Source organism: Scomber scombrus, chromosome 10, assembly GCF_963691925.1.
Source record: "Scomber scombrus chromosome 10, fScoSco1.1, whole genome shotgun sequence".
NCBI classification, from domain to species: Eukaryota; Metazoa; Chordata; class Actinopteri; order Scombriformes; family Scombridae; genus Scomber; species Scomber scombrus.
Window position 1 is genome coordinate 14,386,161 of NC_084979.1, and position 71,714 is coordinate 14,457,874.

General features: G+C 39.2%; 6 protein-coding genes across 11 annotated transcripts in view; 5 read left to right on the forward strand and 1 right to left on the reverse strand.

The window, feature by feature from the left end:
• Positions 1-199, forward strand: part of sort1b (sortilin 1b) — a 15,768-nt gene extending 15,569 nt beyond the window's left edge. Inside the window, exon 20 of the mRNA XM_062427060.1 lies at positions 1-199. This exon is cut by the window's left edge and continues 2,195 nt beyond it. The gene's annotated coding sequence lies outside the window, so the exon portion shown is untranslated.
• Positions 200-1,040: 841 nt separating this feature from the next.
• Positions 1,041-2,725, reverse strand: ngrn (neugrin, neurite outgrowth associated). Of its 2 annotated transcripts, none has more exons than XM_062427061.1 (3): positions 2,265-2,725; positions 1,845-1,955; positions 1,041-1,757 (listed from the first exon to the last, which is right to left on the reverse strand). In XM_062427061.1, exons 1-3 carry the CDS (start codon positions 2,501-2,503, stop codon positions 1,172-1,174), a joined length of 936 nt encoding a protein of 311 aa, XP_062283045.1. In that variant the 5' UTR covers positions 2,504-2,725; the 3' UTR covers positions 1,041-1,171. The 2 variants fall into 2 exon arrangements, with proteins under 2 accessions (XP_062283045.1, XP_062283046.1); XM_062427062.1 differs by having other exon boundaries at positions 2,270-2,459.
• Positions 2,726-3,700: 975 nt separating this feature from the next.
• nfyal (nuclear transcription factor Y, alpha, like) lies at positions 3,701-10,011 on the forward strand. Of its 5 annotated transcripts, none has more exons than XM_062427756.1 (10): positions 3,701-3,774; positions 4,534-4,642; positions 4,855-4,938; positions 6,389-6,535; positions 6,663-6,794; positions 6,886-6,988; positions 7,114-7,283; positions 8,136-8,309; positions 8,651-8,761; positions 8,959-10,011. In XM_062427756.1, exons 2-10 carry the CDS (start codon positions 4,562-4,564, stop codon positions 9,022-9,024), a joined length of 1,068 nt encoding a protein of 355 aa, XP_062283740.1. In that variant the 5' UTR covers positions 3,701-3,774; positions 4,534-4,561; the 3' UTR covers positions 9,025-10,011. The 5 variants fall into 5 exon arrangements, with proteins under 5 accessions (XP_062283740.1, XP_062283742.1, XP_062283744.1 ...); XM_062427757.1 differs by lacking the exon at positions 3,701-3,774 and adding an exon at positions 3,816-4,004 and having other exon boundaries at positions 7,114-7,265; XM_062427755.1 differs by lacking the exon at positions 3,701-3,774 and adding an exon at positions 3,817-4,004.
• Positions 10,012-11,852: 1,841 nt separating this feature from the next.
• Positions 11,853-26,346, forward strand: ahcyl1 (adenosylhomocysteinase-like 1). The gene is given in 19 exon segments (XM_062426806.1): positions 11,853-11,921; positions 11,923-12,003; positions 12,005-12,046; positions 19,031-19,145; positions 19,510-19,653; positions 20,442-20,542; positions 20,634-20,736; positions 21,580-21,674; positions 21,786-21,892; positions 22,776-22,892; positions 23,013-23,076; positions 23,220-23,308; positions 23,477-23,547; positions 23,833-23,927; positions 24,021-24,119; positions 24,416-24,484; positions 24,699-24,777; positions 24,995-25,115; positions 25,222-26,346. Coding segments are annotated over 19 exon segments (1,668 nt in total). The 3' UTR covers positions 25,229-26,346.
• A 562-nt stretch (positions 26,347-26,908) lies between these two features.
• On the forward strand, positions 26,909-29,471 carry hspa1b (heat shock protein family A (Hsp70) member 1B). The gene is made up of 2 exons (XM_062426485.1): positions 26,909-26,931; positions 27,521-29,471. The coding sequence occupies exon 2, from the start codon at positions 27,543-27,545 to the stop codon at positions 29,460-29,462; it is 1,920 nt and encodes a 639-aa protein (XP_062282469.1). The 5' UTR covers positions 26,909-26,931; positions 27,521-27,542; the 3' UTR covers positions 29,463-29,471.
• Positions 29,472-33,942: 4,471 nt separating this feature from the next.
• On the forward strand, positions 33,943-56,738 carry kcnc4 (potassium voltage-gated channel, Shaw-related subfamily, member 4). The gene is made up of 4 exons (XM_062426861.1): positions 33,943-34,557; positions 50,323-51,259; positions 52,090-52,266; positions 56,565-56,738. Exons 1-4 carry the CDS (start codon positions 33,943-33,945, stop codon positions 56,630-56,632), a joined length of 1,797 nt encoding a protein of 598 aa, XP_062282845.1. The 3' UTR covers positions 56,633-56,738.
• The last annotated feature ends 14,976 nt before the right edge of the window (positions 56,739-71,714 follow it).

Sequence of the window (71,714 nt, forward strand, 5' to 3'; positions counted from 1 at the left end):
CTTATTTAATGAAGGTTTATTGCATTGAGTGAAGGCAACACATTTTTCTTACAGTTTAAAAATGCTGTATAATTTAATAAGTCATTGTGATGGTTCTGTAAATATACAAGGTAACATCTTTGTATCTGCTGTGTTTCTCTCTTCTGTATATTTTAGGCAATTTTCTTTGGGTTTGCCAATAAATTCATATGTTCCTCTATCTTTCTCCTGATTATTCTTATTTATTACTAACAACAATTTAGAAGTGTGAGCCTGGAAATGTGATCCCTGAGTAAAACTCATACTGGAACTGCAAAATACCTTCCTGTGGCAGACTCACTGAGTTTACAGTGGTTTCTGTTACAGCCGGATCAATTTAACAACACACATTCTGGTTCTTTGATGGCAGGTTGAGATATTTTTAAAGATCCCGTGATGATATATTAAGACAAAAATACTCTGCATGGAACAACAATGTGTGTGTCTGATGTGTTTTTCCACACAAAAGTATAATTACCACATTGAACTCCTTAAAATTACATCTCCTTCTCCCTATTGATTAATATGCAAATATTTGTTATTTCACAAGTTTAACTGCTGCACACAATTATTCTCCTACTATTCCTACTTCACTGTAAAGTTCATTCTCAGTGTTTGTGCACTGGGAGCTTCAAATTTCTATATCACACTTATGCAAGATGAATACTGGACCAGGATTGGCTCTGAACAAGTTGTGATGTCACAAAACCTGCTCATTAGGTAAACGCACAAATCTCAGATTTAAGGTGAGTACAGAAAAACTTTACACTTCCAACAGAAGAATGGAAAACATTCCTCTAGTGTTTAACTATGCACATACATAATTCTGCATGGTGAAGCTCAAACATCCAGCTTGGTTTCCTTTCAGATGACCAGATATTTCATTTCTACATTGTGAATTGTATAAATGTACAAATAAGAGATCTCAGTTTATCTCCTTATTCAATCCAGAAATAAAAAAATGGGGAATACAAATTTAAAATGTAGCAAGAAATAAAACTAGAAAAAAATAAATACAAGAATACAAAATAATATTTTTATTTGTTATACATTTCATCTTTTTTTGCCTGTTAAAGGCATGCACAGTAAAAAGCCACTGATTATCATTGAGTGTAATTACGCCAACTTGATCATCCAGAAACACAGGAAGACCTCAGATTCTATACAAAAGGTTTCCCTCTGCGTCTAAGAAATCATTCCCAACTTGCACCACTGGAGAAGGCCTTTTCAGTTCCATGAGCTCCTCGAGTTCTTCCTCCGACAACACCTGTCCATCCCAGTCCTCCTCATCCTCTGTGTTGTCCCCTGCAGGATTTGTGTTGGTATTACTGTCCTCTCCTCTTATTGTCACTGTGGTGTCTTTACTAACATCTGACATGAACTGGGTGGGCAGAACAGCAACAGGTGCGGGACTCTTGGCCAAAGATGCTGAGCCTTTTCTTTGAATCAACAGAGTCCGGTCAGCCACAGGAACCAAAACACTTTCTTTACTTCCAGAGGGGAGAGCAGCTGCTGCTCGGTTTCCAGCCAGCTTCAGTCTGTTCTGGCCTGAACCAGCACCTGAAGGCAGCACCTGCTGACCGAGCCCAGGCATCACGTTAGCATCTTGCCTGACTTTTCTCTCAGGAGCGGGAATAAACTTGCTCCTGAGGACTCTCAGGATGACATCAGGTGTGACAGAGAAGCCCTCAGCCAGACGCTCAACTGTCCACTCCTCGGGCTGCTCTTGCTTCAGATATCTGAAAACAGAGTAACATTCAATGTAAAATCTCATTTGAGTGGAGTTCTTGGTTCAGTGTCTGAACTGACATAACAAAGCTCCTCACCTTATCTGCTCGATAGCCTCCCAGGTTAACTTCCTCTGTGGAGCTCCTGATGCTGTCATCTGTCTCCTCATTATGTGATATTTCACAGTCTTCTGCCTCTTTCTCTCCACACTAAAAACATGTGAGAGATGTTTTAAACTGTCACAAATTGTATAAACAACATGCAGAAACAACAGGTCTGTTTTAAAACAATAATCAGTTGCACAAATGTAAACTTAAAGATGTTTTTCTTGCTGTAATAGAAGATCCTTTCATAAATTTGGGATTTTGGTCCTCATCACTTACATAGAAAACACATTTACCTCCTTTTCATAGCCAGTATGAACAGGAGCAATACAAAACCTCTTTCAATATTCAGGCTTATCCTATTCTTAAGGTTATTATTATTTTCTACACTGAATTAATGTTGGCGGCTCTTACTCAACCAAAGCCTGCAGTTTGTCTTCCACATCCTCCAGTCCTCGGTCTTCATCGGATCCTACATCGGTGTATTTTGGAGCTCTGTTGGATGATCTGTCTCTGTGCACCTGGCTCTGTCCCATCCATGCCTTACCGACCCCTCTGCTTGAAAATCGACAGGTGTTAGTAGAAACTGAGGGCGTCACTGAGAGAGCACCGAGCCTGGAGAGCACAGAGAGGAGCTGCAGAGGTCGAGCCATTCTGCAGGGTCACTGACGGCGTTGTCAGCTTGGTTTGTCCAACAGGAGGTCCACAGAATCGGAGACCAGGGTTTAACACGTAACCAAACTGCGTTCTGACAGAGTTTGTTCAGATCGAGACGAGTGATATCCCCTGTTTGTTGTGTTCACTATCACTCTGTTACCTTACTGTTATTTGACAACAGTGCGGGCACCTTCTTCAAAACTACATTGTAACACAGCCATGACGCAACTCAAACCCATGCGTAAAACTCGTGCGTACTTCCGCAAACACGCGTCTCCAAACATAAAGATGATGTTACTGCCAACTACCGGAGTGGAGGTGCAGCTATTCATTGAACCTGAAAATGATAAAGCACTAGAACATAATTAATGAAAAAATGACAATAAATATACATCACTCTTTCAGAGCCGTCTTCAGTTTTTATAGCTTAAACACTTTTAGAAGATTTAAAAGAGTCAAATCAATCAAAAGCAGACTTTGGAGTAGCTACACATTCAGGCAAACCCACATCATGCATACAGTTCAGAAATTAGCTACATAAATAAGGAAATAAGGAATATGACATAATAAATCACAGATCAAGATAATAAAAAAACACAATTGAAATAAAAGTAAATAAACCAATAATGATTTTTTTTTTAAAAAGGGTTGGGTTTATATATATATCTTAAAGGTTTCAGGAAACAGTGTTTCATAATAGTATTTATTGCTTTTTTAAAAATGTGTATTTACTAGCTTTAGCAAAGATAACAAAGAGTGCAATTCTGGGAGGAAAGGCGCAATTTTAGGTGATGCTTCTGAGAATTTCAGTTAATGAATAAAAGTGAGACCAAATGTGCACATGTGTATATGTAGATGGTTCGTCTATCTTTTGGTCATTTAAAACGAAAATCAAATAACCACTCGTTGTTTGGTCCATTATTTCACTATTGATAACATTTATGCTGCTCCCGTTACATTTATAGTGTTTTATTGATCATGTCATCTGTGTGTATGGTGTTTTGTAATGTGTAATATGTAACAATGGTGTTTTGTAATGTGTAATATGTTATTAATAAACATAAATGTGACTAAATGTCGACATCTGCCGGGCAGCACGAGGACACTCCTGTAATATGACGCCATCGTGTGTGACGCAGCTGCGCATGCGCACCTCCTCCCGGGCGCCGTTGTTTCATTTGCGCCATTTTGTCCGCTCACTTTGTTGATTGGGCTTCAGCGAGCTGTACTAGAGCCAATCAGAGGGAAACCGGACAGCGAAGACACGGTAAGGGAGACCCGATTGAAGGCATTGGTAGTTGTCAGCACGGATTGGTTTGTCATGGACCAACCAAATTACTAACCCTACTAAATGCAAAAAACCCTCGAGTGACAGCTCGGTTTGGACCGCTGTGTCCCGGACTGTTCAGGCTGTTGTTAATAACTTGTTACCGGGTTTGAGTCCTGCGAGGAAATATGATCTGTGGTGCTCCACAAGCCTCAGCTAACGTTAGCTAGGTTAGTTAGCTGAAATATCAAACAAAGGAATGGTTGATAATTCCAACATTCAACCACGAGTTAACGGCGTCTAGCAATGCATCATTGACTATAAAAAACAACAGCACACATACAGACTGACTTTAGCTGTTCATCTGTTCATTTAGCCTCCGTTTTATGCTTATTTTACCACGCTAACTAACGCTAGCTAGCTTTGTTAGCGCTCACGAAAATATCCCGTCAACAAAACAATCCGAGTGCTGACCCATATCGCCCACTGTGTGTTTATGTTACACATCCAAACGTCAAAAACAACACTTCACATGCTAGCATGACGAGTTGAAATTAAAATGGGCCTCCAGTGTATCCCTATTAATATAAGGTGTAATTTGGAAACGCGCAATTCTGGTAAATAAAGGTTGAAAAGAAAAAAAACAGTCCTTTTCGGTATAAAAAAGAAAAGTTGTGGGTTGTGAGTTAGATTTTAAATAGATTGATTCAAATTATCAATCTAATGTTACCTTATACTGTATGTCTTTCTTTTGTCTAGAAAGGATTGTGGCAATAAATAAGAAGCTATGGAGCAGTACACCACTGCCACCACTACAACTGGAGAGCAGATAGTCGTGCAGACTTCCAATGGACAGATCCAACAGCAGGTGAGCTGAGAGGTTATTTATTTCATTTGGTTTTTATAAATTTAAGCATGCCCTACCATCCCAGTTGGTTTAAAAATGCACAACGATTTAAACTTTTGCTGTCAACTCACAGGTAACATTTCCCCAGAATTAAAATAATCCAGTGGATCCAGATCTATTTTCCCTTAAAGTATTTACTTGTCTGAGACTGCATTGTCCTGCCTTGCCTGCAGACACAGGGCACAGTGACGGCTGTGCAGCTGCAAACAGAGGCGCCAGTGGTGACGGCCTCAGGCCAGCAGGTGCAGACACTCCAGGTAGTGGTGTCATCGCCGCCCTGTGTCAGTGTCATGACAGTCTTACAGCCTATGAATTTGCATGCTACAACCAGGGCTGTTTATCATGAGCCATCTCTGTGCCGTTTGGTTCATCCTCTTCCCCTCCCAGCATGTCTTACAGCTGCCTGAACTGCATGTTCCTCAGCACATTGTGTTGTGTGTCAGCCTTTGGTTTCCGCTTGTGCTCTCATGGTTGACTGCTGTTTGTCAGAGTCGTGTTTGTCTCTTGCTTTAAAAAGCAAGTTTTGTAAGTCAGACCTTGTTCATCATGATGAGGATAAAATCCATTTGAAACATGAGTCACATGAATGTATTTTACTGTTAGCAGAACCTTCTTGGGTTCAGCATTGAATGGCATGGATCCATATTCATTACCAGTTTTTTTTTTTCTTTTTCAATGTCTCTTTGGAAAATGGCAGAGTTCCTTGCCTCTGGCATTTCCCCCCATGGCACAACTGCTGCCACGGGCTTTCACTTGTCCAAAGTGGTCACTCACTCATTTGAATTCATATGAATGTGTGAACATAAATTAGACTAATGATACCACCTGGTCTAATCGAGTTTATGATGACATTTAAGCACATTAAGTTTAAATGAACTTCATGTAACCTCTGCATACCCCAAAAGACAAAGAATAATGGAATATCATCAAATCCTATTTTTCATGCTGTGGTATCCAGGATGTTTTTGATTTCATGTCATTTGCGTGCAGTCATGTTAGTTACCTTTTATATTGAGGAAGCAAACGCAATAAATTAGATTACTCAGGAAACCAAGTTACACAGTTAGAACATGTTTATTCACCATAGTTACCATGTTACTCTATAGTCTGCAGATACATACAGCAGGACAGTACCTAATTTTGGAAAGTTCTCTTGTAATGTCTTTACTATGTCTGTCCAGAGGTGCGTGTCTGTGTTGTAGAAGACTCACAGCTCAGTTAGAGGCGAAGACAGACATAAAGGAGTTTTCCTCATATCGCAAATGTGTTTAAATTCAACGAATAGTCAAATGGTCAGCAGTAGAAACTGACTCATCGATAATTCTACAGGCTACTATGTGTTAGTTTCAGTTTCAGCCGGACATTGGATGGAAATATTTTTGATAGGAAGGTGCTACACTCTATATTTATGTTTTATAATCATCTGTCCCTTCATCCAGTTGCTCAGCTGTTACTCTTGTTGTCTGAAGTCTCGTGATATGCCGGTTACAGATTCATCTCCAAGAAATGGGCATTCTCCAAGATAAATCTAGCAGGGGAAATCAGTTTTCCTTATTACCCCCCGAAAAAACAAGAGATTTGTTTTTTACATGACATTTTAAGAAATCACCTTACTGGAAAAATGCAGATTCTAACCAGGTTACCTAAGTGTATGTATCTGCATTGACAGGTAGTGCTGCTCTAACAGTTTTCTGAATCTCTCTGCAGGTCCAGGGGCAGCCTCTGATGGTCCAGGTGAGCGGTGGGCAGCTCATCACATCATCAGGGCAACCCATCATGGTGCAAGCCATGTCGGGAGGTCAGGGTCAGACCATAATGCAAGTCCCAGTATCTGGAGCTCAGGGACTACAGCAGGTGAGGGATATGGCTCAGTTACCAGATCCATGTTCAGATTATCCTACATAATTCTGCAGGACAGACTGTTTTCTTTGAAATAGTTTTGGGAGATGTAAAGGGTGGATGTTACTCTGTCTGTTTGTAGATCCAGCTGGTGCAGCCGGGTCAAATCCAGTTGCAGGGTGGTCAGACCCTTCAGCTCCAGGGCCAGCAGGGTCAGCCTCAGCAGATCATCATCCAACAGCCCCAGACAGCCATCACAGCCGGACAGAACCAGGTGTTAAATTGTGACCACTAGATTGTCAAACCCATTTAAAAACTGTTGTTATTATTACTGAGGGTCTTAAACCTCATTTGCGGTCCCACAGGGGCAGCAGATCAGCGTGCAGGGTCAACAGTTGGCACAGACAGCTGACGGACAGACCATCGTCTACCAGCCTGTCAATGCGGATGGCACCGTCTTGCAACAGGGTAAACTCAGTTTTGTCTACATTTCGATTTTTGCTTCTGCTTTGTGGACTTTCTAAACATAAGCTCTAATAAGTTTTCAATTTGAAAATGATGATGATGATGATGATGATGATCTGTGTTTGCAGGAATGATCACAATTCCAGCTGCCAGCTTGGCAGGTGCCCAGATTGTACAAGCAGGGGGTGCCAACACCAACACCACTAACAGCGGCCAAGGCACTGTGACCGTCACCCTGCCTGTCTCCGGCAACATGGTCAATGCAGGTGGAATGGTCATGGTAAGACCTTGTGCAGAGGTACCCAACATCTTATTACCTTTTTTTAAAATCTAGTCTCACACAAGGGTGTGTGGTGGAGGTCATAAAGTTTTAAATGACACCAAATATAATTATTGTTTAATTTTTTTGTTATACTTTAGAAATGTATTTATCTTTTAGTGGAATCATATGGTAATGATGAGAGGATTTAATGATTTTGTTGATTTTTGATTCTGTTTAAATTGGTAACACATTGTATCAAAAAACAGATAAACTGAACCAAGAAAAACATTTTTGTTAAGTCTAGTTTTAGTTTGAGTTAATATCAACATCTTTATTTAACGCACATGGTCCACCCACACAGGTGTTTTCAGTTATTATTCTTGATTAGACTTCTTGCTAGGATGGTGTGATCAGCATCTCCTGGACCTTTCTGTCAACAAGCCTCATGCTGTGTTGACGTCATATCAGAGTTATTGTATTAACTAGTTTCTGACTTTTAAATAGCCTTCATATCAACAGCTGTGAAGAAGGTCCATTTAGTTCTAGCACGGGACAATTTGCACTTTTAGTATTTTCTTAAAGTCATGAAATTTGGTGACCTCATGAAATTCCCAATTCTACAATTAAATCTGTAAAAGTCTAATTAGTGAGAATAACTTAAACATCTGTGTGAGTTTTCAGTGTCTCTAACATGCATCTTTAAAATTGAAACCTGTATAGTGTATAACATGTATATCAGCATTGAATGATGGACTAATTATCAATGTAATGACTGATTAACCATTTGCACTATAACTGCTAGTTTGTGTCAGTATTTTCAGTTTTTATGCTTTTCCCTGGCAGTGGTTTTAAGCACTGTGTGCCTGTTTGTGTCTCCCCCTTCACCAGATGGTGCCTGGAGGTGGTGGAGTTCCCACAATGCAGCGTATTCCCCTGCCAGGGGCTGAGATGCTTGAAGAGGAGCCCCTTTATGTCAATGCCAAGCAGTACCATCGCATCCTGAAGCGAAGACAGGCCCGAGCCAAACTGGAGGCAGAGGGGAAAATCCCCAAAGAAAGGAGGGTAAGGCACATGTGTCATAATAATGGACTACACAGGACTACGCTTTCACTGTATATATGTACAAGTGTAAAAAACATCTAGGTGTCTTTTACTTGTATTTGATTCTGTTCACCAGCTATAAATATCATATTCTCTGGCCTACATCAAATAGTATCTAGCCATGTAATCTCAGAAAAGGTTGTCTCCAAACCTCAACCAGTATCTTCATGGCTAGATACCAAAAGAGATTAGTCAGAAAATAGACTTTTTGGGGGAATTAAGTAACATTTTAACCAGTACTGGCACAAAAGTGGCACAATAAAATTGACCATGGTCTGATTCACCTGCTTGCTCTCTTGCAGAAATACTTGCATGAGTCTCGCCACCGTCATGCTATGCAGCGTAAGCGAGGAGATGGTGGCCGTTTCTTTTCACCCAAGGAAAAGGAGGAAATGGCTTTGGCCCTGGCACAGGTAAGGAGACGTGTGCAGAAAATCAGCCTACTTAAAAAAAAAAAAAAAAAGATACTGACTCAAGCTTGTAGATACCAAATGTTATAAATCTGTCAACTAAGCACTTACATTTAGACTTCCATTAAAATGTATAATTTTTTCAAAATTTGTAATTTGTAAGGTGACCTGACTGTGACCTTTCTCTTCCTCCTGCCCAGCAACAGCAGGAAGCAGCCCAGGCAACAGCTGATGAGACGGTGGCCCAGATGATTCGTGTCTCGTAGCACTGTCGCCAGCATCGTCACTTCTGTCTGTGAACCCTACCCTGCCTGACACTCTTCATCACAGCTTACCCATCTGCCGCACCTTCTTCTCTCACTTGTACTCCCACCTGTCCCATCGTCATACACCAAACCACAGTGGCACCACTGGGTTTCTTCTATTTTCTCTTCACCTCTTATGCTGGTCTTCCAGGGAGCGGGCCATGTGGCTACTGAGCCTGTGGACTGTTCTGGTCCTCTTGTCTGAAATGGAGAATGGTTTCATACTCAGCTTTTCTGGTCGAGCACTTAAGAACAGCTTATTATTTTCACAGTGGTTTTTCCTTTTTTCTTTTTTGGACAATAATGAAATGAAACAGGAACCAGGGCCAGTCACACAGAGGAAATTATAGCTGCAAAGTCATACTCTGTCAGACCCTGGTCCTTTAAAAAAGCTGAGAATTTGTCACCAGTGGATACCTGTTGCTTTAAATATTTTTTGTAAATGGTACAGCCTTTTTTTCAGAGACACTCATTAAGCATTGATGCTACACTTGTGTCATATCTTTTACGTGATGTCCTGTATTTTGACCTTTCATATTTTTTGAACCCATGCTCTGGGAGGAATGGACTCAGCATCTCAAGTCCAACCTACCAGCTCGGAGCAAAAACTGAAATGTGATACTGATGTGAAAATATTGTACAGAAATTCTTTTCTTCCCCACTATGTATTAGATGTACTTACTAATTTGCCCAATTTTGTGGATGCATTTTATACAGTTTTATGTTTAAGACTAAGTGTTTGTAAGAAAACTGTGGCTCTATTCACGTAGTTACTTTATTGGCAGTCCACCTAAGTGTTTGGTTTGTTTCATTGTAGATAATAGCTTTTTTTACCCATCAGATGCAGTTCTGCAATGCTATTTTTTTTTTTTATTATAATGAAATAAGGTTGGACATTGAATTCATGAAACCTATGTCAATTAAACTGTAATAAGTGACTCAAAGTTATTTGTTGTTACGTCTTCACTTTTTCCATGAGCCATTAGCATGCTATCATAGCCTCGTGGGACATGCAATTGTTGAATGCTAATAGTTTTATTTGTGGCAAATTGGATTGAATATTTTTTCTGGATAAAAAACAAATCAACAGAAACAATTAACTACTCTTACTGTGTGTAGTGCCCCCCCCCCCCCCCCCCCCCCCCTTGAAATTACTTGTTTTTTCAGTCGACAGTCCATATTCACTTTATTATCACATAAGACAAAAGCAACAAATTCTCCAGATTTAGATGGTGTAAATAGACAAAATAGGCAATAATATATAATGTCTCTTGTCTTCGCTTTATAATGTTTCTTTGTACTTTTCTAAAAAACGAAAAGGCTATTATTTTGGGGTGATAGACTAGGCAAATAAACATTTAGTTTCACCTGTTCTGGATACTGTATTACTCATTTTAGCAACTGTAGTGGTCTGCCATCTTGTTCAGTATAACATTAAACAATATTACAATAATCTGCAGATAATCTTATTTTATATCGAGGACAAAGTCCTCAGATTCTTCCCCAAACTATAACAAATTAATAGCTAATGTATATATACAAGTCACAAGTAAAAGTCCTGCATTCAAAATCTGACTGCAGATGTTTTGTTAGCAAAATATACTTCACTTACATTATTACATGTATTATATAATTGGATAATTATTACTGTTGCAATTACAAAATAGGCATTTTAATATATAGGTGGAGCTGATTTTATCAGCTTTTTTGAGTAGTTTAATCACAATGCATCACATCTGAGAAAATAATCTAAATCAAATCTAAATCTAGAGTTACCAGTAACTGCTCTACTACTGTCAAATCAATTAGGCTCTTGGATGTAATAGAATAAATGTATAAAATAGAATAAAACTAAAGTGCACATGTCCAGTATCTTTCATTAGTAGATCAATCTGAGCAAATTGTAATACAATGGTTAAATTAGTTCCAAAAATGTGTGTTTACATATTGGAAGGGCTGCATCTAGTATAACCAGACAATTTAATAATATACTGGACGACATATCTGTGTTTTTCCCCCCTGAAATCCACCTCTCAGGTTAAACACTGTCCCAAGCAAGCTCCACCAATCAGACGCTGCAGATTATAGACATCAGTACCACAGTCAGCCAATCATAGCTCGGGAGGCGGGATTTGTACTCAGCTTCGTAAGAGACCTTACCCAGAGCAACGGCGCAACCATGGAAACCACATTCCGGTAGTCGCTTGCAAGTAACGCGAGTAACGAGTCAATATAAAATAATGTACATAGTTTTAAGGTAACGAGTAACGAGCCCCAGCCCTTTACATGTCCTTTTCCCCACCAGCGCGAACTGGATAATCACCGTCTCCACATTACCCACTTGTTCAGGTGACAGGCTCAACACAACCGCCCCCCCTCCCCCTCGGTGATGTTGCTGTCTGTGGATGACAGCAGACCCAGAGGACAGGAACAAGTCGCTGTAGCAGCTCTTGTAGAAAGTAGTGGACAGAAAACGGGCTAATCTCCATTCAAGCAGGCTACTTACTGCTCCGCATCGTGCTTCATTGTCGGTTCGGTTATTTAAAGCCAGGAAGCTTAGCCAAGAGAGCAAGAAAGCGACGGGATAAAGCTAACTATCAATTCTCTCTCTCTCTCTCTTCTCTCTCTCTCTCTCTCTCTCTCATCTCTCTCCCTCTCTCTCTCTCGTCTCCTCTCTCTCTCTCTCTCTTCTCTCTCTCTCTCTCTCTCTCTCCTCTCTCTCTCTTCTCTCTCTCTCTCTCTCTTCTCTCTCTACGCCCCTGCTAACAGCTCAACACTACCTGGATGCAATGACCGACTCGGTTGTAGACAGCAAGGCGGAGGTTAAACAAGCCACAAAATATGTCAAAGAGACCGAAAAACGTTGCGGAGAAATATTCCGCGTTGACTGTCAGCAAGAACAGCAGCGACGTGAACATGAACGTCGGGGAAATGCCCTCTGCAGCTTTCATCCGCCGTCCCCACTCTGAAATCCGTCAAGAAGGTAAGAAAACGTGATCCCCACCATCAGTCACTGTCACCGGGCCAGAGGCTGTGTGTCCCGTGTTCAGACATATGGATAAATCGGTACGCGTTGTACTGCAGTGAAGTGCTTCACCAAGGCAAGGCAATCGGATGTAGCGTTATGTCTATCATGTATTCACAAGGCAGCATCTGCATTTTTCAGCCTCAAGCTGACAGCACTGAGGACGATATAGCTTTAATGTATGCATGCATGTGATGCTGCAGTATCACATGTAACTTTACTGTATGTTACCGGGCCTGCTACTGAGGGATTACCCCATCCCAGGCCCTGCTCTGCTAAATGAGAAATAATCTGATCTAAAATGTATTTAAAATAATCAGAGAAGGTAGGCCTCCTATGTTGTATTTGTCTAAACATAGCTGATCCCAATGTGATTACGGGAGGTAAAAAACATATAATTACAAAGAAAGGATTATTGTGTAAAATCTGCCTTCCTGTTTATTTAAATCTTAATGTGTACATCATGCCCAACATCCTGCAGGGCAGGGAACAACTAAAAGCCAAGTTGAGCTCTTAAACCTCTCATTCAAGACCTCTGCAAAGTAAAGAAATACTGTAAAGGGGCTGACAGACTGCCTTAGCCTAGGCAGGGGAGTGTGAGGTATTAAATGAGGTGTAGGCTGTTCTGGGGAAATCCAATCCAGCATGAACTGCAGTCACAAAACCTTTGAATTATTTGAAGGTCCACAGGGCGGTGGAAATTTAATTTTGTAAAAGTCAATCATGTCTGTATGGTGACAAGGGAGGGCATGCCTGTGTTTGTGATGCCACTCTTGAATTTGTTCAGCAGTGCTCAGCGTGTGTGGGCATCAGCCGGCCGTCAGTCGTGGGAACAGCATGATAAAAATGTATTAGCAGCACAAGGTGCACCTGTGAGGAAAAGGCCTTGAATTTCTTGGCTGTTATACAACGCCACAGAAGATTCATCAGACCCAATGGCTCCCTTGAGATGGCTGCTCATATCATTACTGATCCACCACCGTGTATAACAGGTGGCAACACACAGCGGATAAACACTGAGCGGACAGAGGACTGAAGGCGTCTTTCAGGTTTCTCAGATGTTGTAAAGAAAACTCCAATTACTTCTTTATCTACGTTGCTCAGGGGTTTGTTAGTCTTTAATCTGATTATACTGATATTTGTGACGCCTGTGGTGAACACTTTTTTGCCAAGACTGTGTCACAGAGGTTTTAATTAAACTCTATATTATGTCAAACTAGGCAACTCCATTGTGAAGGATTTCTTTATCCCTCAAGGTGACCTTTGACTTGTGACACCTGTCCTCACTGGTGCACTTTTAAAAAATCAAGACATTAAAGGTAGGGAGTATAGTAGTGCATAAAGTATGTCAGCAGATATCCAAAAAGAAATATCAGTACATAACTGTTAAATTAGCTGCATTTTAATGATAACATATTTGGTCCTTATAAATAAATGTTAATTCCCAGCCTCAGTAATTCGATATCTATCAGGCTCTACATTAAATAATCACTGCAACCTCTTCTGTGGCACAGACAGCTGAACTTCAAGTTACTCTTGATGCTCTGTGTTTGACAGACAGTACACTGATCGTGATTTTGTGGCCTCATTACATCATTTGGGATGTTTGTAGTATCTTTCTACTTCTGTAAGCAAGCATATTTTATCTTTAAAAAAACAACAACTCACTATTGAGATGGAGACTGTCAGACCTCTGTTTAACACTGACACATTGCCAGCTGGGGTTCAGATTAACATGACTCATTTGTCTTGTTAAATTATGCAGTGGCAGAGGAGAACAACTAAACAACAAGCAGAACATCACCGTCTGTGACTCAAAGACACCAAACAAAAATATTAACTTTAGCACCTGTGATAGAGTCAATAAAACCTGAGAATCATGAGCTGGCATTTACTGGAGGGCTCTCACGTTAATGTAGGATTATATCTGTTATTTTTTAGCGTCAAAGTGTGCCTGCAAGGGTTGGACAAAATGATCAGACTAGTAAAAATATCAATTTTTCCCAGCAGCGGGGCTCGTAGACTTCAGTATATTACCTCGGACCCCCGTCTGACGAGGCAATAACATGTGGACTCTGAGCCGCCTCAGGGAGCCTGATTGAAAACATATTGGATGGTAGGAATGTGCAGCGTGCTTATGAAAACAAAGCTGTGTCTTACGAATAAATGTGAGAGCCCAGTGTCAAACTGAGCCGACTGTTTGCATAAAAAAAAAAGAATTGAGCAAAATAAATACTGCAAATGATTGAAAAAATAAACCCAAACAAATGAATATCCCAAACAGTATCAAACATGAAAAATTAGAGTTGGGATGTCTGTCGCATTGGCACATAATCAACTGGAAAGGTGCAAAACAATAATTTCTACTGTGTATGTGTTTTGTGTACGTGTGTGTGTGTGTGGGCGGGTGAGTCAAAGAGCGACACTACTCTGCCTCCTCTCTCTTTGAATCCATACAGTAGTTACACAATATGCCCCCCCAGGACTTGCTCACTATGAATTTGTTCATGCATCATCATTTCTATCTGATCCCTGCAAGCTGTTTTACAACGATCCACAAAAGCTTTCATACCTTATTTTCGCCTTCTCATCGTTCCTGTCTCAACATCGAGTTTCATGAAGGTCAAATGCAGTTTACATGAAGGTGTGAAAACATACAATAGATGATGTGACAACCCCCCTGATGTTTGGGTTGTTTTTAAAAATGAAAACTAGCACAGAGATAGATTCAGAATTTATATTTAAAGCCCTGATGTTTAGGATTTTAACATTTCTGACTTTGATGCCTCCTACTGGTCAGATTGAACCTGGATTATTTTTTTAAATGATTAGGCTGAAAGTCTGACGTAGACTGTGTTTTTTCTACAAACAAGAGCTTATGATACAAGAAAATTTAGGAAGATTCAGTTTTCCATAGTCTACACAAGCAAAGTACTGTGTTTGTCCCTCAGTGTGACCCATATAAACATTGGGGGGAGAGTCACCATAAACTGAGAAATATAACACATCCATACTGACTAGTTTCATCGTTTTCTGCTGTCTTCTCAGCCTTTACGACCTCTCTCGTTTCTGCCTTTCTTTAATTCTCATTTAACAGTTTAAGAAACAAAATGATACTGTTGGTGAATCATTCTTGTATTCCCTCGTGGTTGTTTTATTATATGTGATTATCTGTTACCTTGATCATCAAATTGGAGGAGGCGTATGGTCTTAAGTAGAAGGTATAGATTGTACTAAAGGTCACATAGTTCTGGACGAGGGATTAGAACACTGTATGTTTTTTTCACAACACTGTAATCCTTCATGCATGCGTTGATCTAAACAGGCGCCATTCTCAGACCAGAGGAAGTACAATGATTTTTAGTAAGTACATCTTTCTGAAGAACTTCACCTCTTTGACTTTTAGCTTCTTTTCTTTCTTTTTTTACAGTTAATGCACCATTATAGAAAAATACATCAGACTTTCTGTCTTTGACTTGTTGGATGGGACTCACCTAGTGGGCCATTAGTCTATTTTCACGCCCTGATGTTTAGACAAAGATCTACTGTACGTGGATCAGACTCTATGTCTATTCAGTCAGATGGCGCTCCAGAGCACTCGTGTTTTGTGTGGGTAAGTAGGTAATGTCGCCTTATGCCAGGCCCTGATTGAGCCTTTACTCTGCAGACTGACTGTCACACCACAGCTTAAGTCTGTGACCTGGCCTGCTATCTAGGAGAGAAAGGGTATTTTTAGCTGTAGGATGGGACTGGATGGGCCGCTTATTGATGCAGATGAAGGCTAATGGAAACAGGGTTTAATTCCTCTTCTCAATCCCCTTTTATTTAGTAGTCCAAATCAGGAGTACAGCCTGAAAGTAAAAGCTGAAGCATATGTCTTTTTTAGCAAGCATGTTTTTTTGTGTGTACCTTTTTCTTGTTTGTGCATATACGTACCAGACTTTTTTCTGTCTTTACAATTTGTTCCTGCATTTGCTCTCAGCCCGTTAAAAAAATTAGCCATATGATACAACCTACTGACTTTAGCAGCTGGTTGTCAAGGGCAAAACCGGAGAGTGCAAGAGAGCGAGAGAGAGGCTCAGTTAGAATCAACCTCCCCTTTCTCTCCAGGCCTCTCGCTCATTCTCTCCCTCTCTCTCCAGGTTGGCCATTAGAAATCACGATAATAGGTGGGAACCTCCCCCTGGCTCTGCCTGGGAGTGTTCTGGGATAATAGCATCAGGGACACCTAGTACCATCACACAGAGGACACACAGGCAAAGGGAAGTAGGCTGGAAAACTGGAGAGACCAGGCAGTGACAGGCAGCCATGGCACACAAACATGGGCACGGGAGAGAAAGGGTAAGTCGCTACCAATGCATCACCAGGAAGGTACTGCATATCCCACACACGCAGATGTGCTGGAGTTGCTGCAGGCATGTCACAAGTTTTTTGTAGTTGAGCAGATTTTTTTTTTTGTCTTATCCAACAGTGTGGTGCACACAGAAAGGTTGTCTTTCACCTGTAACAAAGATGTTTCACTGAAATGCAGTTAGAAGTGAAATCTCCTCCTCAAAAGGCCGTGGTTACTCACACCGTTCACCTCTGAGGTGGTTACTGTGAAAGAGAAGCAAAAACAGAGTGCCGTCTTAAGTAACACTGAGTAATTCATCATTAATCAGATTAACCTCTTGTTATCCCTGATGCTGTAACCAAAAGAGAAGGATTATTTGATTTGATGTGTATGAATTGAGGGAAGAACAGTGCAGACATTCAAAGGACTGTACAAAAAAACCCTCTGCTGGATCCTCAAGAGTCCAAACTGATTGAAACTTGCTATTTTGCAAGTATGTGAGATAGAGCACGCTGTCAATTGTGAAAACAGAGACATGCAGAGATCTGCTCAGCTCACACCGTCTCACAAGCTTCTTGAGTTTCTCCAAACTGACACAGTAGATTGTTGAAACCCAGGTGTCACTGCCCTTGGAAAGAGACTGTGTGTAAGCACTTAACTGTTTTCAGCCACAGTTACTGAACTTTTAAATTAATTTCTAATTTGTAATCATAACAGTTATCATGAGATTTTTCAAGTTTTAGTCTAATACAAAGCAGTATCGCTGTCTTAAGGTAAGGTGCTAGCTGTTAAGGTGCTAGCTATATGAACCTCACTTAATCAGCCTCGGCTTGACTAAATGTTGCTCATGTTTTTGTGGCAACTATCAAGTAACTGAGTCAACTGAGTTATGTCAGTTTCACCCAACTGTGAATCTAAACTCAGAAAACTATCCTCTCAGCAACCTGTTGGACTGTGGAAAATATTTATAATTGCTTTAATGTTATGTCAATAAACAAACTCTTCAGTGTCGTCATCAAACTATACCTTTAAGATATAGCTGTAGGTGCATATGTGCAGTGAACATCACACTCAAATGTTACCCAACTCACTGTTGTTAGTCTGGCTTTTATGTCTTCCCGGATTTATCATCCGTGTGTTGTGTCAACTCTGCTGGCCTGCACACGTTAGTTTTTAGTCCAAACACTTACTATGGACATCTAAAATAAGAGGACAAGGAAATCCCACATTGCCACAATGAAAGAAGATGAATGAAGGTTGCAGATCAACCAGCTGACTACCCCCGCTTCCCCTAAGTGTGTAGTAAGTTCCTCAGGGCTCATTCTAAGGTAACAAAAACACAACAGTTCTTACTTTCAGGTGATTATACACTAATTAAAACATACATGAATATTATATTCCATTTCTGTCAAGTCTGTTCTGTGTAGATTGCACTAAACTCTACACACTGCTCCTTTAAAGAAAGCACAAACTAAAATGACCAAGAAGTATAAAGTCTAATCAACACAGGCCTTTGACAATACTTTACCCATAAAAGCAAGAAGGAATGAATGCACAAAGGATGAAGTAATTGATATTGACAATGACATTGACATTGACATTAAGCATGTTGAAGTCTGTCACTCTTGACTGCATGATTTTTATGTCCTTTGACATTATACAATGTTGTGAGAAGCATCACAGTGTGAGTTGGATATGAGCCAACACATTTGCCACTAACCACCAAGAAATCTTTCTTGTAAAGCACAGAAAGTAAAATAAAATAAAATAAAACACTTCTGCATTCAGAGTGGGATTGTTCCTGAATATTTAATTATTGTCAGGATCAACATAGTTAGATTGTTCTGCTGGACTTTAACTAGTGACTTTCCCACTTATTGAAGGACCTCAGGGTTTGTTCTCTCTGATGTTGACGCTACTGTTGACTTGTGTACCACCAGTGCAGCCAGACTAATTCGGTGGATTTGTAGTCTGTAAATCTGAAATGGAGCTGAATTCATATCAGACACTGGCTTTTTTCAGTAGCTGTGTTTTTTAAATGGTATCAACCTCAGCTGTTATTAACAAAGATTGAACAGGAGAGACTTAAATATTCTATTAAAGGATAGTATAGAAAAAATAACCGATCTAGCTGTGTGCTGTTTCAGTTTATGTGCTTCCAGGTCTTTGATCTTGGGCTCTTTGAAGGGTTGGGTTGACATGATGAACCACACCTCCAACTGAAGCCTGTGTATTGGAACAAAGCATAAATCACAGAGCAGGAGGGAGCATCTAAAAATAGATGTCAGCTCCCTCTTCCTGATCCACCTGTGATTTACTGTAACAGGCTCAAGTGATTCACCTTTAAAAGGACGTTTTAATTGGCTAAAATAGCAAAATGTGTCCAAACTAACAGAGTGTGAGCACATTACCAAAAGAGTATAAATGAGTGTTATCGCTGCTAATGTGTCAGATGGTGCTTTTTGTTCCTCGCTCCTTGCTTCCCTGATGTCATTGTTGACACTCCATCAGTGCATACAGACAGAAACACAGCACAGGGTGACTAATGTTCGGATTTTGTTTGCTTTTTGTGTTCACATCATGCTCTTTTGTGTTTCGGTTCTCTCCAGATCCAGTTTGCGAACACAGAGGACAAACAGGAATTCAGCAAATACCCGACCAAGGCAGGCCGCCGCTCCCTCTCTCGGTCCATCTCGCAGTCGTCCACAGACAGCTACAGCTCAGGTACCGCTCACCTGAAAGTTTCATCTCAGTTTTAGGAGATGTTAGAGCACATGCTGTCCTCCTACAGACTGACAATGATTATAAACGACTGCTGTTGAGATTTAAGATCACTGTAAGCTCACAAATGGTTGATAATCTGTTCAAGTGCAACCATCAGCTTTTGGATTTAAGTATGTGGACTCAGCTCCTATAAGCAGGCATATTTGGAAAAAAATACATACACACTGCATACCGTTTCATACACACAGGAAACACAGATGAACAAGCTCCACCCCTCAAACAATGGATATGAATATACATTTCATAATTGTCATTTTTGTATTCTTCTCCACAATAGTGACCTTTTGTGTTCTCTATTTCCCAGCTGCATCCTACACCGACAGCTCCGATGATGAAACCTCCCCCCGGGACAAAGCCCAGGTCAACACCCCCGGCAGCAGTGACTTCTGTGTGAAGAACATCAAACAGGCCGAATTTGGCCGCCGCGAAATTGAAATAGCAGAACAAGGTATATCTGACCTTACTGGCACATTGTGGGCATTTCAAAGTTTAAAGATGTCTTTTCCATTTCTAAATATGGAACAATATAAAGAATAATCAGGGAAGCTTTTTTGATGATTCAGGAATTGCTAAAATGTGTTTATGGAATCACTGTTTCCTACTCAGAGAGGCAATTGTGTACATGCTGTATCAAAATAAAACTCTGGTTTCACAGGTTTCATGTGAATCTGTTGTGATACAGTCGCATACAGTAAGAGACTTGATATCATTATCACATGTACAAAAAGAGCATTGAGCTACCTGTCTTGACTTTGTTCCCTGATACATATGACATGGCATCTCTTTGGCTGCTTGAACAGTATTTGAGTCAGTGATTGATAAAGGTCCTTCTCCTGATTTCAAAACAAACCAAGAGCAGGGCTCATTCTCTCAGTTCTGTTCATCATTTGTTACTTTGCTTTATGAGAGACCTCCTCTACCAATTTTTGTATACTCACAAATCACCTCCTCTCTCTTCTGTTTCTCGGGCTGTTTACATTGCCTGTGTGACTGATAAGTAAGTGTGAGTGCTTGTTAAGTGTTCTTCAGGCTCAAGCCTGGGCAGCGACAGCTGTTGCTGACATTTTTGCTTAATCAGTCTCCATTTTAGAGCCTTTTACTTTACACCTACCATATAGAAATGGGTTGTTTTTGTATTCACAATGGTACATGATTCTTTCTGTCTCCCAAAACAAAACATGACCTTTATGTCCTTTCAACCTACAATAACTTGTGCACAATGCGTTTTCTCCCCAGACATGTCTGCCCTGATCTCCTTGAGGAAGAGAGCCCAGGGAGAGAAGCCACTGGCTGGGGCAAAGATAGTAGGCTGCACTCACATCACTGCTCAGACAGCGGTACGTCCTCTCACCCACTTCACCGCACATCACTGTAACTGTTATCACCCTCTCTTCTTTACCATCTGTATATTCCATCGTTCTCTCTTAGGTCCTGATTGAGACTCTGGTAGCCCTGGGGGCCCAGTGTCGCTGGACTGCCTGTAACATCTACTCCACTCAGAATGAGGTGGCTGCTGCTCTTGCTGAGACAGGTAAGATCCCCTCCTGTCGAATGTCGCTGCTAACATGTAAAACCTTTTCTTGCAACTAGGTGCTTTGCAACTGAATCTCATCAGAGTTGCTCTGTATCTATTGGATACAAAAACAATCAGCTGATATGTACTAAAGTCAGTTTACGAAACAGAGCAAAGAAGAACACATCACCACTATCAAGTTTTGTCATGGATAAAATGTATATATTTATGGCAGTGGATGGTATCTTGCATTACATAATGCGTAACTTCAGTGTTAATAACAGGATGAATTAACAGGTACATTTACCATTTTGGGTGACTACAATGCAGTAAAAATGTTGTTGCAAGTAGTTTTGATTGTGTTTGAATGACCTTACAGTACATTTTAATGAATCCTAATGCAACTTCAACTAAGGTTTCAACTAACGATTATTTTCATTATCAATTAATCTGTCGATTATTTAATTGATCAATCGATAAGTTGTTTAGTCTGTAAAATGTAAGATAATGGTGAAAAATCAATCACTGTTTCCCAAAACAACATCCTCAAATGTCTCTTTTGTCCCCATTACGAACGACGAATCAAATAAACCAAAGATATTTAATTAATTATCATAGAAAAACAAATAAACCAGAAAATATTAAAAAATTAAATACTTGGCAATTAATTGTCTGTCGATCGACTAATCGATTCATTGACTTATCATAGCTGCGCTCCTTGTAACTCAGCAGCAACTGATAGCGCATGTACCTCCACTGTGTAATGTGTGCTAATGGACCTGTTGCTCATGCAGCCAACCAGTCCTCTCCTCCTCTGCTTGCTGTCTTTGCCATTAGCAGTGTGTGTTTTGTTTGCTGCAGGGGTGCCTGTGTTTGCATGGAAGGGTGAGTCAGAGGACGACTTCTGGTGGTGCATCGATCGCTGTGTCAACACTGAGGGCTGGCAGGCCAATATGGTATCAGCCTAACAATCCCATGATAAACTTAACACCTGTCCTCTGTGTGTTCTCTGCTCTACTGTTCTATCATTGTCTTTATTTTAGAGGTTACCTCTGATTTGTTCTTAGATTTTGGATGATGGTGGAGACTTGACCCACTGGGTTTACAAGAAGTACCCCAGTGTCTTCAAGAAGGTCCGGGGCATCGTAGAGGAGAGTGTTACTGGAGTACATAGGTGAGATGGGGATTAGATTTGATGGGTTTGGGGATTTTAAAGGAAGCAGAGAATTAAAAAAAACAAACATTTTTAGTACAATCTGTGTCTGTAGTTTGGCCACCACTCCTGTCTCTTTTTTACTGCTCATAGACACCAAAATGTATTGATTTTGATCCCTGACACCCTTTTTGACAGCCCTTAATGGACTATAAATAATAAGGATTGTGATAATATTTCTTTATTCATTGATATTGGTCAAATCTTTGGAGTTATGTAATGGTTAATTTATGCTGTAGGATAGCCTTTTGTGATTTTTAACATTGTTCATCTTGCCTTATTTAAAAATGATTTAGCATCTTTCATCTTTCACTGATTCACCTTCTCTTTGAGCAAATATGATTTGGCCTCTTTATTGATCTTTGGAGTGCTGATTTGCCAGACTTTATTTATAGCAAGCAAACTTTGTTATTCAACCTAATAAGATCCATTATTGTAGCAGTGATGAAGCTGTTTTTAAAGACCTTTCCTATGAGGTGTTTACATGTTTTTGTCCTCTAGATCCAGCTGAGCTGGAAGCAATCCAAGCTTTCTGATGTATACTGTGTCAGCACAAACAGTATCAAAGGCAGTAATATAAGTCATATTAGTATTAATACACAATGACACCATAGATTTAAAAGATCACTGGCCTGATTTGACCAGAGCCTGTTTGAAAAACATGAGAGAGCTCATCTGCCGGTCTCAACAGCTGTATGTACATGTGCATCTCCCAATGTGATCAATTAGCCAGATGGTTCGGAAAGTCTAAGGTCACACAGGATTGCAGCTCAGTGTCGTGTGTGGATATGTGCATGTGTGTGCAAATCTCTGCCTGAACATGCTTCCCACTGTGTCCTCTCAGATTGTACCAACTGTCTAAGGCTGGCAAGCTGTGTGTCCCTGCCATGAATGTGAACGACTCTGTCACCAAGCAGAAATTTGACAACCTTTACTGCTGCCGTGAATCTATCCTGGATGGGTGAGGAGAATGCATCTTCCAGTACCTCAAAACACAAATCTATCCATTGTTGCTTGCTACTGTTTCTCTTTTGTAAAGACTCTGTATTTGAAAGAGTGTTGTTTTGCTTGTCTGTGCCAGCTTGAAGAGGACCACAGATATAATGTTTGGAGGCAAACAAGTCATTGTGTGTGGTTACGGAGAGGTGATTCATTCTCTGATTTTGAAAACATTCTCACATTCTCATTCTCGCATGACTCAGTTTTCAACAGGTGTAGCAGACCTGTTTTCATGTGTTAAGTATGTATGCAAGACTAATGTTGTTTTTCACTGCCTCCTGGTCTGTAGGTGGGGAAAGGCTGCTGCACTGCTCTTAAGGCCCTCGGAGCCATTGTGTGCATCACAGAGATTGACCCTATCTGTGCCCTGCAGGCATGGTGAGTGACTAACCGTTCCCATTCAATGCTGTTACATCAGTAATTGTGTTTACAGTGCATCAGAATACCTGTGATGCTAGGAGGACAATACATTATTATATTTAATTTGCTATCACTCTGTTTTTACTGCTTAATTAAATAAAAATATCTCTTTGTGTATTCATGCAGCATGGACGGGTTCCGAGTGGTCAAGCTGAGTGAGGTCATCCGGCAGATGGACGTGGTGATAACGTGCACTGGTAATGTACCCCATGCAGTCATATGCATTACTTCTGCTTTTATAATCACATTATTTCTAGCATATACGTGCATGCTTGATTTAAATATCAAAGCTAGACTTTTCATCTAAATGTTAGAATATGCTTTTTGGTCCATATGCAGGTAACAGTAATCATAATTGCATGCAGTTATAAGCCTAAGTCTAACAGTATAACAGAAACCCTAACCCACCCTCTACAATCATGAATGACATCAGTGACTCTGTTTACATCATATCACTGTTGTTGTGTTGTTGTTAAATGTAGGCAACAAGAATGTTGTTACCAGAGAACAGCTCGACCGAATGAAGAATGGCTGCATCGTCTGTAATATGGGACATTCCAACACTGAGATTGATGTGGTAATGTGTTTGATTTATTTATTTTTGTATGTACATTATTCATATCTTGTTTGTCATTCAGTTGTAGGACTGACCTGTCTTTTATGTCCTTAGGCGAGTCTGCGCAGTCCTGAGCTCACTTGGGAGAGGGTGCGCTCTCAGGTTGACCATATCATCTGGCCTGATGGAAAGAGAGTTGTCCTACTGGCAGAGGTAATGTCGCTCTGCAGGTCTATATCCAACACCACACTTAATCCTAGACAAATCACTCAACCTATAGAATCAGACTCAATCTTTCAGTTATTTAAGTATTTGTAACATTTCACAATTGTGAAATATTGTGGTGTTTAAAATGATGATGATATCTCTGTGTTATCTTATAATTGTATCCTGTGGGTCAGTTAAACCTGGTGGAAAATTCAAGAATAATAAGTCCTATAAGTGTCTTAGCCTGTCACAGCTGTTTGACCCCACAGCTAACAGCTACTGTGGCTCCTGTTATTTCTCAGGGTCGCCTCCTAAACCTGAGTTGCTCCACAGTGCCTACGTTTGTGTTGTCAATCACTGCTACAACTCAGGTTAGTAGTTTCATCCTCTTTGTCTAGCCAAGAAGGGAACATACTTTCTGTTGCTGCTTTAATGCTCCTCCACTCATACTTCAGAACAGATGCTTGTGGTATCAAGGCAGCAGAAGGACAGTTTTCCTTTTCAGTACACCAAATTGCTGTTCTGCAGTCAAATGAAGTTTCCTTGTGAGTCTTTCAGCCATTGTTTGGTTTGTCTTGTCTGTAGGCTCTGGCCCTTATTGAGTTATTCAATGCTCCAGAAGGGCGTTACAAACAGGACGTGTATCTTCTGCCCAAGAAAATGGGTAAGAGCTGACTCTGTTTACAAAAAAACTGTTTTTTAGATCACAGATTTATTAAAAATGATCATAGAAAGAAGAAGAGATGCTGTAGCCAAAGCTTACCTCACTTGTGTTACTCATTGATGCCACCTTGTGATTTTGCCTAAAAATTGCATCATCCAGCAAAACAAAAATGGTGCACACTACAAAATTTGGACTGCAATCTGTCTCTTTCCTCCAGACGAGTATGTGGCCAGTTTGCACCTTCCAAACTTTGACGCCCACCTGACAGAGCTGTCTGACGAGCAGGCCAAGTACATGGGCCTCAACAAGAATGGCCCCTTCAAACCTAACTACTACAGGTTGGTCTCACCCAGCTGTATATCTTTTATTATCCATCATCCTTTATGTGCAGTAATATGCAGTTTTAATTTACATGTGAATAGTAACATTTTATTTTGTTCACAGGTATTAATGAGAGCGCCTGTGGTGTGATCTTCGACACAGAGTTGCCCTGGGATAAACAGATATCTATTTTATTTTCTAAATTGCTACAAAAACGGAGGAATTATTTTACTTATGCTGAATGTAACTTATTAAAAGCACTTCAGACATAGTGTTACATATGAAAAATAAGAGTAAGATGTGTAGGAAACATATGACATACAACCAACTAGCTTTTTACCTTTGTCGTGTCACGTGTTTAAACAAAAGCCTGCTTGCATGCTTTCATGTGTATGTACTTATTTAGTTGCTACTGCTTATGTTACTAGATCACAGACTTGTTGATTTGTTTGTTTACCCTATTTACGCACAGTGCCAAATGAAGGCTACAAGAATGGAAAAGAAAATAACATTAATGTTTTTGTCAATGGCATTCATATTTTATGAATACATTCCATGCAATTTGGGCTGAGCCAAACCAATCTCTGTGTAACAATGTACATTATTTTAGATTTGTTTTATATGCGTTAAATAATCTATTAGAATGGTATCTGCATACATGCCCTAAAAGGTAACATCCAGTCATCCTTTTTTATTACACAGATAATATATCACACTTATAAACAATATGAACCAGTGTTGTTTATTTTAAGAAGTGGGTTTGGCCTGTGAAAGGCAGAGTCCATTTTAAAAACTTGACTCAGAGGAGAAATCTCAGACGAATGTGTGGTGTTGGCATTCAACACTCACCCTAAATGATCAGCACTTCTGAAAAAATGGAAAGCAAAGTTTAATGTGCAAACGACAGATTGAGATATGTTATGTCTCAGTTTATGTTAAAGATAACAGGTGGTTTGTATTCCTAAAAAGGAAATATGGTTGAGAGGGAGCCTGTAAAACATTTTCAAACTACAATAACTTTTCTCATTAAATACCAAGTTTCCATTTGCTCACTCCAGCTGAGGTCTGTCTCACTGGTTGGTTTTAAAGTGTTTGGACTGGATAATATCTTTAAGGCCATGGTATGAATGTGCCTTTTAAATCATTCACAACAAGTAAATATCAACACTGACCTTAATTACATAAACATTCCTTTTTTGTAAAACCACATCGATTAGTGGTACATTTAATGTCTTCCTTCTACTGCTTCTGGTATTAATTGTAATGTATGAGCTGTATGTTCAGAAAATGTTAGATTTTATGTTTGCCATATGAATGTCACTGTCTTAATTTGATCCAGTGGGATCACCTAAAATAATATTCATGTTATCAAAAATGCATAAGTGTATACTATATAAAAGAATGCATTAAATCAAGCAATAAAGCAAGTTCTTTTAACAGAGAAAACTTTATTACATTATTTGGGGAATAAAGTTCACATTGATGCCTGGTAACACTTCCACATACCTCCCTGAATGTGCCTTCCTACTACATTGCATTCCTTCTCAGTCAGCCCTGCTGGCTGAGCATCAAACTGCTGTCCCCCACTGGAATATTCACCAGCTCTCTCGCGCTCCAGGCCAGCTGAATTAGTTGCTAATATTAACAGTCGAGTCACTGAGCTTGGACAGGAGGCCAGGCTGGGATCATTCTGGAAATCTGGTTGTAACTATATAAGCAATGGACCCGAGTCAGTCCTGGCATGAGATTCAGAAGAACACACAGGAAACTACTGAAGGGGACTCTGCTGAGATCTTCCAACTCTTTTGAGCAACGGAGAGATTAAAACTGAAAGTAAGTTGCAATTTATTATCTGATGACGGTTAAATATATTTGAATGTAAACATCAGTGTATACTTTCGTATGTCTTGATGTATATGATGTATGAAGGTGTAGGCATTATTTTGCTCCGCTCCTCCACTAATATATTTGAATTAAATACTAAAATAAGATATCTAAATTAAATATTTTAATGAATAAGAAATAAAAATAAAACATTTTAAACAAATGGCATAAAGTACATTAACATTTCATCATAGAAACAATGTTGAAATGACTTAAAGTATTTCGATAAGAAATAAATCTAATTTGGGGAATACATGAGTCAAATGGATATCAGTTAATATTTGTTTTACTGTTGAAGAGGGATAGCCACATTAAAATAAACTTGTGAAACAGATACCTTACCAGTGTGTAACTAGTGCAAGTAAGCTTCTTCACTCACAGATACAGTTTCCTTAACTGTATCTCTAACATATGACTGATAATTGAACATTTTAGAATCTTTTAATCTGTATTACAAATGTTGATTATCAAATGATTTTTAATAATTTCAATAGCAGTAATCAGGGGTTTTGCATTGATGTCTCCCTAGTTTTTCTAGGAACTCTAAAGCAACAAGCAAGATGTCCTCGGCTAAGGGAACCTCCATTGGCATTGATCTGGGCACCACCTACTCTTGCGTTGGCGTTTTCCAGCATGGCAAAGTGGAGATTATTGCCAACGATCAGGGCAATAGGACCACTCCCAGCTATGTGGCCTTTACTGACACAGAGAGGCTCATTGGAGATGCTGCCAAGAACCAGGTGGCTATGAACCCAACCAACACAATCTTTGATGCCAAACGGCTCATTGGAAGAAAGTTTAATGACCAGGTTGTCCAGTCTGACATGAAACTCTGGCCTTTCAAAGTGATCAGTGATAACGGAAAGCCAAAAGTCCAGGTGGACTATAAAGGTGAGACCAAGGCCTTTTATCCAGAGGAAATCTCCTCCATGGTCCTGGTTAAAATGAAGGAGATTGCTGAGGCCTACCTGGGACAGAAAGTGTCCAATGCAGTCATCACAGTTCCAGCATATTTTAATGACTCTCAAAGGCAAGCCACCAAGGATGCTGGGGTGATATCTGGGCTGAATATTCTGAGGATCATTAACGAGCCCACAGCAGCAGCCATCGCTTATGGTTTAGACAAAGGTAAAAGAGGAGAGCGCAATGTACTCATCTTTGATCTTGGTGGAGGCACCTTTGACGTGTCCATCCTGACAATTGAGGACGGCATATTTGAGGTGAAATCCACCGCAGGAGACACACACCTTGGTGGAGAGGACTTTGACAACAGGATGGTCAACCACTTTGTAGAGGAATTTAAAAGGAAACACAAGAAGGATATCAGCCAAAATAAGAGAGCAGTAAGGAGACTCCGTACAGCTTGTGAGAGAGCAAAGAGAACCCTTTCCTCCAGCACCCAGGCCAGCCTTGAGATCGACTCTCTGTTTGAGGGCATCGACTTCTACACTTCCATCACGAGGGCACGATTTGAGGAGCTCAACTCTGAGCTCTTCAGGGGAACACTGGAGCCAGTTGAGAAGGCCCTGCAAGATGCCAAGCTGGATAAGTCCAAGATCCATGAGATTGTCCTGGTTGGTGGCTCCACAAGAATTCCCAAAATCCAGAAGCTCTTGCAGGACTTCTTTAACGGTAGAGAACTGAACAAGAGCATCAATCCAGATGAAGCAGTAGCATATGGGGCAGCAGTCCAGGCTGCAATCCTCATGGGTGACACTTCAGAGAACGTTCAGGATCTTCTGCTGCTGGATGTGGCTCCACTGTCTCTGGGTATTGAAACTGCAGGTGGAGTTATGACATCTCTAATCAAACGCAACACTACCATCCCTACCAAACAGACCCAGATCTTCTCCACATACTCAGATAACCAACCAGGCGTCCTGATTCAGGTGTTCGAGGGTGAGAGGGCCATGACCAAGGACAACAACCTCCTGGGCAAGTTTGAGCTCTCGGGTATCCCCCCTGCTCCCCGTGGCGTACCACAAGTGGAGGTGACTTTCGACATCGATGCCAATGGCATTCTGAATGTGTCTGCCGTGGACAAAAGCACCGGCAAAGAAAACAAAATCACCATCACCAATGACAAGGGGCGCCTCAGCAAAGAGGAGATAGAGCGGATGGTACAGGACGCTGACAAGTACAAAGCTGAGGACAACATACAGAGGGACAAAATTGCAGCAAAGAACTCACTGGAGTCTTACGCCTACAACATGAAGAGCAGTGTCGAGGACGATAATATGAAAGGGAAGATTAGCGAGGCAGATAAAAAGATGGTCATTGACAAGTGCAACCAGACTATCTCCTGGCTTGAGAACAACCAGCTGGCCGAGAAAGATGAATATGAGCATCAACAGAAGGAACTAGAGAATATGTGCAAACCGATTGTGACCAAGCTGTATCAGGGAGCAGCACCATCAGGAGGCTGCGGCAGCCAGGCGGGCAGCAGCTCTAAGGGCCCCACTATTGAGGAAGTGGACTAAAACAAATAACTTAAAGTAAGGTCACTGTTTCATGTTTACCAAAATACTTAGACCATATCACTGTTGTTTGATACCACAAAGGCTGTAATTTCACAAAATGTTCAAACTTGTCATAATAAAAAAAATGCAACTGTCTTAATTTAACTTATTAGGATTTTAATATATGAAAAAGCTATTTTTGTACTTACTCACTCACTCACTCACTCACTCACTCACTCACTCACTCACTCACTCACTCACTCACTCACTCACTCACTCACTCACTCACTCACTCACTCACTCACTCACTCACTCACTCACTCACTTACTCACTCACTCACTCAGAAAACTGATCATGTTTGCATCACTATTTAATAAAACATAAAAAATGAAACACCTTTTAAAGCATGTGTTGATCTGACTGTTCTCCAGACTTTGCAGTTTATCTGACCAGAATTGTTTTTTCACTCAAAAATGGAACTGGTTTTTAATATGTAAAAAAACAGAGCATCTGTGACTCTTGTTTATTAATGAAGCTTTACTAATTACAGTACCATATTATTTATCTTCACCCAAGATACTTTGCTGGTACTCTTCTGAGTGATTTACATCAGGTTTTGATACTCTGGTGACTCCAGGAATCATTACCTTATTATTATTATTATGTTATTTTATTTTATTTCATTTAAACTTTTTTTTTTTTTTTTTTTAGCAAAGATGCTTATTTGGTATGTTCCCAGTATTTCAAACCTTGTTTTTTTCATGAATTTGTTGAATTTATTTGTCTTTGTTGGACTGTGACCTCAGTGTTTCTTTTCTTTTGTGTTTACTTGAATATGTTATATAATTTACATGTTTCTAACATAAAATAAACTTGCAGTACAAAAAAATTGCTATATTGTAACAATAAACAGCGACACAATTAAATATGACAAACACACGTATTGTGATTTTTTGAAATGCACAATATTCCCATATGGAAAAGATATAGATAAATCTTATAAAGTTTGTATTTCTTTTGTCTGAAACTTGTATGTAATGCATATGACAGTGAAACCAGAAATAAGATCCTTAGTAAATTTGTACAAAATTAAACTTGTATAATTTGGGTACTTATAAGAACAATATATGACAGTAATTCCACATACAATATCCTTAGTAGAAAAATGTAATATCAAACTTATATGAATTGGACAATAATCAGTGAAACTAAACACTTGTAAGTATTTTAGATTACACTTACAAGATTTACTTGTGGTGCCACAAATATGAGACAGACAAATAAAAAACAGAAAGAAAAAATGGCAATACTAACCCTTTTTACAAGACCAAGTTCATTATGACGGTGCTTTAAGAATTGTTGTACCACTGTACCACTATTCTTTTAGATTTTACATCGAAATACATAAATATTGATAACATGCATTACAAAATGTTTCACATAAGAATAAATGGACATTTAGTTCACTCTGATATGTGCAATTTCATTTGTTACATTGGTAAGTGTTGAGACATAAATGTTTCCTTTTCAGCTCAGAAACCCAAAATCAATAAGTGACAATCATTTAGTTAACATTCAATCATTTACAGTAATACGTATTCAGTAGCCAACATACAATTGAGCTGGACTGTGGACACTGCATGTACATACATGGTCTAACTATCTGAGTTGCATTTATGGCTTTGTGAATGCCTGTGGGAAAGTGGACAGTAGACATATAGCTCACTTGAGTTCTGATAAGAGAACATCTGGCTAACTTCTGCACTGTGCAATTGCCATATTTTCCTATGGCATATGAACACTTTACATACAGAAAACCTATATGTAATGGTATTTGTTCATATATGTAAAGGATATATAGGAAAAACTGTTAAAATTATATGTAACATGTATGGAAAACATACTTTGACATGCACTTTCCTTATATACCACATACATAGATTTCACATGATTCTTATGTAATTCTTTTTATTTTCTTGTATGTAAAGTGGCCACTTTCAAGAGTAAAACTTATAAGTCTTATATGATGCACAATACATAAAAAAAGTGAAGGTGATGGAAACTTCTTATAAGTTTTTTCCATTTCTTTTCCATATGGGTTTTGTGTAACCGTCATTGAATTTTTTGGGGAAAAAAATGTGTGTCATTTTCCCCAATGTTAATTTCTTCCATGCTTCTGGTGGAAAGGCTTTCCAGAGTGATTCCACCACAGGAACATGTATTATATGTGGAAGATTTTTTTTTGATATTATAGTGCTCTAAAATTGTGGAATGGCTGTTAAAATAATTTGACCAAGTATCCTCAAATTTTGCATGTGTTGCCTCAATAACATACATACTTTCCTAGCCTGATAATTTAAATGTTGTTTTACATCATTCAGTAATATAGTAATTAATCTATATTAATTACTAAATTAAAATTAATTAAAATTACTGAACAAATCAGACCGTGGTGGTGGTTCAGAGGATTTGGAAGCAGACTATCTCCTATCCAAGACTGCAGAAAAGCTCATTATCAAGATGATTAGTTGGGAGCTGTTCTAAAATGTATGAAAATGAAACCTGTGTGTGTGTGTGTGTGTGTGTGTGTGTGTGTGTGTGTGTGTGTGTGTGTGTGTGTGTGTGTGTTTTAACCTAATTATACACACTGCCGACTTCTTAAGCATTTTTCCTTGCTCAAGGCATGCTGGACTTTAATGGGAGTAAACAAGTAAGCAATTATTCACTTTTACTACTGAACGGCTCATTCAAGATGCTTGTTCAAAACACGTTGTTCAACTAATTATCCACCAGGTGGCAATATTACGACGTGCCAGCAACATCATGAATTTTCTTCACACACTAGAGAGGCCTCACAGCTACCTGTTGGATCTGACTTCCCAGCTGCTCAAACAATCCTCTGTGACTCCTGGAAATGACAATACAATAGGAAGTGGATCTCTCAGTAGACCCGTGGAGAACTCTGATGATGGTTTAGTATAATCCTAAAATAAAAAGTGAAGAAATTGTTTAATATAGCCTTTGCTTGTCGTGATGAGAAGCATCAACTGCAAATCTTTAGGACAGTGATTTGGGTACATCTTTTTTCCCTTTGTAATTTCTTAGACACAAAAAACGAATTTATGTTTCCACTAAAAGCACATCCCTGGGTTAAAAGACAGTGTAGAACAGTACATATAATAAACAGTAATACCAGATCAATTGCAGCCTATTCGTCTACATATAGCAATGGTTCATCAGTGCATGAATATGCAGTATGTCTCTTACATTTGTACATACAGGAGTGGACACATTAACACCTGTGCAGCCTCATACAGTCCCATGCAATAAAAGGAACACCAGAATACCCAATTGCTCACATATTGTGCTCAGTGCTGTTTGTTTGCTCTCTTTGCCACGTGTTTCATTTAATTTGCAGCCATGCATTCACGGCTGCAAAGGCTGGTGCCCACAGTGTAGGTCAGTATGTTCCTATGATGATCCAGACATGCATATGCACAACATGTTGCATCTTTAAAAAAAAAAAAGTAAGTAAATTGAGGGTCAGTGAAACAGCTGCGCTATCTCTCTCTCTCAAACACACACACACACACACACACACACACACACACACACACACACACACACACACACACACACACACACACACACACACACACACACACACACACACACCATCAGCCCATCCTGTCGGTCTAATTAGAGGGAGTGGTTCAATAATGCGCCAACCTCCGCCAGCAGTCCAAGAGTTAAACTCCTGAGCCTGCTGTTGAACGCACCATCCAACCGGGCTGTCGCTAAGGGAAGATAGGCTACTTGTGGAGAAGCAACAGATCCCCAGCTGGAAAACAACCCCACATCTGGTACACGAGCTGAGCGTTTTCAACAGGAAAAATCTGGTGGAATATTTCAGTGACTGATTTCATTTAATGCGCGACTGGATAATTTTCTGCCTCCCTGGTGTGTGTGTGTCTGTGGAGAGAAGAAAAGTTGTCAGGAATAGTTGTGGATATTAACGTTACAGAATTTGGAGTAGATTTGTCAAAAAAGGGGTACGAAGTGTTACATTACTTGAGGCTCAATGGCTCATCCTGCAGGGCCGTACCACCGTGCGTAATTGGCTAATATTCTTCTTTTGACTGGAAAAGGTGCACTGTTCATGAGAGGAAGACAACTGCCAAATCTGGGGGCATCAGTGTAATTCCTGTTGCACAATCTGTTCGACAAAAACATTTCAAAGCACACACAGGTAGCCTGCCACCTGCGTTTTCTTACGACAGTAGGCTGAGTTTTGTAACAGGTGTTTTTTATTGAGCGTCTCACTTTAGCGCTGTCTGGACCGTTGTTGTTGTTGTTGTTGTTCATTTCTTCGGATAAATGAGCCACACCGGCCATTGGACTGGGGTCTGAAATGAGGTCGCACTTAACGTTATTTTGTTGATAACTGCACGAGTCGACAACATATTGTAAGAGGGAGGCGAAGAGCCACAAGGTCTCTAAATGATAAGCTCCGTGTGTGTTTCCTCTTACCGAGGGCGCAAGTCAGGCAACAAACCCCCATCTAAATCATGTCTGAAGGAGGAGATGGCCAGATGGGAAGACTCGGATAAAATTATCATCAACGTGGGCGGCACGAGACATGAAACCTACAAGAGCACCCTCAGGACCTTGCCTGGGACACGCCTGGCATGGCTTGCCGACCCGGACACACAGGTCAGCTCCGACTCGGACGCTGCGCCCCCAAGCTCGAGCGAGTTCTTCTTCGATCGACACCCGGGCATCTTTGCCTACGTGCTCAACTATTACCGGACCGGTAAGCTGCACTGCCCCGCCGACGTCTGCGGACCGCTCTTCGAGGAGGAGCTGGCCTTTTGGGGGATAGACGAGACCGACGTGGAGCCATGCTGCTGGATGACCTATCGGCAGCACCGGGACGCGGAAGAGGCCCTGGATATATTTGAGCCACCAGACCCAGACGACACTGACGACGACAGAGAGATGCCTAGGCGGTTCGGTATCGAGGACTGTCCAGACAGGTCGAGGGGATGCTGCGAAGTTTGGCAGCCAAAGGTGTGGGCCCTGTTTGAGGACCCATACTCATCCAGAGCAGCCAGGGTGAGTTCATCAGGTGTTTCTGCTCTGAGCGTTTTAGTCGCCATATGTCGATGTGAGACCATAAAGCCCTCAAGTGATTTTCCATCTTGGAAAAAAAGGTGCACATTTTCCTAATCAACAGGTGTCCACACGAGGTTCAGACAATCAGACTGTACGGGCTACAGGTGAAACTTCAAATCTGCAATGTTCACATCATAATCTGAATTTCTCTTGATTTATACCAGATGATTTAGTCCAGTAGCCTGTGACTCGCTCTGGTCAGAAGAGTCAGCAACTCCATTCAACGTCAGTTTACTCATTTCAGCAAGATAATTCATAAATGTTGCTCATTGAGTCCTGTCAAGTCTAGACTGCTGATGTCTCCAGTTCAATATCCTCCTGAAATTGTGAGGTTTTGCTGTTTTAGTAGTCAACTGAGTATAGAAAACGTCGTCTTGCGTAGGTTTGTGAATAATACGTTTACTGTGGTTCACATACATATCTACAGTGTTTGTTCCTAGCAGCTTTGATGCTGTTACTTTAAATTTAACGTTAAAGGGCAGGTTCGCAATTTTTATGTCTGTTTTAAAACAGCAGCCATGCAGGACCCCAAACAAACCTTGACAAGTGTTTTTCTTGCTCTAATCATTCCTCCTGTTCACACTGACCATTAAGGGATACTAATCTCCTCTGTAATGTGCTTTAGGTGTAGGTGATGGAGGCCAAAATCCACAAGACTCCTTCTGTGCAAAGAGTATTTTAAAGTTTACTTTGAGCTATTTTTAAAATACAGACACGCCCCAAAGTACCACTTTATCATTTTCAGTGTGCATCAATACAAGATTCAGATTTTAGTTCACCTACTTGGGGATGCTGGAGGGTAAAATCTGTATTTTAATCATGTATCTCTCTAGAACTGGTTTCAATTGAGTACTCTTGAGATAAACATCAGTAAAACTACCACCTCTTACAAAAGGTTAGAAAAGGTTAATTGTTTTTGGTACTTGGGAACTTGTATAGATAACCATCTTAATTTTATAAATAACACAGGTTATGTTTTTAAATATGGAGAGGATATATTTACTCAGGAAGCTTAATGACTTTGAGATGAGCCAGGATATTCTTGAAATGGTGCACAGGAATCTGGTGGAAATCATCTTGTCTTTTAACATGGTTGCGCAGTACGGACACTTGGATGTCAAATGTGAAGGACACCTGTCAAGAGTGGTACAACAAATCATAGAGAAACCACAGCTGCAATTTGAATTACTTCCCTCAGGAAAGTGCTTAAGACTGCCATGTGCCACCATAAATGTCCAAAAGAAATAATTTGTCCCCAGCTGAGTTAAATGGATTAAATACATAGTCATACACAGTCACTCCATTACTTCAGCCCTCGCTGAATTTTCTTATGTTTGTGGAATTGGCACTACGTACCTTTTTGTGATGGGACTATTGAACTGTATTTGAATTGCCTATGATTGAACTCCAAGCCCTCCCAGTTCAATGTTTTTTTTGTTTGTTTCTTTCAAAGTTACTGTTTTTTAGTGTCACATTTCCCCTTCTTGTTTTGATCCTTCCACTGCAGCTCAACAGGAAAACTGTCTGTTAAAACACAAAGAGGTAAATTTTGACTTAAGAACACTTTAACCGTGGAAGATATCCATTTTATTTGACTAATTCAGACACCTGAAACCTCATATTATCTTCAGACAAACTTTTAGATACATTTTTTGATCAAAACAAGGACTGTGGATTTTGTCCGTTATCACTTACATTATAAACTCATTTGGAGGGATCTGCTAAGAGTAAAAACAGGAGGAATGATTACAGTGAGAAAAATCTATTTCAATATTCATTGGGGCACCTGATTATTGATTTAAGACAGACTTGAAAAATTGTGAACCTGTTAAACTAGTGTGGGAAGTTTTTGGCAAGTTGAGTCGAGGATTCGTCCTTCTTTGTGTGGAAAGAGTATTGTTTTTTTTTAGGGCACGTCTGCTTTCTGGCCAAAGGTCGCATCCTCACATTTGTTTCATTGACTGTTTTTCCATTAACAGATGTAGAGTTCATGAGTCCATGCACTAACAAGGGACTGAGCTTGAACATTCTTAAAGGAGAAACATGATCAACATCCTACTTATCACTTTAACTGTGACACTTTTTAAACAACAGTTTAGACAGAAAATCTGACAAATACTGTTCTAAAATACAACTTTGTGATCATTTGTGATAATTTCTTAGAATCAGTTATTATTGTGAAATCAGATCAGCCAGTGGCTTTCTGTTTGTGATTGTAAGACAGAGCCAATAAAAACACAAATGATAGATGAGTGTAACCACTGCCCTGGGATAAGTGATGAAACATTTGAAAGAAAGGGAAGTGAACATGAACAAACAACAACTACACTGAACAAAATGAAAAATTACAAACTGTTGCTTGCACTTTGGCTTATAAAAAGAGCTTTCCCTAGTCAATAAGTCAGTGTGTTTGAACACAATTTTGGAGTTATTAAAAACCCACATACAGTGCAGGGCCAAAAGGATGTGGACACCCATGTTCAGATATGTTTGTCATTTTGGTGTAGAGCTGTTTAGAGCTGCAATGATGAGTTGATTAATTGATTAGTTGATTGATGTCTTTAGTCTTCAATGATAGATAACTGAATATCTTTTGGTTGTGAACTGATATTTGAGACAGTACAAGACAGTTTAGTTTGCGTCTTGGGCTTTGGGTGATAGTGATTGCTGTTTTTCGCAAATTTTTACTATTAATTGATAATGAAAATACTCGTTAGTGGCAGCTCTAGAGCTGTTTTTCTTGGTTTGGGAAGGAAATCTTCATGCTAAAGCATACAACTTTGTGGCAACAGTTTGGAAAGGGTCATTTTCTGTCTCGAGTCCAAAATGAGATCCATGTACAAATGATTTTCTCACTTTGGTGTTTTAGAACTCGACTGGTGTGCCCAGAGCCCTGAGCTCCACCCTACCCAACACCTTTGGGATAAACTGGAACACCAACTGTGAACTAGGTCTTATGCCTTTTGGCTGAATGAGAGCAAATCCTTGCAACCAGGTTTCCAAATCTTGAGGAAAGTTTTCCAAGAGGAATGGAATCTGTTGAAGCAGCACATGAATGTTGTTGTTGGGTGGGGTTTGGGTGTCCATATATTTTTGTCCATCTTGTAAATCTTTTCTGTTACTTCAGCATCTAACTTGTAATATAACACATTTGTCGAGTTGCACAAGTACATTTTCCTTTTTTTCTTAAATTTCTTCTGGCAAGCAAATATTCCTTTCAATCATTCACTGAGCAGTTTTTAAAAAAAAGCATAAGTTATGAAATTGTACCATAATGCTGAAAATAGAGAAACTGCTGTTTCATGAAAGAGATGCTGTGCTGCTGCAGTGTTCCCACACATCCTGTTCATAGTTTGCACTTGAAGGTCCTCAAAGCACAAGTGTTTGAAAGGCTGCAGGAGTGTATAGCCATGTACACTAAATCAGACCATATATTACACAGAGGAATTGGGATCTTAACACACATGTATGTAGTCATGAGTATGGGTGAGATGTGTTTGAGCTTATGCATGTGTGTTATATATTTTATATTTTTATGCTGCAATTGGACTGTTCAAATGGAGTTTCATTGTATACTTGCAATGGAAATAAAGATCTATCTATTGATCTATCTATACAGGTACAAGAAAAATAAAATTATCATCTGTTCCTTACATGCATGAATATACATAATTGCATGTCACCCAATCGTGCAGCATTGAACATTTCAGTAAATTTCCCCTAATTTTTGAAGAATTAACATAATGCATGTTAGTGCTAAAGAGATTTACATTTCCTCTTTATTCTAACTTATTCAAATCCATCCCAGATTTATCCTCAGAGTATATCAGCCAGCTGTAAGCATATGAAAGTATATGATGCCTAATGACTTTGCTATAAAAGCAGCGGAGTGCTTCGTGAACTAAACGTGAAAGCAAGTATCAAGTGTCACTACAGCAGGAGTTGTCAGAAAGAAAAAAACATTTAGTCCAGAAAGAGGAAGGCTGATGCTCCCTCTATTTTCTCTCTGCCTGTTTATGGAACTGAGTGGTCTATTCAGATGATCTATTCATGTCTGTTCTCACAGTGTTGCACCAGTATAATGTTCTTATTGCATGCCAGTCACAATACAAATAGTGTTTATTTTAGCTTCTTGTCCAGGTGGCATTTGCAGGCTGTCACTGTAGACTGAGTCACAGCTGCCGCTGCATGGTGCCATCTGAAGATGTCAGTTAATCGAGTCTGTCTCTCACCACTGAATATTTGTAAATGAATCAATTATGATTTAAGAAATTCTACAAAAAACAGTAGGATGGATGAATGTGAATCTTTCTGGAAGTATGTGATGAGAATGAGTATATGGCGGCTCCATATTGACCCAGGCATAATGTTTATTGCCCATTTTCTCTCCAGCTGATTCATGTACATATGTTTGCTCTATGTGCATTCTGAAAGCATGCAGAGTACATTTTGAGGGACTCACGTTACCTTTATGGACATTTCATTTAAAAACCTTTTGAGCTCATCTAAGGTAATGTAATTCCTGAAAGCCGGAAAGGAAGTTAATCTGTCCATCATTTAAGCCACATCCTCCATTCAGTATCAACCAAGACTGGAGGTGCAGTTCTGTAAAAGTCAGCACATGAACCCTTTGTGCTGATGACAGCATCACTCACAAATTAAAAACATGAGAGGATCATATAGGTATATCATATACAGTGCAGAGTGTTTACATTCACATCAGAGGAAGTATGTATGAATTGTAGCCCTGTTAAGCCATGCTAGCTGCATAGCTCACGGCACTATGTGATGGACTGTCATGCAGTTTTGTACAGACATTCATGGTCCACAGAGGATGAATCCTTCTGACTCTGGTAAAGCCTTTTCCTTTAGTGCCACAATGAGAGTGACATTTTTGGTTTTCAAAAATGCTCAGCTGTACTTTGTGTTTGGTGCTAATTCACAAATGTTAACATGCTGAGAAACAATCACATTTCAAGCAAAAATACAGAACCTTTGCTGGTTCTGGTTTCTTACATATGAGAATTTGTTGCTTTTTTCACTATTTCTGACATTTGATGGACAAAATGACTCATAGATAAATTCAGAAAATAGGGAGATGGGTCAATAACCAAATAATTATCAGTTGCAGCCCTAGTTAGCATTGTCATCATGAGTGTGTTAGCATCCTGATGTTAGCTCAAAACACCATTGTGCCTAAGTGAAGCCTCCAGTTTTAGGGGACAGAAAGCAATTGGACAAGTTATAATGATATTAATTTAAAGTTGTCATAGTTAATATTCATAGTTTATGACTGGCAGAAGTTTATGACTCAGCAGCTCTCTTTGGCAGGCATTTTCTTGCTTGTTTAGGGTTTTTTTTTGCCTTCAGTCTGGTTCTCAGAAAGTGAAACACATGTTCAGCTGGATAGAGCAATGGTTCTCAGACATTTTCACAGCACCTCAATTGACACACTAGCATTAGACCACAGACCCCCACCTAATAGGATTTTTGCTTTTAGATGTTGTATTACATGAAGTGTGTCTAACCGATGACCCAAATAGTCAGACATTCTGTCATTTGTTACTTATGGATGGAGTAAAGGGAACATTTCTATTCTTCCCACACCCCACTTTTAGGACCACTGGGATAGAGGGATCTTTGGCTGCCTTTTATGCATATTTAGGATGAATTGTCCTTAAATTTGGGGGATAATTATGATAAATTTTTAATTTTTAATTTTTTTTACTCTGTTTACCAAATATGGAAATTAATACTCAAACAGTCCTTACATTTAAAACATTAACCTCATAGTGTTTTTTCACTTTTAACCCCATTTGTTTGCATACAGCTAAATCTTAGAAGAACATATAATTGTTTCAATAGTAATGCTAACATGAATGATTAAAATACATACCTGATAGTTTAATTTGAAGACACTTGGGAGCAGTTTTGGTGAGGGAAACTTGCATTTTATATTTTTTAAATGAGACCATATTCTATTCTTGCAGTGACCCTTTACAGGATTCAAGAAACCTGACAGTTGAATATTCCAGTTTAAAAACATGGAGAGCTTTGTGGCACTAATAGTACCCTAGTACCCTGTACTCTCAGTTGTGTTAAATATGACAACCAGACTTAGCATTAACATTAAGTTCAGACCAGATAACTTTGTACAATCTTCTCTAATGCAATATTTGACTAAATCCCCTGATGCTGAGAATTAATCACTGCTGTGGTAATAGGCTGCAACATGTTATCAGTGGTGAGCAATTAAAACTGACTCTCCCACAGAAAAGAGAGTATTTTCTCCCACATAAAGCAAGACATCAATTTGTCTTTGCTATGAGAATGAGGGATGGACTGATTTAGAAACAAAATATTCATGCTTTGTTTTGTTGTTTGAAATGAAATATTATGAAATATAAATATTCAGTGGAAAGTCTAACCCCAATAGAAGCTGAATTTTGACGTTAGGGAATCATATTCATGTATTCACTTCTTACTGTAAGTATCACAAATCAAGCCACCACATCTTCATCAAGACTTCGTTTCTGTTTGGAAACTGCTTTACTCATTGTTAATCATGAAACTTATTCTCACACCTCACATTTGTCTCACTGTGACACCACGATGATAAATAATAAAGGAGTGTTTTAGAGCAGAAGCTCTTATTCCTCTGGGCCTGGCTTTCACAGGGCTGACACCTTCCTCTGTTGCTCTGTGAATGGAACGCAAGATTTGATTTTTCACACATCATCAAAGCGCGCAGCCTTGTTAAGGAGTCTTTTATAACACTGAATTCTCTGCGAAAGAGGGATGTAATCCTGTGTGATTATGTTGGTTGTTTATTCTGCTCACTTCTAAGCTGTGTGCTGAAAATAGATTGGCTGTCTTGCTACGAGATCAGCGGGTTCATCATGAAGAGTTGCAGACTTTGCAAACTTTGCAGACAAATTAAAACAAAATCAATAAACATTACTGGAAAATGTAAAATATATGTACGGTTATGTCTTTGACACACGTTGCATAGGCAGTTATATTCAACAAGCCTGTCCTCCATCTCAGCTGTCCAACACACCTGTACAACAGCTTATTTCTTTGTGGTTTCAGTTTCAAAAGTCCTCTCATTCACTTCCATTTCCTTTTAGACATGTGTCTCTCATTGGCTATTGGGGTCCCGCATGGAAAGTAGTGATTTAATAATCCAGATTTTTAATCCTAAATATCAAACTTGTTTGAACTGATTAGGGCAGCGCTGATAAAACACATTACCAGATAACCTGGGCCAAACATGGGTACTGACCAAGGTTCCAGACCAGATCCTCCGTCTGACTGAGAGGTGAATCAGGGATAAATTGGCCCAATATTCCTGTAGTCCGAGTCTGGCTTTAGGGATGTCCTGAGCCGATCTCAAAGGTTGGTATTGGGGTTGATCAAGGCATTTTTTAACTGATCTGTTTTGGCAATATTGATCTGATCCTTTGTTTTGTGTCAGCTGTCACACAGGTGTTATAAATGGAGTGCACAATTTGTGGCAGGAAGCAGAAGCATATTCTGGCATACCTGCGGCTAAAATGTCTGCAGTGTGGAATTTAAAATTGGAAAAGAAAGCAGTTCAAAATGTACTTGTAAGGCCTGCAATGTAACACAGCTGTGTTCAGTAATACCAATTTGATACAGCACCTAAAAAATGAACTAACGTCTTCTGGAGCTTTTGGAGCCATGGTCCACCATGCTGTACCCTCTCGACACAGACAGGTTGCAGGCAATTTTTTAAATTTAATTGTCAAGCATATACGTTGGATTGATTTTAATAACTTAATGTAATGGTATTAATATTATTAGTATTATTACCACTAGTATTAATTAATTATATTGTGGATTGTGCAGTTGTAATATCTAGGAAAATGCAAGTATTGAATCAAGACATCACTACTAACAATAGTGAAATAAGTGGAGAAGATTGGCCCAGCAGATTGAATAGTATCCGCTTTAAACCTTGACTTCAGAAAGTGTGTTTAAATTCCAGAGAGAGAGGAAAACAAAAATCTTTGTGTTTCTCTCTTTTGACTTATTCCATCTGTATTAATGTTTTTAATCAGCCTCTATTTGAAGTGGTTTGATTGATGATCAGTTAAGAATAGCCAAATACTCTTTAGTAACTGTTTTTGGATTTTGATGAAATTAAGTTGCTTAATTTTCTAGCTTTTTTTCCCCCAGCAGAGTTTTTTTCAGCCAGTTGTCATGGAGATGGCTCGGTTGTCATCCTCAGTATGGAGACTTATTTACGTGACAACAGGTGGTCATGGTCCGTTCAAGGTTGGTGATTGTTGGCATTTGATGTGGTTGTCCTTTTTTCGTTTTTCTCTGGCCATCTACTGACTCCTTTTCGATGACCTTTGGCCTCTTCCCAGGTGATGCTGTAACGGGATTTGGTCTGGTGTTCACAGACAGCTCATGTTGTCTGTTTCAGGTTTTCATTCAGGGTCCTCGCCATTTCACTGATCAAGTTTTCTCCACATCAGTTGCATGTGATGTAATGATGATGTCACACACCGTTCCAGTGTTTCTCTCAGGGATCATCCCAGGGTTGAACCAGCAGTAATGATGTTTTGTTTTTTGTTTTTTTCCCGCTAAGCGCTGATTCCTGGCGATTTGAAAATTGTCGCTATATTTTATGAAATAAAAGCGTCCCGTGGGATGGGGACCCACTCCTTGTACCTGTTGGCCTGGAAGACATTTTCTTTTCTGCATCATCCTGTTATGTTGTAACAGGTGGTTTTTGGTGTTTCCAGAGTCCTGTCACTGCTGCAGTTCATCGACCAGTGATGTAGGAAATGACTTAATGCCCCTCAATAGCAGGGGGTTAAAAGTTGAGGTGTCGCCACTCTTTTTTGGTGACGTCTCTGCGTCTATGAAATATAAACTGATAATGAAAGACTTCTCTACAGATTCCCTGGAGACACACAGCTGACAGTCTTTGGTCAATGCTCCTATGTCTTCAGGTGTAAAGACTCTCAGACATGAGTTAGTGTGACATGAATTCCAAGAAAACAGCAGCTGCTGAGCTCATTGGCTTTGCAGCTGCTGACTGCTCAGAAGGCTCATTGTTGGTGTTGCATACAGTATAGCGTGTCGGTGTTAGTAACAGAGTGATGCTGAACAGCTGGAGGTGATGGCTGTGATGGGTCTCCCCAGCTGCTGCATACTGACGCACAGCCTGCTGCCTGTTTTGTCTACTGTCTTGTTCTCTCCCACCCTGATTTTCCCAGCTGGGACTGGTTGGCTGTCCCCTTAGGGGGCCCTCAGCTCCGTCTGCACACTGACACCTGATGAACTTTGATTGATGCCTTTTTGGCACCAATGTTTAGCATTTCTAATCCTCAAAGGTTTCACTGCTCTACAGTTATAGGTGTTTGTTTTATCTGTAACATTATCGGATCTGTTTCTTGAAAACAAAAAGAACAGGACAAGGCCTTGTTAGAAATTTTCGGATCTATTACTTATGGAGTTTTTCCTGTAAATAATGTGAGGTTTACATCAATTGTTACTCACCAAAATGCACTGTGTGCATCAATACATTTCCTTCCTTATTCCTCCTTTTGGAGCCTTGCTGTGGAACAGGTTTCCACTACATATCCAGGTGTTAAAAAAGGGGCTGATAGAATTAAGGTTAGGACTGATTTATGAAATTGGGTCACGGAACTATAATGAAATTACAATTTTACTTAAGCCATCAATGATGAATCAATCAATCATGAATGAATGTTATCCATTAGATTCTGTTTTGTGTCTGTTATCCATAAATAAATAAATAATATCATATCATATAGCTGTAAAACAAAATGCAAACGCACAAATAATAACATTTCACAAAAGAACAGTAAATGTACTACAAGAACTGTATAATATAACTTTATTGATCCCCTGGAAGAAAAATTGTTATTACAGACACACAAAAAACAGACTGAAGAAGAGGCAGGAAGAGGGCAGTAGAAGTAGAAAATATATGCAGCATACAAATAATAAATGAAGTATGCAAATTATATAGATTATGTTATTAGGTCCCCACTGATATTGGATGTTTGTGGCCGATGCTGATATTAGGGAGTAAAACAATTCAGATATTCAAATATTGGCCGATAATCTTATATATACAGGATTTACACATGAGCACATTATTTTGCAAACACTTGTGACAAAAGATATGTAAGGGAAGCATGATAGTTTACAGTTTAATAATAAAGAATATTGTATGAAAGGACATAAGTGCACTGAAACAGTAAACATCACTGGCAACTCAATGATTATAAATAATTATAAATTAAAAAATCATATGTACGTATATTCAACATGAATTCAGAATTTTTTTTAAGTGTACATGCAAATGCTGCCTATATAACTTTAAAAATTAAAAACAAAATTGGCACATATTGGACATATATGCTGATACCGATATATCAGTGATATTTCTGATGATAATATTGGATGACTGATATATTGGTTGGGTTCTAAATGTTATATAATGTTAGTATCAGCTTTAACCCTCAGCAGGATTTGAGTAATAATATTTACATACCAGGAAAACAAAAGCTTCATATAAACATTCAGTTACTGTACAATCCATTCGGCCTTATGATGACTGCTGCTTGTAAAATATGGGTGGGCTCAGCAGACCGGCATGGAAATGCTATATAGCAGCAAAGAGACATTATGGCATTCACTCCAACACAGTGACTGTGTTTAAAACTTCCACTGCTGAGCTGTAAACGTGATACTGTGGTCTCCCTTTGTGTCAGGCTTAAAATAGACTATAAATACATATTTTAAATATTGCGAAGTTTATCGGCAGACATGGAGGTCTACTAAAGAGCCACAAACAAACTGATAAATACAAATAGCCAGAGAGATAAAGAAACAAACACGCAAAACTTATTATAGACACATACACACAGGTGTGAGGTCTTGCTGTTGGACTTTCGGGTTGAGCCTTTTAAAAGCAGAGAATATTGTCGTTGTGTGTGCCAGGAGCTCCAGCACCTCCCCTGCAGAGGTGCTTCTGGCTGCAGATACCCAGCTCTGTTTAGTCCTGGGATAAACTGTTTGGCATTTGAGTAAACTGAAGGCTGTCAGGGCCTGTTGGGCTCATCACAAGAGTCCGAACAGCAGCAGGATTCACAGCTTTTATTTGGTTGCTGCTGGTTTGTTGTCACAACGGAGATATTCAGGAGATTATAGGGTATGATTTGTGTTTGTCAAAGCCACGGAGCAGTTCATTTACCATTTTAAATTTGTTATCTCTAGTTTAGTTTAGTTTACTCAGTTTGTTTTACATTCTCCCAACTCTTAAGAAAACTTTAAACTAATTAGTTAACTTCATTTCACCTACTACATTTTTCAGGCAGCAGGATAGCTAATATTTCTAGCTTTTAACTATCTTAAAATGGATTACATGTGTACATAAAAGTAAAATACATTTTTTTTCTTTTTTTAGCTGTTTGCAGGGATGACACATTGGAAACATTTATTAAGACCTTTGTGTAAATTGAACCTACCTTTTGCTCCATCACTGAAGTAAGTGGCTAATAGAAGTACATATTCGCAATTGACGATGTGTCTCCACTGTGTGCTGCAATGCAAAAGTGAAGCCAAAATATCTCCTTTCCAGGAGCTGCTATGTTGTTTGTGTGATGACATTTGGAGGCAGAGTCTGTGTAGGAGAGCCAGGATGATGGTCTGCGGGACACGCCCCCCTCAGCCATTCCGCTGTCTGATGGAGGTTTGAGAACAACTTTTGCAGCTGTCAAAGATGACATCACACCCCCTTTTTATATCGTCAAATAACAAATTAAAATCAAACTTAATCATAAAATGAGCAGTTTAGACAAGCATCAGCCTTATTAGAATGACGTATGACAGAAATCATCTTTGGGGAACATCTATTTGACATGTACTTTTATTTTTCGATTGAGGTTTCACTTTTTGGGAGCTGTCGTATTTTCCATATTCATACCATAGACTGTATAGATTCATACACAGTCAGTGGTATAAACACACAAGAACGTATTAGTGGTAATTCCAGGTTGTCTCCACTTGGACAGAACTAATTTTCCAAAACGTAGCCAATGTTTGATTTTGTCCCTGAAAAACTAATCATTGATGCAACAATATATGTTTTTATGGTGAAAATCTCTTTGAGTCTTATAGGGCAGCAAATAATTTAACCTATTTGAATGCCAGGTGTTTATAGATTTTTGTTAGCGACAGGATTGTAGATTCATCTGCCTGTAGTGCCACCATAAATCATTAAGTAATTAATTGTCAGCATATTCATCAGTTTCAGTATCATTTTCAAATCTAACACTTAAGTGGGAAAGGCTGCCAGTCATTGTTAGCATGACAAAAATTATTACAATTTGATGATTGATGACAAGCTCATCCATACAGGAAAGGGGTCCTGAGCTTCTGCTCTCTGTTGAAATTGTTTGGGCAGCAGCTCAACTGACACATATTAATGATTATTTGTTAAAAGGTCAAGATATGGCGCTGCTGAGCTGTACAAATTGGGAGAAAATAAAATGGTAAAATCTTTTCTTAAATAAGGAAAAAAGGGGGTTTGTTTTCAGCTGAGGAAGATATCAAACAAATGTTGGTTCATCATAGTCAATCCTTATTCAGTCAGTAAATGTCTGACAGATAAAAATAATAATTTCTGTGCAAGGTCCCTTCTTCTGATGTTTACATTGTGCTCACAGTTCATTGTCCAGGTGCAACAAGTCATGAACCCACAGTGGGACTTGGAAGTCCAGAGAGAGTTAATGAAATGCTGGTGTAATTTTATATTAATTGACTTCGAAATTTTTCGTAATGAGGTGCTGCATCAGAGTCTAGTCCCTCTGGTTTGGTGGAGACCACCTTCATTATCTGGCACTCTCTGTATATCTGGCTCGTCCGTCTGGATAGTTTTCCAATAGGGAATACACACATGAGACACACTGGAAACAAGGTGTGTGTATGTGTGTGTGTGTGTGTGTGTGTGTGTGTGTGTGTGTGTGTGTGTGTGTGTGTGTGTGTGAGAGTAAAAATTGCAAGTGCATGTTCTGATGTAAATTAGTACTTCATAATTTTAAGTAAATACATGCAGTTCAAACTAATTCACTGTTTCTGGAATACATTAAAATTTCAGATGAAAGCATGAAAAAAACATCTGCAGTCTGGCTCTTTGTGGAACCAAAATAACTGAATAAAAATGTGCTTTTAAATTTTCAAATATGCATGTATATGTGTATGTATAAAAGAACGATGAAAATTGATCCTTGACTAGCAGTTGCATTAAGAAAATCTTGATTTTGTTGATGCACATGATAGAAAGGAGTCATTAAATGCCTTTGACGTGGTAACAATCAGCCTATGTCTCTATAATATGCTAAATTTGTCATTTATTAAACCATGTGCTCAAATTTCCTTTAGTTTTTATTTAGTCTCTATGCTGTTTGGCTTGTTGTGATGCACCTTGTGACTCTGTGAATCACACACAGTGTACAGAAAGCTTTGGTGATGTTCAGGGACACCGTGTCTATGCAACAGGGGAAACTCTGAGCTCGTCTTGGGACAGAGCTAAGTTGTCCTGCGGCTCATTCTTCGTCTTCTCGGGGGATCCTGTGAATGCCTCAGAGCTCTGCAGGGAAAAAGCTGAGGAAGGTTGTTATGGTGGAGAGCTGCACAATATATGGATGCACAATAGAGATATGTACAATGTAATGTACACAATGTAATGTAATATCTCAGTTTTTGTCTATCCTTTCCTCTTACTGGACTTCATAATATTCAATTCTTATTTATTTTGCTTGTTTCACAGTGAATTAGTGTCCCTCATTGGACATTACATGCTTTATTTGTTTTAATCATAGACCCAAACACCATAAAGACAGATAGATATATGAGAGGCCCCAGCAGGAGAAAATGGCTGTGCATGCAAGGCACAGGTACATATTTATCCAGCTGGAACATTAGAAAGGTTGGAGAGGCATTACAATTTGTCCAGACTTGAGTAAACAATAAAGACAGCACACAATGTTAAGACAAACAGGGACAGACATGGCCATTGTGCTGGATCAGGTTAATGCCAGCCACATTGTTCAATTTGTCTTCCATAAATTGTAAAAGTAGTTTGATTCTCTCCCTATTTTGTTTGTATTTGTAAACCAGATCATTTGTATTATATCATAATGTTCTAAAACATTTGTGCTAGAGGGAACAGTGACAGCAGAAGAGATGTTTCACTGACTGAAACATGTCTGAGAAACCTGACAGCAGTGCAGGTGACTATTAAGCTTGTTCATTTATCCCCTGCTGTTCAGTGCCAGCAGGCTCTGCTCGTCCTTCCACTTCCCTCTCTTTCCCGTTGTGGTAACATACTGGTTGGAGACCACACTAATGTTGTTACCAGATTAACCTGCTTTATCTGGAAAAAATGAGACATTCTCTCCCTGATATATTTGAGAGACAACTCACACAATAGCCCCATCATGGTTGGTGTAGTAAGTCAGTTCACACAGCGTTGGCGCCATGCGAGCACCCCCTGCTGTCTTCGACTGGCAGGTCCCAATGTTATTAGAATCACGTTCTCTCTCAGCATGTCTCAGACTCTGTTCATGGGAGTAATTGGTTTGAAATTGGTTTGTTCGCTCAGAGAACATTGTCCTGGCTCTTTTGTGGACAAAGAGATTTTTTCAAATACATTAAAAAGGACTTTTCAGTCTTTAATCTCAAAACAGCAGCGGTAGTGGACAATCACAACAATTAATGATTTCCTGGCACTGATGAGATGTCATGAGGAGGTGCAGCGGCAGTGGAATGAGAAAATAGTAGATTTGTTTTTTATGTTTCTGGGTTTTGCTTAGGCTGCATGATTGGTTAAAAAGTGATAATATGAAAAAACTTTGCATTCAGTTCTATGACACTCATTTGATAAAATTATTTTTATCCCCATACAAGTTAGCAGAGAGCTAACTGGAAGTTAGCCGGCTCGACCAGTGGAGGTCTCTGGAGCACATTTAGACAGCCAGAGTGGGAATGTCCTGCTCAACATGAGATTTATAAACTCTGGTGTACTTTTGTTTATCTGGTGGCGATAGGCAGGGGCTTGAATTTAAGTTCCACACTGCAGAATTAAGTTTTCTTTTTTTATTTTCCACTGAAGCCACCTGCTGCTCCAGTTTTAAGAAAAACACAGATATCTTTTAATGTTTTTCACAGTGGTCTGGGTTCTTCTACTCCTTTGATTTATTCCTGCTGGTTTCTGCACATAAGGAGCATGATTTTCTCGCTTTCAGATGAAGCTTTGTCAAATATTGTGTCTTATCATATTTCTTTGTGCCTGAGTTAAGTGTTCTTACATCAGTGTTCATTTTAGTCTTTGCTTAATGTCAATCACCTATCATTCACTGCTTCTGCAAGAAAATAATCCCACAAATGTGCTGCTTTACAGACTTGATTGGCACATCCATGTCTTTTTTTGGTGGCTTTTTGACACTGTTAATTTTATCAATACAAATAAATCCTATAATATAAATTATATGTGGCATGGATAGAAAAATATTCACATGAGACAAGCAAAGACTTTAATGGAAGCTCTTGCACAAAACAACAGTAATGATTGCTTATTAATTGTGGGAAGACAAAACAATGTTGATGATTAATTGTTTGATCTTTCTCATCCAGGGAGTGGCACTTGCCTCCCTCTTTTTCATCCTGGTGTCCATCACCACTTTCTGCCTGGAGACCCACGAAGCCTTCAACGAACTGCAGAACCGCACAGAGTGGGTTGTCATCGGAAACACCACACAACAATTGGAGAGGACTGAGATGGTGACCAAGCCCATCCTCACCGTGGTGGAAGGCATCTGTGTGATCTGGTTCACATTTGAATTCCTGGTGCGCATCGTCTGCTGTCCAGACAAGGTGTTCTTCATCAAGAACACGCTCAACATCATTGACTTTGTGGCCATTCTGCCGTTTTACCTGGAAATGGGCCTGAGCAGCCTGTCATCCAAAGCTGCAAGTGACGTGCTGGGTTTTCTCCGCGTGGTGCGGTTTGTTCGGATCCTTCGGATCTTCAAGCTGACACGGCACTTTGTAGGACTGCGAGTGCTGGGACACACGCTGAAGGCCAGTGTCAATGAGTTCCTCCTGCTCATCATCTTCTTGGCGCTGGGTGTTCTCATCTTTGCTACCATGATATACTACGCCGAGCGCATCGGAGCCAGCCCAAACGACCCCACAGGCTACAACCACACACACTTCAAGAACATCCCTATAAGCTTCTGGTGGGCAGTAGTCACCATGACAACGCTGGGTTACGGAGACATGTACCCAAAGACATGGCTTGGTATGATAGTGGGGGCACTGTGTGCATTGGCTGGCGTCCTGACCATCGCTATGCCAGTACCTGTCATTGTCAATAACTTTGGGATGTACTACTCGCTGGCTATGGCCAAACAGAAGCTGCCGAAAAAGAAGAAGAAGCACAACCCAAACCCCGACGCTCCGACTGACTCAGTCTCGTTTGGAAAGTCGGATACAAACTCACATAGAGACAGCACTCAGAGCGACACCTGTCCCCTGGCTGCTGAGGAGAGTGTCGGCAGAAACCGTTCAGGTCAGGCTGCAGTACAATACTAAAGGGTCAGTTCACCCAAATTTCATAAAAACATTGTTTCATATACCCGTTGTGGTATCCAGCCATGCAGATAGTTTGGCTTTTAAGATCTGCTTCCAATCCAATGAAGGTGAATTGAATTGAATTTGTTTATTTGCATTGAAAAAAAAAAATCCTTTAAAATTTCATCAATCAAAACTTGATGTTAGCGCATCTGTGTCAAATAAATATTCCTCATCAAAGCTGTTATAAGCGCATTCTATCAAAGTTAAAAATAGAGGTATATCTTCAAATAATACATTTTATTTAAATAAGATTTATTTCACACACACACAAAAACCCCAAAATGAAATATATCTGCATGGCTAAATAACTCTAGGTGAGCAAGAAAATGTTTTTTTCCCTCTAACTTGGGTGAACTGGCTAATGACATTAATGTTACAGTTTTTTGTTTTCATTCATTTGTTTTTTTTATTTATACAGATTGTTTTGTTTAATTTGTTCTTTTAATTGGTGCATTCATCCTTTTTAAGACACAAATATTCGAGTGGCCTTAAGCCTAATGGTAACATAAAAAGCCATTGCATTTCTAGTCTTACACATAGTTCCTGAGGCTTTTCAGTTTGCCTGACAGATGAACCGTGTTCAGTCATAAAGACAGTAACACACCGGGATCAAATTACTCCTCATAACATCTCCGTTAAATTGGATTTCATCACAGAAAAATACCGATTTTATGCAATATACCTCTGGCTTTGTCTGGGCCCTCAGGGGAGACTCAATAAAAGCTTTGGCATTTACGTTGCTGTGTGTTTTTCTCTTCCTGTCAGACTCCAAACAGAACGGAGATGCAAATGTGGCCCTTTCAGAGGAGGAAGGCTGCAGCCTGACCCAGCCACTGTCTCCCAGTGAAAAGTGGTCCCTGCGGTGCTCTCGAGGGCGAGACAAAGCTAAGAAAGAGGCCACCTGCTTCCTCCTAACCTCTGGAGACCCCAACGTTCACACTGGTAGGTCACATACATACCAGCACATACTTGAATATATGCTTACTGCTTGTAGCATTGCACATTTAAATGTATGCTTGCTTTTGTTGTAGCTATACTGTGGTTTCAGTTCTCTGGGATATTCAATTTTAGTTCAAATTTGGTCTTCAGGTATTGTGATTCCTCCACTGATGTTCTCTGGGAATTCAACAGAAAATCTTATAAATCAAGATCATGTTGGAATCCTGTATCCAATGAGTTCCCGACAAGATCAATACTGCTCGATGTCTGTATGATAAATAAGAATCTGTCACTAGCAGCATTTTACTCAGACCTAAAATCAGGGGAAGTGAGATTAGAAGATTGTATGCGTCTCACACAACCAGGAAACAGTGAGTTTAGCTTATCAAAAAGACTGGAGACAGGGGGAATCAGCCAGCCTGGCTCTGTCAGTCCACCTCCACTACTTTTAAAGCTCACACATTATCAGGTTATATGTATACATTTTTTTGAGTCTCAGTTGGTTGCCTGGCAATCTCATAGACGAAAAAACTTACATCTACAAAAAAGGATTTTTAACTTTGACCAGACTAGCTGTTTCCCTCTGTTTCCAGTCATCATGCTATGCTAACATACATCTAGCCATCTCCTTGCTGTAGCTTCATAATTAGCTACAGACATGAAGGTGTATCAATTATCGAACTAGGGCTGCAAGTAACGATTATTATGACTATCGATTAATCTGTTGATTATTGTAATTATTGTATTGATTAGTTTTTTGGTCCATATAATGTCAGAAAATGGTGAAAGCTGTCAGTTTCCCAGGATCAAAGGTGTTGTCCTCAAATGTCTTGTTTTTGTCCACAACCAAAAGATATTCAGTTTACTCTCATAGTAGACTAAAGAAACCAGAAAATAGTCACGTTTGACAAGCAGGAATCAGAGAATTTGGGATTTTTTTCCCCCAAAAATAACTCACAATTAATCAATTATCAAAATAGTTACCAGTTAATTTGATAGTTGGCCACTAATCGATTAATCGTTTCAGCTCTACACCAAACCTGGCAAGAAAGGGAATAAGCGTGTGTCCCAAAATGTTAAACTCTAAGAGAGTGCCATAGATACTAAACCTCTTGCCATGTCTCTGTGTTGTGGGTGACACCCTGGTGGAGAATTTAATAACTACAGTGCACAGGTGATTCATCACAGTGAGGATTTTACTTTTATAAATACTGTATGAAGAACCTTGGACTTCATACAGTATTTATAACTTTGTTCCCTTTTCAGCTGTCAGAGGGTTTAACATGACTAAAAGTCTACAGCCAGGCTTGCAGCCCACGCTGTAATTACACACCAGAAAACAGAGTTGATGGATGGATGAAAAATTGAGAGAAAATTTAGCTATTCTTAGATCCGCACCGGTAATGGGGCAAGAAATGAAGGTTTGGCCTCAGGGTTGTGAAATGACAGAGGGAAGATCACGTTGTTAGCTAGATGCTGTTAGTTAACTCAAAGAACTTTATCCCCTGTATGGTGGGCTTTTTGTTATTAGTTTTGTAATGATCCTATCATGAATTAAAGTTGTACAGGTGATGGCACTAAAAAAGAAGTCAAATAAATTAGTCCCCTGAGGACCATGAAGAGGCGTCCATGTGTTGATAAAATGGATTTAAGGAGTGTTTAATTTTACTGCATGCCCACTCAACCTCAGCAACAAAATTTAAACAACATTCTGTTTTGCATGGAGGAGTTGTGTAAATGTCTACAGACTTGTGTTTTCTCATTAAAAAATTAGAAAACCCCCCGTATACTCACTTCCATTATTAGACTTCTATCATCTTTCCTGCAGCGTCCAACTGCCCAAAAGCAGATTTCAGTCATTATTCACTGGAGAGTTCAAAAGAAAATCAATGGAAGAGCTTTGTAGTACTAATTGCATCATCTATCTGTCTGTGTGTGCTCAGTGAAAGACTCTTTCTTGAATAATCACCTTCCGGGAGCGCTGCAGCATAGAATATGTAGTAACACAATGTACCAAACAACCTGTTGTGTCTAAATGTGTAAGGAATGCTCCACATACTCAAGTACGTATGTTCAGGTTCAAGTGCAAGCATTTGCAACATAATTGGATTCAATCAGTCATCTTCTGACACCCAGATTGTGTCAATACAACTTTAACCAACAGACTGTCACAGTGATTACTAACTTTAGCTGCACATTTTCAACATGCACAACCAGTTTTCTGTATTTTTGACTACTCTAAGAGTTGCCTGAATCGGATAATATGGCTATGAAGAAGAAGAAGAAGGAGATGTTCATTTTATTCGCTGAACTGACATCTGCTGTCAGCTTCCCATCTCTCTCCTCTTGAATGGCTGCTGGATCTCATATCTGAGCTTTTCAAACTACCCAAAAGCCCCTTGTGAGAAGAGGCTCTATATTTGGCATCTATGGATCCAGTCCTGACATCCTGAGCACACATCCCACCCAGACAACATCCTGCCTCCAAACAGCCCGATTATACTGAAGGTGTTTTCCTGAAAAACTGCACTTTGCAGTGAAGCATTTTTCTACAAAAGCTCATTAGCACATCACTGTTGAGGAAAAAAACAACACATAAATGGGGCACTTATTTTTGCTTAGCTCCTGTGAGAGTGTATACACTCGATTTTTTTGACAGCCCATTACAGGTAAATTGTATTTGAACTTTCCTGAAAGCCTCTTCAATTCCTGAATGTATTGAGTGTTGGATATTAGGTTCATGGCATGTTGTTACATGCAAAAAAAAAAAAAATCACACACAACCCTATTATATCTGCCAGATAAATGAGAAGAAGGACATGATCGTGGACATGTAGTGATGCTCTGGGGAGTAAATCATCTGTCAATATAAGATTCACAGCCTCACAGTCACAGTGGAAAAGACATAAACACAGAAAAAACACAACTCGTCCCCCAGCCTGCTTTCACGCAGATTTCTCTAATAACACGCTGAATGATCTGGTCAGCTCATTAAATTGTCGAGCGAGCCTTCTTCTGATCGCAGAAACAAAAACAATGGAAAGCTGAGCAAAGCCAGAACACCTCAAAACTAATCTTTGAGAGAGAGAGGAGGGGGGTAATTCAATTCTGAGCCCTGTGTCTGGTGAGTATGTGGATAATGACATCCAAGTCTATTACAGGCAAATATCACACATACACAAACACATTTTAGTGCACATTATCTACAAAAAAGGTTCAAGTGGACTTTCACTGTTTCCTAACAATGTTAAAAATAATTGTGCCGGGAATAAAAATCAAAAACCCTAATTTTTGTCCAACATGCAAAGGCCATTTTGAATGGTTAGATGGAGATAGATTATGTCACAGTGGATCTGCTCTTTGGAGTGATGCCCATAGGGGATGGTGCTAGGTTAATTCCAAAGTTACAGGATATAAGGTATGGATAATATTTCACCAGAGCAGTATGGCAGGAAACGGACAGATAGATGCAGCAGGTCTGAAGATGCTCAGATGGTTATCAGTGACAGGAAATGGTCGCCCGCCCTGTAGTTGGAACAAAATGCTGGCTGATTTAAAGCGATTAAGGTCGTCACAGGGAGTGTGTGACAGTGTTAGTACTCGCTGTCACAATTTACACATACAAAAGCAAACATCGTCCTGGTTGAAAGCACACTGTGTCTGTGATGTGACAACTGCCAGCTTACAATGAGCACATAATGGTGTGGCAAAGCATTCAAGTGCAGCTAAGAGAGCAGCAGCACACAGATATATAAGACGAACAGAAAAGGTTTTGGATGAGCTTCCATATTCCCAAGTGAGTCCTCTGGATGGCTGCCACTAATAGGTTTCCATTAACAGCATGGGTGATCAAAGCCTCCTGCTGGCCTTCCAAGTTCAGATCTGTAGGATTTCTTTGTGTGTGGAGTACAGCCAAAATATTAATAAATCAACAGTGAAATGAACAACAATTTTGATAAACAATTAATCATTTAAGTATTTTATTAAGCAAAGATTTCTAATTTTGAATCGTTTCAGTTTACATTTTTGGATTTTCAGCTTCTCTTTTTTATATAATTATAATGATATGATATATAAGATAATATTGTAATATCTTTATGAAACTTGCAATGGACATTTTTCACATTTTATATATCTATATGTTTTATACATTAAAAGGAATTAAAGGATTAACTGATTTTAAAAAACATTATTAATTACATTAAAAAAACGCAGCTCCCAGTTTATTTTCTAGGTCTTTCATCCTCATATCATAAGTCACTGTGTTTCATTGGATTTCTGTCCTTTGTGCTTGCTAACAGAGACCTGTAAAGACATCCTCGCTGCCACTGGAAACTACGCTCAGCCAGAGGTCACCACTCTGACCTGATGCTGATTGGCTACGAAAAGGAGAAAGAGCACGAATTGGCAGTGGAGTACATGCTGTGCAGAGCTACAGCAATGGTCCCTGCTCCTCCTTCCTAAATGAACTGCAGACAGGATTTATTTTTTATTCATCACGAGATTGTTTTTGGTTTTTGTCTCTGTCATACTTCTAAAACCCTGTGTTAGAATATCACATTCACCATATGTTCACTCATTTACATGTTACAAAGCATTTTGTATGTACTGCATGATCTAGCATTATATGATGTACCTTGAAAATGGACTACAGCTATTATGCTTTCCATTTAGTGGACATGTCTTAACCTGAAGTGACTGTTATAATGACATAGCGACAGTTTTGTTAATCAGATATAGCATTTGTGAGTGTGATTTTTTTTTCTGTGTTACAGAAACAGTCTGTTATAGTTCTTTTAGGGACTCAAAGACACTTAATCGTCATTTGGATGAATGTCTTGTATCCATAAATGTTGTCAAGTAAGAACACGTAACACACTTGTGAATATGGGATTGTGCAGCCTAACTGTTACTGTGAACTAGGATTAGATGAAACTTGAAATCATTGTTTGATCCTCGACAAAAACAGACCCAGAGCTTTTTGTCCTTGATCCGGTCTCTGCCTTCTGTCGTGCCACTGCTTTTTAACACTGACCACAGGGACAACATGCAGATACTTTGTCAAGACACAGTGTGGTATGAATGCTGCTCAGGCAACACATTGTTTGTAAATCCTTGTACAATAAGAGAATTTAACAAGAGAGAAAAAAAATCAATGGAGCAGTATTGTCTGTCTATTACATTAGCCATATACAATAGATGCATCAGTACTGGTTGAGTCAGGACCAACTCTATTAGATTACATGGTAGACTTTCATTACCATCATTCATAAAGAATACATATAGTACAATGCCATTAGTTCCACTTGTGCCTCACGTTGAGTAATGGAGTTAAATGTGTGCAGTGATGTAATTAGATTTGTTCCTTAACACTCCTGGTTGTGTCCGTTCTGTAGAAATGCTGTTAAATGTATCCACAGAACAAGAAGGAAGAGGAGTGCGGTTTTCTTTCACTTGTGACTTATGATATATTCCTCATGGTCTACCATAGTGGCCTTATGTTTAATAAACAAAGGGAAGGTTCATTTCATCTTCATTAGCCTCCAGCTCATTTCTTCGTTGACACGGAGTTCTGTAATTATGTATAAGCACAGTTGTACGTACAGTATGTAGCACAGTACAATATTCTGGATCATTCCTTCCTCTCTCCTGTGTATATGACATGCTTATGCACCATGAAATAGCTGTTAACCAATAATGAAAGATTATTATTTTGATAATTCACCTTTTCAGCCTCATTTCTTCATGTTGTTTCATGTTGTATATACTCGAATGTGACAGAGAAGCACATCAGTTTCATATTTTCCCATTAGAGATTGTGTATTGTAGGTGACTGTGATGGATTATAACCCCTGTCAGATGTCATATGGTGTGTGTGTGTGTGCGTGCGTGCGTGTGTGTGTGTGTGTGTGTGTGTGTGTGTGTGAGAGTGTGTGTGTGTGTGTGCGCGCGCGCGTGCGTGTGATGTTATGTCATGTAGGCATGTGTTTCTATGCAGAAATACAAATAAAATCCATTTCCCCCTCCAGTTTCAAAGATAAAATCTCGTTGTTTATGTACATTCTGGGGTCTTTTTTCCATTCACAGCTTGCAGCATTTTTTTCCCATTAACTGCACTGTTTGTGTCCGTTCAATGTTGCTGCTGTGTTATCTACTGTACCGCTATTTATAGTGGTGACACAAGGGTAGTCTGGTTGATCTTGTTTTTGCTCAAAGTGGTGCAACGCCAGTCGCAGCCGTGCCTCCTGCTCTCCTGTGCCTCCATGATTATGTACTGAAGGTGTAGATGGCATACAGAACACATCTCCATGGAGATTTGGGATGACAGGCGACACTAATTACTGCTCAGCTGCCTCCATCTCCCCCTCCCCTCCCTCTGTCTTTCACACGCAAATAGACACCACTCTCTCACTATTTCTCACACACACCTCATCTCAGTGTGATCGTCATTATTGTTGATGCTCATGGGGAGCGTTTTGATGTTCAGGGATGTATTGTGGAGCACACTGTGGCGATGAAGGGTGGGCGGGGGGGGGGGGGGGGGGGGGGGGGGGGGGGGGTAAGGTGTCATCGGCGAGTCTAAACCATGAAGGCTGCATGAATATGAAAGCAGACACCATGTTTTCATAAAGAAGCAGACACTCTGCTACCAAAGCTGAATGTGGGAGACTGATTGGTCAGATAAAAGCAGGGTGACAAGATGTCAAGAAGATGCTCTTATTCTGTCGCTCAAATGTCTCACAAATGCATTATTGATATTAAATGTTGACTTGCGAAAAATTCAGATCGTTTCCAAGTCAACAATTTAATGCCACAAAAAGGATCCAGAAGTTACTAGACTACATCGAACAATTATGTGATGTGGATTTTACAGCTTGATGACCTTTTAAATCATTAGATGCATTAAATCTTTTAAATATTTAAAGGGATAGTTCACTCATTTTCTCACTTCCCCTCAGAGGTACAGACATGCAGACAGTTTTGGATTATTATTATTATTATTTATTCGTCTTTCCAGATATAGGACCTTATTACTCACAGTAATCTACAGAACAGATTTCATAGGGTTTATTTCTGTAGAAAGTAGTTTTCTGCTGATGAAATGTGGTTAATAACAGTATTTCTCAGTTGTTATACTGAATAGTGGATTATTGCATTGATATTTTACTGCTTCTTTTGATTTCAATTGTGTGATTTTGTATATTTCTTAACATGTCACTTCATTGGTAGTGCTGTTGCAGTTGAAAATTACCTGGAAGATTAAAAATGTGGATATATGTGCATTGTCCTATAAAAAACTGAAATTAAATGTCATTTGTGGGTGCTATTAGCACCACAAACAAAATTCCATTCACTTCTGTCATATTAGGATGAATGCAGAAATCTAATAGACAGAACCAAAACCAACATATATCTCCATGGCTACACACCACTAGAGTTAAGTGATATAATAGTTTTTTTGTAATTTGCATAAACTGGCTCTTCATATGAATGACAAGGTTTTGCAGGTTGGAATCTTTTACATTTACTAAATGCAATAAATCTTATAATTTTATTTTAGTGTTTGCATCAAGTCTGCATTAATTTCAGACTATTTCATGCTGTCATTATATTACCAGTCGAAAAGCAACCTGTTTTGAGGACACTTTAAAAATGTGTTGTGGTTCAAATTGTCATGTCCATTATTTTACCTTCTTCCAATGCACCTGCAAGAAATATGCTGCAGTCAAATATTTCATACGGAGAATGCCAGGTGGTGATTGATGAATGAATTATATGCGTTTTGTAGCTCAGTGCATCATATTTTAATGTCAGTCAGTTTTATTTGAATGTCATGGTCATACATCACAGGTAACCTCATAATTACCTGGTTGTAACCACTGCCACGGCCGCACTCAAGATAACCCAAACACAAATAATCTCACTCACCCCACAGGGAAAATCCACCTTAACAGTCCTCTTTAAACTTGTGTACATCTCTGTGCTCAGAGGTGATAATTGCCCAGCTGGATCCTTTGATTTGGTTTAATGCCATATTTTGATGACTCTATCAACAAAAGCAGCCATCATGGTAGTAGCTGATTTTTCCACACCTGAATAACTCCATTAGTGAAGCAACATCTCCTGTTCACAGGGCCGGGGGGAAAGATGATTGACAGATTTAAAGGGCTCTGATTCATGAAACATGATGAGCTCAGGCAGAAGAGAAAGAGCTGGAGCTGGAAGTTGAGAGAGAGAGAGAGAGAATCTGTCGGGGCTTGTTCTGTCATCCTTGATTACTCCCTTTTATTGTTTCCCCTCATTTCTTGCTTTATTTTTTTCCTCTCAGTTGAAGGTTGTCATGACAATATCGAACACAGTTTCCATGGAGCTTGAGCCATTTTACCATTTCATTCATTGGTGCGACTGTGGAAAAGGGGCAATCTTGACTTCTTACCTTGCTTAGCAGAATAACAAACTTTCATTTATTTAAGGCTTTATGAGGATGTAAGTCAAAGTGTGGCCTATGATAGGTAACAGGGACTTTTCACTTTACATTGGAGATAAGGGGTTCCCATATAATATATATGAATTATCAACATCAGACTGTTGTAGCCGGCAAATTCTGAGGGCAATTGGATGATGAAGATTTGTGCAAAGTGAGATTTGGATAAATTTACCGAAGACTCTTTGTCTAAGTCATTCCTTTTAGAATAAAAAAAAACTGTCTGTAATCTGCTCACAACACACAGTGGTTGTCTTTATTTGGAATTACAATATGCTTTCAGACAAAGATACAGCTTTGGCTTTGACTTTGGCTTTGACTTGCATCTTCATTTTAATACGTCAAATACAAAGTTGTAATTATTGTTTGACTGCTCCTTTGAAGCAGGATGCAGCAGCATTAAACGCTGATGCAAAAATCACAATATAACAACAGTAACAAGTGATGATGTTGCCATGTCAAACGTGCAACTCCTGAGCATTCTGACCCTGTCTGTCAGTATTCACAGGCTTTCCACCAGCCTCATATGAACAAAGGGACAAAACAGAAATACAATGTGGTTGCTCTGCAGATGGGGCTTGGGGCTTTTTTTCTCTTCCCTTCATCTCTCCACTTTCCAAGTTCAAAGGTCATCCTCATTTGAAGAGCTAACCTCTATTACTCTCCAGAATTTGAGTGGATGTGGAGCCACAGGAGCTATTTACTGTCATCATTACGTCATTATTGTTTCTGGACTGAGCTCACAATCATTATTGTTTTATTTTATCCCTTCAGATCTATCTATCTATCTATCTATCTATCTATCTATCTATCTATCTATCTATCTATCTATCTATCTATCTATCTATCTATCTATCTATCTATCTATCTATCTATCTATCTATCTATCTATCTATCTATCTATCTATCTATCTATCTATCTATCTATCTATCTATCTATCTATCTATCTATCTATCTATCTATCTATCTATCTATCTATCTATCTATCTGTCTGTCTATCTATCTATCTATCTATCTATCTATCTATCTATCTATCTATCTGTCTGTCTGTCTGTCTGTCTGTCTGTCTGTCTGTCTGTCTGTCGTACGTACGTCCTTTTCCTTATTGGTTATTTTCAGTATATTATAACGTATTATTTGGCCACAATTCCTAATTCCTATAACATATTACTCACCAAGTTAATTCAGAGATATGGCAGTGTAGTGACAAACCGGGCTGAAACACAAGCAGTCAGATGAACAGACAGAGACAACAAACGCAAACAGTATAATTATGAATCCAGCTTTCCAAGATTAACATCAGTCATAATTACAATAAGTTTATAGACTGACTTATAGGTTCAACTTTGACCTACTTTGCATGTAAACAATTTTCCTGTCCAATGAGCAATTATTATGGTAAATGTTGGGTGCTCTCAGTTTGTTTGACTTCCAATTAAAGTCCTTTTTAGATCATCTGACTACATTGTTGGCTTAGTTACAACTTGTCAGATCAGCTTACTGCTATTTCTTGCACTGTCTGACTTTGTTTTAGTGATTTTCATTTCTTGGATCTCAACAATTCACTTGGTGATACAAAATGAAACCATCAAAATAAACCAGAATTGTCTTTTAAACTGGAAACAGCAAATATCAGCATTTTTCACATAACCATTCTGCCAGTGCCTAAAGCCCACTGACCATAAATACTAAACCCAATATAATAAGTGAAACCAATCTAGCCCCGTGAGCGGGGATGGAGACGTAATGATCTGTGAAGAGCAGAATAATTATTTTTCAGTCAACTATCCTAAAGGGAGTTTTCCCCCTACCCCAGAAGCATTATGTGTTCAGCAGAAGGCCAGTCTCCTGTGGGCCACTAATGGACAGCACTCCCTGTTCTCCTGTGGTGTGTGTGTGTGTGTGTGTGTGTGTGTGTGTGTGAGAGAGAGAGAGAGAAAGAGAGAGAGAGAGAGAGAGAGAGAGAGAGAGAGAGGAGAAAGAGAGAGAGAGAAAGAGAGACAGAGGGATAAAACGTGGGAAACTAAATGTCCAGGAATGAAAGAACATTGATATTTCCCTTTGAGTCTACGGCTCCATCAGTGTTGACCCTGGTGTGCAATATATCACACCAGCCCCCACTCCTGTCTCCTCTTTCCTCCTTAGCAACCTTCTCATAATGATCAGCGCCAACAACACACCAGCAGAGCATGACAACCAAAGCACAAACAGCACAAACACACAATCAAAAACTACATCACATTCATCTGAATTCTTGATACCCTCTATCCTGGTAAAGGGCCAACTTAAGACGAAGGTGGATATGATGTGTGATGACTGGCTGCCAGACACTGAAAAGTACTGATGAAGTTAACCATATGAAGCTCCAAGAGGATGCCAAAAACAGTCATCAGGACACATGGTAAACAGCTGAGTCAATCACTAACAGCTTGTGACTGAAATAATACAAGGTTTGATCAGCGATGTTTTATCGCTGCTGAATGTGGGTCCACTTAAAGCACAGATATAATGGAAATAATAAAACAATTGCATGAAGACCAGTAAATAATTTCATATGTTTTCTTTTAGTTTTATGTTTTCATTACTGAATATGAATGACTGCAACTGCAAATAATTGGCCGTTTCCATCATCTGTTCAGAAGACTCAGACGTTGTGGACCCACATCTTAATAAGTGATCGAAGTTTGAGCCAGTGGAAAGGCCAAGACGCGGAGACGCTTCATTATAATGTGGTTTGGCCTGGACTGAGGAAGGAAAATATGTGATTTGTGATGAGGAATCTAGTTCATACAGCTGTGTTTCTAAAGTACTTTTGTCTGGACCCCGATGCCGTGTTAACATTGTGTCGCATGGATGGAAAGGATCGAAAATATTACCATTTTACGGGCTTGAAAGCGTCTATGTCATCTGACAACTCAGTAAGGTTGCATGATAGCTGAGTTGGTCAAATGAAGGTATTAAAATACTGCACACTGGCAATATAACATCATATCCTATAACTGATATTGTTGGACGTGGGGTCCCGTTCAATCCTCTAAAAGTTGCTCAGTGGCCCATGAAGCCAAAAAAGCCATGTCCTGCTGTATAGAAATTACACGGATGAAAACATACTGTGTACACTCTATGGAGCATGTTCACTACAGACTTCCAACAGCTGAGACAGCTAACTTCCGGTTTAGCCCTCTGGCTATCTTGAATGAGGATAAAACAATTAAATTGTGCAGCTTTTCAAGACTTTTGAAATGTGATCAGACCAAATGGATTAAGTTCTATAGTGAAAGAGTCATTTGATTTAAGGACGTCTCTTTCAGTTTGTAAATCATTTGCCTGCTGTGTCAAATTTGCTTCATGGCCTTGCGCTTTTTCTTTAGTTCTCTTATCACATGAGGCATCCATCTTTGCTTACTTTTCAGGCACTTCCATATTATTAAATGCCATGTTACATATAAAAATGTTTCTAATTTCCAAGCTGTAATTATGACTTGGTGTTTGATGTGAATACTATTTGAAATAGTTAGATCATTTGGGGAAATGCACTTATTGGTTTCTTGCAGAGGGTGAGATGAAATAATTGATACTGCTTTCATGTCTGGAGGTGTTACCAATCTTCTTGTCTACCTTCAGGGAAAAAAGTGAGTAAGCATTTTCCCAAAATGGCAAGCTAGTTTTTAACAGGTCATTTAGGTCATTGAGCATTTACATTTTGTATTTCCTATAATAAAGAATGTAATTGTTTTAAAATAAATGCAGAATGTTGGCAATTCTTTTTCAAAATATGATAAAGTCACTATAGACCGAAAACATCTGTGTATTTACACTTCTTAAAAATTTGCTTTACACATTTCATGTTGCCATTTGTGAAATTAAGATCTACATGTATAATTATTATAATGTGCATTGGTATTTTACACCTTTATACCTTTTAAACTTATCAAGTTTCCTGATTGTTGAATGATTTGGTCATGTTCCTGCTATGTGAGAGAACAATGTCTCAACAGTAAACCTTCACCAAGTGACCTGGCTGTTTGGATTCGCGCCACATAGTGAAAAAAACAAAAACAAACTGCTTCATCTCAATGGTTTTCATACTCAGATATCTCCCAGATTGATTGTTCATGTAAACAGTTGGACAATCGTGCCCTGCTTTTCCAATAAACACTTACACGTTATTCTGTACTAACTTACAAACAATATCATCAATCAAAGTTACAAGTAACAAGCAGAATTATTTATTTTGATGATATTTTCCGCAGTGGCTGTGTAAAATATCTTTCTTTTTGAATGTGAAGTCAAGTGCATAGTGGGGAAGTTTATGAAACATTGAATCTCAATGTTATCTGCCTCATAGCCTCTCTTAAAGCTTTTTACTACCATTTAGTAATCCATGTTACTGAGGGCTGAGATACCTCTAAGACGGAGAGATGTCCTGTGCAAGAGCTTGGCCATTATGTCTAAAGATGGACAGGAAATAACACAGCCATTAGTGTGTGCATTTGCCTCTTCACAATGCCCTCTCAAGCCTCTGAATACTGGATCCATTTAGATATATCCCCACATAGTCACTTCCTGACACTTTGAAAGGAAATAATTAAAACATGGATTATAGAAGTGAGCAGTATGAGCTCATGAATATTAATCTCTCCTGTGGCATCCCTCAAAAACATTTCTTCACATACCGTAAAGGCTCATGTAATATAATCTGATCTTCTCTTTACAGTAACTCTACATAAAAAATGTTTATCGTTACACATGCTTATGAGGTCTTTACATCTGTCTGAAATCAATGAGGAGTTAGAGAATAAGTACACTTTTTTTCTCAGCAGAGGTCTAATCAGGACCCACTGCTCTTCAGCTATCGTTATGGACAGGGCGTTTCACAGCTACACTCCAACAGAATGGTTGAATGGGTGCAATCATCCCTTTTGACTGGGCTAGCACACACTAAATGGCTAATGCATTAGTGATGAAGCCTCCCCCAGGTAGGTGGGAAATCATTAAGGTACCAATGTTACTCAATCAAGGAATTATTGTGCTACCTTTGACTGCTCTGTATACAATGTGAAGTTGTTAAATATTTAATATGGCTTTCTATTACTAATTGCAGCCCTCTCAAGTGACCTGCTTTGATTGCATTTGGCTGAATTATCTGGCTGGGTTTGTGGAGGCTCCTGTGACAAAAAAAGAGCTGTAAGGTAGAGACTGTAAGGTTTGTTTTTACAATTACAATGGAGGCAAATACAATTTCAATTGAAGAGTGCAATTTGCTTATAAAATCCTTAAAACAAAACAAAAACACTGACCCCAGAAACATCTTCCTTGTTGCACCATGAAATTTACAGTCAGTCAAAAGGTATGACACCTGAATATTACATACTTAAGAAATTATTGTATCAAAATGTAATAATCTATAACAAGCAAAAAAACATGAATGCCCATATAAACTGGGTACCTGGTTTTCCAGGAGCACTTAAATGCATCATGCATTTGTGGATCAGAGACTGAAAAAAAGTCGTAAAACATTGCAGTCTGATCCACATGTGACAGGGGACATTCAACAATCTGTAAATGAATGCAATAAAACCTTGCAAATATTAGCCAACTAGATAAATGGACATGAAGTACAAAATATCATGTATTTGTAGAATACTGACATTTATTCAGTTTGTCTTGTATTCATTTGTAAGAAAAAAAAGTTTTATAGTCGTTCTAATTTGTTGGATTGGGAAATTAATTTGTGAGTACCACAAATCACTCAAATAGTGAACAAATTTGTTTGTGGATCATGAAATACTCATTTGTCACCAGTATTGAGACTTAAAACTGTATTAACTGAAAAAATACCAGGACTCTAAATGATTACTGTTGGCTGACCAATAGTGTGTATCTTCATCAGTCAGTCAGTGACTCAGTGATGAACATACATTTAGGTTTGTAGGGCTGCCCCAGCTGTTGTGGTCAAGCCAAAAGTTCAAATGGTGACACACTCACTGCTTTAGCTGCTGCTGCTAATGATGATGCTATAAAGAAACTAGACATGCAAGTTTACCTGCAACATCATCCCTGTATTAGTCACCACCATCTGTATTATTTATTCATAGGTGGTGTTTTCCTTTGCTTCATTTACACCAACCTGTATGGTGTGAACAAAAGTGTCTGTGAGCCAGCGTCAACAGACAGATTTAGTGTAGACCTGAAACCATAGCAACCAATGGAGCAGCTTCAATCAATGTAGTGATCAATGAAACAAATCAGCCTCCAGATCATAATCCTCCAGCTCTCGTTTGTAATTGAAATGGAGAAAAAAATGTTCTAATCGGATGGTTTATTTTTGACATAAGTGAAGCATGAGTAATTTTTCAGCAGATCTGTCCATCAGTGTTTTACAGCACAACCAAAAAGCCATTTCTTCCACTAAAATGTAATTTTGTCAGATTTCTGAAGATGTTTCCTATAGGAAATCAGACTCACAGATCATTCACATGGGAAATACAGTATGTCTGCCTTGATATTCCACCATGGAATATGATGTATTTCTGATTGAGATGCCTCATTAGTGAGATAATTATCACAATATCTACTTACAAGATTCCTGCCAAGTGCTGCTGGAGCAGAATCTCAAAAGAATGAACTGATCTCAAATATTTCCAGAGATCCTGCCACCTGCTGCCAATTTTTTTCTTGCGCTCATCCCAGGATATTGATATTTCCATCTGCTCATGGCTCTGGCCTTTGCTATGGATGAATAATATTTTGTTTTTGGTGCAACATTTTGATTTTAACTGGCAAGAGTTTCTAATGGGGACACCAGAAATAAAACGGAGTGTCTATTTGCACCCCTGGTACAATTAGCCTCGGCCACACAGCTGAGATATATATTGATAATGGTTTTAGCGGAAAAAACTCTGCTGCATTTTCATGACTTTGTTAAGTAAATGCATACAACCCGAAAATATCTGAATTTACAACCTTCAGTTTGTTATATGATGGAAATCAAATCTTGACAGACAAGTCTGTGGTTGCCATGGATACCAAATACATTTCAGACCTCTCAAGTCTCAGGCATTGGCCGTGAGACACATGCATTTCAAGCTGCTCTCACGCTCACACGCCACACCTGACATTTTTTCACGCCGACAAGTGATAGATCTCACCAAGGGTGCAAATAGCCTTTGCCGAAATAAAATCCTTTTTATGTATTTTTTGCTTGTTGTTTTTTGTTTGCTTTGTAGTAGGGATCCCAAAGCTTCATATAATATTCTGAATATGTTGATGGATTTGATGGGTCAGCGATAGAAAACATAGAGTCTTAGGTCAGTATAAATACATACATTTGATGAAGACACAGAATATTGAGTTTGAATTCATTAACAACCTCATGAAACAGACACTTAGATGCCTGCTTAGGTTCACTGTTATCTAACCAATTAGCTAAACTTCTAACTAAATGTTAACTTTCAACTGAAAATGTTGAGCTCCCTGTGATGCTGATCTAATTTAAATAAAAGTAGTGTACTACTTTTATATGTACTGTCATATGCCTTCAGTGTATATGCCTTCTCTTAACGTCTATGAAATATATTCTATTTTATGAGAGTAGCTACCAGTAAGCCAGTGATCCTGGATGCTGTGTGGGTTCATGGGGTTCAGGAGGTAGAGAGGGTTGTCCACTGATCCAAAGGTTGGAGGTTCCTGGTGGTCCTTAGGCAAGATACTTAACCCCAAGTTGCTCCTGTTTGTTGTACCAACACCTTGCATGGTAGCTTGCCGCCATCAGTGTTTGAGTGTGTGCGTGAATGTAAGTGTGAATGTCTGAATGAGCAGCGAAACACTGTAAAGCGCTTTGGATAAACACGCTACATAAATGCAGCCATTTAATAAACATTACATGTATAACTCAAAGTTCTTGAAGTGAGTTGTATTTGGCCAACATTTATTAAAAAAACGATAGATCATGAAATTTGCCTATAAAAAGCTATTTTGTTAGACACAGTTAGCAACTGGTTGGTGAATATAGTCGAGCATTTAGCAGCTAAAGAGCCGAATATTTCAGTCATAAGTTAGTGGAAACCAAAAAATGGCTGGATGTGTAAATAAGCAATGAATTGGGAACAATTTTACCAAATAAACTTAAAATGTGATAATATGTCTTTGTTTTTGTTTTCACTGCCCCAAAGTAACCAAAAAAAGAAAGAAAGAAAGAAAGAAAGAAACAACAACAAGTCAAAACAAAACAATAACATTCAGTTACTGCAGGTTTAATGGATTTTAAAACAATATGAACACAATAGCTGCATTAATGGTTAGATCTGCAGCATTTGCCTATTTCTGCTGCACTACCGACAGCTTGCATTTATCGTTTTATCATTAATAAAATTCACATGTAGGTCTAAAAAAAGAGATTCACATGGATGCACACTGAAAAATATTCTATCACACAAAGACATTTCCCATAATACCACAAAAGTCAGATGGCAGTGTTTGTCTATGGGCTTATTTGTTTATACTGTATTACCCCAGATGGATCCTATGACCCTGTCTCTCTTCCTGGTGCTTTTTAAACATCTTCCTGTTTACCTGTGACCCTTCAACTTTACAGATACAGATAGCCTTTATCTGAGGATGAATGGGACCAACTTTGTTCATGTAAACAGACATTCATGCTAAAACAAGAAAGAGTAACTGAGTGAGTTCCGTGTAATAGTACTGGTTTTAACTTAAAATGTTCACATACTGCAGAGTAGGCAAACATTTTATATTATAACAGGGCAGTCAGACCTACATTGGATTTGTTCAGGCTAAAATGCTCACGTTGAAAACACAATCTTCTGTCGTTATTTTATTATCTGCTGCTATTCAGAGATATTTCTGCTCTTCTTTAATACAGCACAAGCTTCAGTACAAGTGAAACATGAAAGGTTCTCCTTTTCATGGTTCCTGGAGACGCTGCAGTTATTAAAGGTAACTGGTTGTCAGAGGGTGTCTGGGGCTGTGTTCGCCTCCACAGCCTAATTGGGATCCAGGAAGACAAGGTGCATTGTGGTCCAGCGAGGCCAGGCTGTGGAGATAATTGCTGCTGGTTATGTTCCTCAGTGTTGATGTTTTTCTATGAGACGGTTTGGGCAGAAAGATTATTCTCATCAACTAAATATTTATTTTACTGTATACTCTAATGTACAATGTTTGTAATAATATAAACATCTGTGTTTTTATCTCTCTGCACGCTTCTGGTTATATTTACCTAAAGACAAATGTTTCACAATTAATTAGGATGTTTCTTAAACTCGTCTCATTGCTTCCTGCTTCCCTTCACTCTGCGTCAGATAGCTGACCTCTCCAGCTCTCAGTGCAGCACAGAGAGCCTCACTCTCAACTTGTTGCTCATCCAACAGGAAAAAACAAACAGAGCGGAAACAGCTGCCTCTTGTGACCTGCTCTACCTGCTCTGTGTCTGAATTATCTCTGTACTGATTGTGACTGCTTTTCACTTCCTCCCCACTCACAATTCACTCGTCTACTTATTAATATCATGAAATACTGTAACTTCCCATGTACTTGTTTAAACAGCCCTGCAGTAAAGATATTTGTAAGTGCCTACCTCAAGGCTCAACAGTTGTCCTCGGTGTAATTGTTACACCTGCAGTACACTCAGAAACTCTATTTATGCCTAAAGCTTAAAAAAGGTGTCTGTCTAATGGGCTGCATTTCCAAATATACTCAGTTGACTTGGCCTAAAATCTATACTGTGTCAGCTAAATGTGATGGAGCTGTATTTACAAGTTTAAAGATATTCTCCTGATTGACAAATGGAGATACAGTGCAAACAAATCAACAAACATTAATTTCACATAACTTTGTCGCACAAACTATTTGAAACATCAACATGAGTTGAGTACACATGCACTGTTTTGAGCTTCCCGTTGTAACAACAGTTTGCTATTATCCATGCAGATTGTCACATTGGTAAAGTTCGCCTCCATACTTGATTTAATACATACAAAATGATTGAATGATGATGTTTTTCCACAAAAAAGTTCAATTACCTCATTAGTAATTCTTAAAATGACTCCACAATATATACATATATAAAAAAAATAGTATCTGCCACAAGATGTCTCCTAATTAATTGTAAAGTCCATTCTCAGTGTTTGTGCACCGGAGGGTTCTAGTTTCCATTTCACACTTTTGCACACAATTTGCTCCCATACTAGTTGTGATGTCACAAATTCTGCTTGCAGGCTAACGTGTTCATTTAAGGAGTTTAAGGAGAGCATAGAGAACATTTCCACTTTCTGCAGATGAAAGTGAAAACTACAGTACATCATTCTGCGCAGTGAAAGCCCAACACATTTTAGGTTGGAGGGGTAGTATTCCCATTAACAGCTTTCTTGGAGCACAACATGCAATGGTAACAAGCATGTGAATGCTGTCTCATCACTTTGTGATGTTCAAAAGTAACTTGTGTTGTTGAGGTACATGTGACAGTCTTTAAAATGGATCAGCTTAAAGGATAAAGCTGTCGATTTCTCTATTTATCTTATAGCCACAAATGTAATGTGGAACCAAACGTAAATGTATGTTTATCTGAAGTCTGATATATCATATTCCTCTGTGCTGTAGGCCATCTTTTTTATCCAAAAACGAAAAAGATATATCAGGCGTTGGATTCACATACAATACTTTTAAGTAGGGTGTAAGCATGTTGAAAAGACCCCATCCATCTCCAAAAGCTGAAATCTTGTTACTGAGCAACATGTGGCCTCCTTCACTGAGAATGCTTTTAAAGCTCAGCAGTGTTTGCAGTGAGACTAGCTGGTCAAACAGTAATGAGCTGTTGTGGCTTTTGGGTCAGTCCTCTGAGCAGGCTTCACAGAGGACCATCTGGACTCTGCCGTGGAAGCTGACAGCAGCTGAAAGATCCATTTGAGAATATGACTGACTGATCTCTGCCCACACAATCCCTTCTGC

Bases quoted from the DNA above. Each gene is read 5' to 3' on its own strand.
- ngrn (XM_062427061.1), bottom strand. From the start codon at position 2,503: ATGGCTCGACCTCTGCAGCTCCTCTCTGTGCTCTCCAGGCTCGGTGCT. The intron at 1,956-2,264 runs GTAAGAGCCGCC...ACATGTTTTTAG, and splicing joins AAACTGCAGGCTTTGGTTGA to TGTGGAGAGAAAGAGGCAGA. The intron at 1,758-1,844 runs GTGAGGAGCTTT...CTCTGTTTTCAG, and splicing joins GAGGCTATCGAGCAGATAAG to ATATCTGAAGCAAGAGCAGC.
- kcnc4 (XM_062426861.1), top strand. From the start codon at position 33,943: ATGATAAGCTCCGTGTGTGTTTCCTCTTACCGAGGGCGCAAGTCAGGC. The intron at 51,260-52,089 runs GTCAGGCTGCAG...TCTTCCTGTCAG, and splicing joins TGTCGGCAGAAACCGTTCAG to ACTCCAAACAGAACGGAGAT. The intron at 52,267-56,564 runs GTAGGTCACATA...GCTTGCTAACAG, and splicing joins AGACCCCAACGTTCACACTG to AGACCTGTAAAGACATCCTC.
- hspa1b (XM_062426485.1), top strand. From the start codon at position 27,543: ATGTCCTCGGCTAAGGGAACCTCCATTGGCATTGATCTGGGCACCACC.
- nfyal (XM_062427756.1), top strand. From the start codon at position 4,562: ATGGAGCAGTACACCACTGCCACCACTACAACTGGAGAGCAGATAGTC. The intron at 4,643-4,854 runs GTGAGCTGAGAG...CCTTGCCTGCAG, and splicing joins ATGGACAGATCCAACAGCAG to ACACAGGGCACAGTGACGGC. The intron at 8,762-8,958 runs GTAAGGAGACGT...CCTCCTGCCCAG, and splicing joins TGGCTTTGGCCCTGGCACAG to CAACAGCAGGAAGCAGCCCA.